The sequence below is a fragment of the Phoenix dactylifera genome, chromosome 6, assembly GCF_051530095.1.
Source record: "Phoenix dactylifera cultivar Ajwa chromosome 6, Ajwa_hap1_PhDact_Kaust_v1.1, whole genome shotgun sequence".
Classification (NCBI taxonomy): domain Eukaryota; kingdom Viridiplantae; phylum Streptophyta; class Magnoliopsida; order Arecales; family Arecaceae; genus Phoenix; species Phoenix dactylifera.
The window spans coordinates 22,513,671-22,578,658 of NC_143195.1; the positions used below are offsets into that span (position 1 = coordinate 22,513,671).

At 43.4% G+C, this 64,988-nt stretch overlaps 2 protein-coding genes across 6 annotated transcripts; one reads left to right on the forward strand and one right to left on the reverse strand.

Annotated features, from left to right (window-relative positions):
- Positions 1-33,691: 33,691 nt before the first annotated feature.
- Positions 33,692-37,515, forward strand: LOC103710296 (transcription factor MYB17-like). Of its 4 annotated transcripts, none has more exons than XR_016395731.1 (5): positions 33,692-34,012; positions 34,726-34,855; positions 35,148-35,882; positions 36,812-36,919; positions 37,026-37,515. XR_016395731.1 is itself a non-coding variant. In XM_089923893.1 (4 exons), the coding sequence occupies exons 1-4, from the start codon at positions 33,880-33,882 to the stop codon at positions 36,816-36,818; spliced, it is 1,005 nt and encodes a 334-aa protein (XP_089780019.1). In that variant the 5' UTR covers positions 33,692-33,879; the 3' UTR covers positions 36,819-37,515. The 4 variants fall into 4 exon arrangements, 2 of the variants coding, with proteins under 2 accessions (XP_089780019.1, XP_008794182.3); XR_016395732.1 differs by having other exon boundaries at positions 33,694-34,012; positions 34,707-34,855; XM_089923893.1 differs by having other exon boundaries at positions 36,812-37,515.
- Positions 37,516-51,359: 13,844 nt separating this feature from the next.
- Positions 51,360-57,845, reverse strand: LOC120103708 (remorin-like). 2 transcript variants are annotated; one of them, XM_039126792.3, is made up of 6 exons: positions 57,487-57,827; positions 56,255-56,299; positions 55,377-55,427; positions 55,194-55,281; positions 53,191-53,272; positions 51,360-51,845 (listed from the first exon to the last, which is right to left on the reverse strand). In XM_039126792.3, the coding sequence occupies exons 1-6, from the start codon at positions 57,644-57,646 to the stop codon at positions 51,645-51,647; spliced, it is 627 nt and encodes a 208-aa protein (XP_038982720.1). In that variant the 5' UTR covers positions 57,647-57,827; the 3' UTR covers positions 51,360-51,644. The 2 variants fall into 2 exon arrangements, with proteins under 2 accessions (XP_038982720.1, XP_038982721.1); XM_039126793.3 differs by lacking the exon at positions 56,255-56,299 and having other exon boundaries at positions 57,487-57,845.
- Between the last annotated feature and the right edge of the window lie 7,143 nt (positions 57,846-64,988).

Consider the following 64,988-nt stretch of genomic DNA (forward strand, 5'->3'; position numbering starts at 1 on the left):
TAGCCTCCAGGCCGGCGAACCATGCCCTTGCCGGGCCACGGAGGGTCGCCGGGAAGGCCTTGCAGAGGAGCGGATCCGATGCTCCATGGAGGAGCATAAGAGTCCTGAAACTCTCCACGTGGTCCCGCGGGTCCGCCGCCCCGTCGTAGGGTTCGATCGCCGGCATTTTGAACCCCGGCGGGTTCGGGGTCCGCAGGATCCTCGAGGCAAGCGCCGGCTGGGAGGAGATCTCCAAGTCAGCGAAGGGATCTTTGGAGTGGCCCTTCAGGACCTGGAGTTGTCTGTGGAGATCGTCCACCCGCCGGTCCAGGGAGCGCGACCGGTGGGTGGGGGACAAGGAGCGGCGCGAGGGGGACCGACTGGAGTGCGGGCCCCTCGAGGACTGGGGTGTCTGAGAACGCGCCCGGGTCCGCCTCTCGTACCCCGCACAGCTCCGATGAGAAGGTCCTGGCAGAATGGACCGCACTCGAGAATCCTCCTCGCGCCGGCGCTCCTCTCCATGGGAGAGGAAGGAGCGCGGGTTGTGAGGAAGAGGCGAGTGCTCGGGGGGCAGCGGCTCCTGAGCCCGTTGCGGCACCCGAGAGATCACGCCCTGCAGATTCTGCACTGCCTCCGCGAGGGTGCGAACCTGCTGGGCTAGCTGGTCGAACTGGGCAGCTTCGACCGTCTGAATGGGAGAAGGGGCGGTGGAGTGCTGCTGAGAGTGCGTTGGGGACGCAGCAGCCTCTCGGCCGGAGGCGCGAGAGGCTCCGCGACCGGAAGCATTGGAAGCTCCACGACCACCTCGCCGTGCCATTACGATCGTTCTAAGATTCGGTCCCTTCCTCTAGCGCCAACTGTTGCTGGTGGTCCAAACCGTGAACGATTGGCACTGCGGTGTGAACGGGGTTCCGTCTGAGTTGTCTTGGTTGGTGTTGGTTGCGCTCCACCTTCCGCCAAGAAACCTGCAAACAAGCCTTGCACCACCACCAGGGTGGTGATGGCCCTCCGACGGTCAAGTCAGAGGAGATTGGAGGAGGAGGAGAGGTGATAATCGCAAGTAAGAGAGTGCTCTGGGAGATATTGCTCACCTCTCCCCTTTCTCCCCCCAGCCGCATATATACCTGGCTGGGGGGTCTCTCAGGGGGGTTCGTTATCGTGGGGCACGATGGTGTGGCCACTGACATGGCCGTTACAGGGCGTCGTGGAGCAGCACCGGGTACGGCCACGTCAGGGCATAGTGGGGCTCCGCTTTGTACGGCTGATGCAGGAGATCGTGGAGCAGCATCGGGTACAGCCGTTGCAGGGAGTAGTGGAGCAGGAGGCCGCGGCGTGCCTCTGGGGAATAGCCTGTCGTTATCAAGAGATCTCCGACTCGGGGTCGGAGCGCTGGATCAAGGGGCAGCCGACTCGGGGTCGGGCTGCGGAGCCGAGGATCTCCGACTCGGGGTCGGAGCGCTGGATCAAGGGGCAGCCGACTCGGGGTCGGGCTGCGGAGCCGAGGATATCCGACTCGGGGTCGGATTGCTGGATCAAAGGGCAGCCGACTCGGGGTCGGGCTGCGGAGCCGAGGATGTCCGACTCGGGGTCGGATTGCTGGATCAAAGGGCAGCCGTAGTCTTCCTGGGCGCGCGTGCCGGTCACGTGGGGCATGGCGGCTTATTTCCCCCGTAACAGTAACCATAGTCCAAGGTTCCAGAATATTTGCTTCGCATATATTCGGCCTATCCGGACGTCGGATACCATTGCTAGATGGTCACATCGATTAGTGCAGAAAGTTATTTCTGTACTACCGGCCTAGGTTCGAACCTATGAGGTCATACGCATAGAAGTTTTCTGATTGATCAAGATAGCTGATGGATGGTTGAGAATCATTCAGGGATAATTTGGTCAATTCGATTGGCAAATTATCTTATAAAATAATTAAAGTAATTATTGGAGAATTAATTAGTAATTAGATTACTAATAAAATCAATTTGATTGAGTAAATGGACTGAGGATGAGCCAAATTGAATTGGATTCAACTCTGGGCTCAATCAGGGTTTTTGACCTGATTAGATTAGGTCTGAATCAAGAGGACTTAGGTTGACCAAATTAAATTAGATTAAATTTGTGCTTAATTAGGGATTGACCTAATTAGATTAGGTTCAACCTAAGGTAATTGGACAATCCTAATTGTTAGGATTTAATTTAATTAAATGGGTTTGATCTGAAACTGTTCGGATCTTGAAATCCACATGTCACATATCCATGCATGGCACCATAAATTGATTTTTAATATGATTAAAAATTAATTTAATTTATTTAATGGCGCCATGGGACATGTGGCACACATTAGGGACCTCCTTCATCATCAGATGGGATGAAATGGAGAGATAAATTCATGAAAAGAATTGGATAAGATCAAATTCTCTCTCTTCATGGCATATGTCATCCTTATCTTTATCTCACTTCTAATTAAGTTTGAATTTCGAATTTAAACACCACAAAATCACCTCATGACCCTCTAATCTGAATGTGGGCATGATTTCAAAATTGAAAGAAGAAAGTGGCAACATGATGAATGGTTTAGATTAGATCAAGCTTCATCATGTGTTGGCGCATGAAACAAGCATTTGAATTTTGAATTCGAAACCCCATAAAATCCTCCCAAAATATTGGAAGGTTGGTGTGTGAAGAGGAGTGGAGGGCAACATTAAAAGGACCTCCATCAGCTTGTGGCCGAAATTAAGAGAAAAAGAAAAAAAAAGGAAGAAAGGAAAAAGAAAAGAGAGCAACCCTAGTTCATGCATGGAAAAATTCTGCATTCAATTTAGTTGACTTCTTCCTCCTCTAAGTCCATCACGCCGTTAGTGTTAAGGGTCCCTGATAAGAGCCTTTAGATCAGATCTAAGTCTTCTTCAATCCCTATAAACCATTCCTCCAAATTCTTCCAATAAGGCAGATCAAAGGTTGATAGTGTCAGGAAGATCAAATTTCAGCCTTAAGAAATTCTGCACAAGCTAGCACTTCCGCAGGATTGGATCTCTCCAGAAACTTCGCGTGGATTACTCGTGGAGGCCAGACGATTGTGTGGCTGCGAAGCTCGAGCATTTGATCTATTATATTCTGATTTTGCAAAGGTATAAATCTGATACCAGTAATTTAGATTAGATCTAATCCCCGAGGGTTAAACCTCTTTAGGGGCTTTTCACAGAGTAATCTTCAGAACCCATTCAATGGGTATTCGAAGATTAGTTGGATTATAGATTAGTCAAGTTTAGAACTTAATAATCTCATTTCAGATCTGATATTAATCATGCAAATGATTTAGCATAATTGTTTAAACGATTCCGACATATCGATCATGTGTTTTGTAGTGATGTTTTGAAATCTGATTTCTTATGAATGCTAGAATTAAAATGTTTAATTTAATGTTTTTTCCTGTGATTTTAAATTAAAAAGAACTACGTGTGGCTTGATCCCCCTTGTGAAAGGGTACGTAGGCAACGCGAACAGGTATAGTCACAGAAAAAATTTAAAATTTCAGCATGCTATCACTGCTAGAACCGATCGATCTCTTTCATATGGGGCTTTGGTTTACTGTCCAGATGTGCGAGCAGTGCAAGCAATTAGTTTAAAGGGCTATCCATGCTCAAGTATATTGAAGGATAAAGGTGAGTATGGCTGCTAGTTCTTCCTCAATGGATAATGAGACGAAGGGACATCTCACACAACTAGAAGAGCAGATTACTCAACTCCGAGATCGTCTTCAAATTGACGATATCTTTAGTACAAGCACGAGCAACTCCTGTTGCTAATCTATCTTCTATTTCTGGAGATGAAGATCCACCATCCAGAAACTAGAGATGATCAATCATGTTTTACTAAGGATACTTCAATTTTCAAAAGGTAGTTTTTGTCTGTCTCAAGCTTTCTAGCCATATTTTTATATGGTGGAAATCATACATGAGGAACAATGATGTTTTTAATCTGATATGGAGCAAATAAGAGCCTAATCAAGATGCAGTTCTACCAATCGAGCATAATAAGGATCGATTAATCAAGTGGCTGTACCTAAGGCATTAATATGATCAGACTATTCAGGACTACTGATGAGAGCACAAAAGTGCAATCGTCATACCATCTTAATTAGTATTATAGCTAATCATTAATAATAAAATTAACTAATTAATATAGTATTTGTGCTTCAGTGCGAGTAATCCAAGAAACCAATTAACATTGGGTTTGAGCTTAATGGCCGGCAGCCCGAGCTCAAGTCAAGCTAGCATCTCCACGTGATGGAGCTCAGCCCCACGATGCAACTGGACCTCTTCCGTCACCAACGGTTTTCAGCCTTCAATCCCAATGTGCTCCCAGAATTTTCCAGCGTCCGAGCCGCATCAAAATCCTAGCTTCCTTCCCCATCGCGTGAGCCTAAGCATTCAAGTCCAGCCGGTCCATACGATCACGGGAGACCGCAGCCCATTCCAAGCTTCACGCGATGAATCCATCAATAGCGTGCCAGCAACGCCCACGTCCGCTAATCCCGGAATCCCTGCATCGCGTCCCCCTCTTGGCCCAAAGAAGGAAGTTCACAGCCTCCTCCAAGCGTCCGCACATCTACCTCCCGTCGATCCCGCTGCGGCCAGCCGTGAAGCATTCCATCCGCGACCCAGCCGCTCGTGAAGCCCGTGATCAGCGTCTCCTCCGTGATCCAAGCTCCCAGAAGCTTCACAGCATCCAGCGCCTCCTTCCTTCCGCCATCAGCCCGCCATCTTCGAGCATCCACCGGCTCCCTCTGTTGGCAAGCCATTGACCGGATCCGCCTCCCAAATCACCGGAAGAAGGAAATAGGAAGCAAATCCCATCGATCCCGCTTCCAATCAAAGAAGGGAAGATCAGCGACTCCCCTCACGCGTCCGTGATCTTCTCCTCCGCATCCAAGCATCCGTGCCAGCAGCACCCTCGGATCAGCCCCTCCTCCCAGCGCCCGGATCCATCTCCTTCCTCTACGCCATCAAAATCCCAGCATCACGCAGCCATCTCCCTCTTCTGCAATCACCGGCGATCCCGCATCCCCAGCCGATCCCACTGATCCCGCCTCTTCCACATCTCCAAGCCTATAAGAAGAGGGGAGAGGCCATCGGCTAGAGGGTGTGCTCAGTTGGGGGTGGAGGCTAAGAACCAGGGGGAGAGATCTCAGCTCGGTGCGGGCTGGTTCAAGAAGGAACAGGGGAGAGTTCGGTTTGGGGAAGAAGAAGAGAAATGCTCTGTTTTCTCTATTGAAAACAGAGCATGTTTTGTTTGTTTTTTTTTAGTTTTCTTTTTGTTTTATTAAGAGTTTTATTTTGAGAGCAAGTGTTTTGGGATTTTTAGTTTTATTCATGCTAAAGTTGTAATTTCTGTTGTTTTTAATCTACGTTCTTCAAATTATGCAATCTTTTAATTTTTCTTTGATGCAATATATTTAACTCTTTTTTTATATATAAAATTTATATTCTAAGCTTCAATCTCCCTAGTGTTGTCTATTTTAATTTATGCCAAAATTCTTCTTTGATTAATTAAATAAATACTTTTCGAATCTAAGCACCTGTCTTTTAGTTAGTTTCAACTAGAGAATTATTCAACATCCCCAAAATAATGTTTTTCTTCTATCATTCAAAAATCGATTTCAAATCTGAGTGAACGTTCTAATTTTTAAGCAACTTCAATCGCCTCCCTGTGGATCGACTTCTTACAACCACTATTCTTCGAGTAAACCAGGTAAGAGTAAATTTAAATTTAACTTCTGTTCGTCGGTTCTAACAACGATCTGTCTAGCGTATTTTTAGGTAGGCAGGAAAGGACAAACAGAATTTTGGCACCGTTGCCGGGGAGGCAAATCGAGAAGCAAGAACGATCACGAAGATCAAATCGGATTTTGGATACCAGGAGTGAACGCACTCCGGTAGTAAGTTTTTATTTTTATTAATTTTTCTTATTTTGATTATTTTTAGTTAGTAATTTCGTAGTTATTATTAGTTATTATAAGTTTTTTTATTAGTTATTCTGAAATTTGAAATTCAAAATTTAAAGTTTTCTAAAAAAGTAAAAAAAAATTGAAAAAATTCAAAAAATTCAAAAATTTAAATTCAAAATTTGAATTCTGTGATTCAAAATTTGAAATTTAAAAAAAAAAGTTAAAAAAAAAGTTAATTAAATTAAAAAAAAATTTCAAAAAAAAATATTATGTTTGCTAGTAATTGATAGGGTGCAATCCCCCGAGGTGATTATACCTCTATTGGGGCTCCTCACGGAGTAATCTCCAGAGCTTATTCAACGGACATTCGGAGATTGACTGACGCATAAGGATTAGTTTTAGTTTACATTCAAGTTATTCCTATATTTAAAAAAAAACATAAAATTAAAAAAAAAAATTTAAGAAAAATAAAAAAAAAATTGCTTGCTCATTTAATCAGTACAACCTAATGACATTGCATAAACTTTAAAAAAATATTGATTATTTGCTGCATTTAGTATTAAGCATTTGCATAAAGTAATTAAGGGCAAAACCCATTAAAAAGATAAGGTCGGGAAGTCATTACCTGTCCTTAGCCCAAAAATCACCACCTTGCATACTTATCCTAAGCCAAATTAAATTAAAATCAAATTAGACGTTGGCCTTAGGGTTTTCGAGCTCAATTAGGCTCTTGGAAAGAAGCGGCTGAAAGCCACTCCAGTGAGGATTTAGTAATTGGTGATGTCTAGAAAAGTTTTACAACAGTGAGAACTGTTACGGGTATTGTGGTATCGGTGTATCCCTTCTGGCACCACTGCACACCCCGGGACTTTTCTGGTCACTGGTTACTGGATCACTTAACTGGTAAGCTCAAGCTTAATCTGAAAGGGAGATTAGGAGCTGTCTAATCTAGAGAGAATTTTAGGAACTTTTTTAACCTGATAAGTCTCTATGCAACTAGATTTAAGAAGCTACTAAACCTCACTTAGCTCTAAAATTAATAGGGTCAAATTATTATGTGGTGTTGATTGTGGTCATCTTGGTCTAGCCCTTCTTCTTATCTTTTAGGATTTCGTTTAAAAAAAAAATTGAGTCTAATTAATTTGTGGAAAATGTATGCATGGTAGAAGGTCATTAAGGGATAAGTTAACCCCATTTGATCCTGAGATTGACAGAACTTTTCATCATAACCTGCGAACTGTAAACCAACCGTCGATCTCTACAATGGGTGAACATATTAGAACCCTGAATGAATTATTCGCTCCTGCATCCGCTAGTCCACCTACATGTATAGTATTGCCAATAAATAATGCAGCCCAATTTGAAATTCGGGCTGCAACAATAAACATGTTACCCAAGTTTCATGGGTTCGAGAGTGAACAACCCTATATTCATCTAAACAAGTTTTTGACAATCTGTCAAACATTTAGAAATCAAAACTTAGATGAAGAGGGTATTAAATTAAGATTGTTTCCCATGACTTTAGAAGATCATGCTGCTGCATGGCTGTATTCCCTTGCTTCAAATTCTATCACATCATGGGAACAGTTGTCTAGGAAGTTCATGGCTAAGTTCTATCCCATGGTAAAAACTGAAAAAATTAAGGATGCCATCAGAACTTTTAGAGAAAAATCTGAGGAGGAATTTTCCCAACTTTGGAAAAGATTCCATGATCTGTTAGTCAAGTGCCCGCACAATGGGCTTGACAAGGCTGATCTAGTATATTTCTTTTACAAAGGACTAACTCCGGCACATAGAAACATGATTGAGTCCATGCACAAGGGTAGGTTCATGAACCAAACCCCGGATCAAGCCTATGAATTTCTTGTTAACTTAGCCGAGAACGCCCAAAATTGGAGTAGCTATGGTGAGGAAGTAAATAGAGATGAGTTCGGGTCTAGAAAACCAGGTAATTATGAAATGAAAACAGACCCAGAACTCAAAAATGTTATGTCCAACCTAGTGAATGGGATGAACAATTTAAGTAAAAAGTTTGATGCTTTTACTGTTTCCACTAGTTCGAGTTCATACAAAGTGTCAAATCCCATCATGAAAGTGGAACACGAGTCATATAGTTTGTGTGTCTTGTGTAACAGTTCGGAGCATCTAGTGGAGTGCTGCCCTAATCTGCCCACCATAAAGGCCGAGCAAGCAAATGCTCTAAATTCATATAGTGCCTTTAAGAAGCCCACTCCCAACTCGTTTAGCCCAGTTTACCACCCTGATAATAGGTTCCACCCAAATTTCTCATACAAGCAGAATGAACCTATTCAGCATCAAGGTGGTCCACCAGGTTTTCAGAACAACTTCCCCAGGATAGGTCCATCACAAATGAACCAGCCATTGGTTCCATCTGTACCTCCTTATAATGCCCCTATCCCACAGCAACCTTCACAATTAGAAACCATGATGGCTAATATGATGAAACAACAACAGGATTTTATCAAGCAACAACAACAGACCAATACAGCCCAAGCCCAGACTAACCAATTCCATGCGCAAGCAATTGCAAAACTTGAGGTTAGTCTGAGCCAAATAGCTAACTCTCTAGGGGATAGGAAGAAAGGTGAACTACCTAGTCAACCAGTGCCTAACCCTAGTAGACAATAAATCAAGGTCAGATAGGTCAGTATCAAATCAATTCCAATGGAAATCCGACCTATGAAGTCCAGGCAATTACCACTTTAAGGTCTGGCAAGCAAGTGGACAATAAAGTCCAACTTTCTGAACATGAAAAAGAAAATAAAACTGAATCCGATAAAAACCCTATTCAGAAGAGGGGTCAAGAACAGGACAAACCGGAAAAAAGGGAAGAACCCATAGAAACATACAAACCCAAGGTTTCCTTTCCCAGTAGACTTCAGGACTCCAAGAAACAATCTAACTTTGATGAAATCATGGAAGTCTTTAAAACTGTTCAAATAAATATACCTTTTCTCGATGCCATAAGACAAATTCCCTCCTATACAAAATTCTTGAAAGACCTCACCACGGTCAAAAGAAAAACCAGTATTCCTAGGCAAGCTGTTATGGCTGCACAAGCCTCATCTCTCATTCAAATTGCCCCGAAATTCAAAGACCCTGGTTGCCCAACTATTGAAATAAAAATAGGAGAGACGATCATCCAGAGAGCTCTATTAGATTTAGGAGCCAGTGTAAACCTACTTCCCTACTATGTGTACCAAAAATTAGGTTTGGGAGAATTAAAGCCTACAAATATTACCCTTTCCTTAGCAGATAGGACAGTGAAGTACCCCAAGGAGATTGTAGAGGATGTAATAGTGAAAGTAAATGAGTTTTACTATCCTGTGGACTTCGTTATCCTTGAGACTGAACCTGCAATACATCCAGACAGTCACACACCTATAATTTTAGGTAGACCTTTCTTAGCCACAGCAAATGCTGTGATCAACTGTCGAAATGGGATGCTGAAGTTATCTTTTGGCAACATGAAAGTCGAGCTTAATGTCTTCAACATAAGTAAACAACCACCAGACGACAAAGAAATCAATGAAGTTGACATGATTGAAAGTCTGGTTCAGGAGACTTTCTTACAAACTTATAATAAGGACCCTTTAGAAGCTTACTTTGCCCATTCCGAGGAAGGGGTCAAGCATGCGCCTCTTAGTTCTGTTCCCCTTATGAGCATAGATCGTCATCAGCCGACTGTTCTTCATCGGACTCTTCCAAAACCATTCTTAGATAATGGTTGAAAAAAAGGAGATTTATATTTTGTCTGGCTGAAGACATAAAACTTAGCGCTCTTGGGAGGCAACCCAACATATAAATATCTTCTATAAAAATAAAAAGAAAAAATTACTAACATGCAGGTTTGGGAGATTTTGCCCCAATTTTCAATTTACCCACCCATATCAGGTAACTTCTCCGCTGTCCTCTTACTACTTTAAATTTTCTTTAACATTGAGGACAATGTTAGATTTAGGTTTGGGGGTATTTTTAAGCATTTGAAATTTTATAAAAATTAAAAAAAAAAATTAGGTAAAATTTTTATCAATAACACAAAAAAAATAAAAAAAATACAACACACAAGGTATATAAAATCTAAGAGCCCAATGACTAGTTGGAAGTAGTGCAAAGTGAGTTCTTTTTATTAAGTTCCTTTTAGTGAGTTGTAAGCTAATTAGTGCTTTGAATTTCACAACACATCTGGCCTGCATTTTCTAAGGTATAGGTTCGACATTGTGTTGAGAATATGGTAGCAACCTCGAATCCTGATGAATCATCTTTTTCTGATCCAAAAAAAAAATGGTGGATTTAGTCAGGTACATCGAAAAAGGCTACCTATTGTCAAAGGTCAGCGGGCTTGTGATGAGGGACCCGAGCATAGGTCCGTAGGGGAGTCTTGATGCCCGACACCGCATGCCAACTGGTGTGAGAATTGTCGACTAATTGCTCGCTACATGGAGGAATCATCACAGGAGTAAAAGTGCACAATATATACATTATCATTTCTCTTTCAAAAAAAAAAAAAAGAGAGAAGAAAAAAAAAAGAAAAATAAAAAAAAAAGTATATTGACCTTAAAAAAGACAATAGTGTAAAAGTCGTCGTTGTAAAAATTCGAGTAAGCTGGAATATTACAGATAAAGCCCATGAGGTATTAAAGTAAACATCCACAGCTCTCGAAATCCTGCAGAAAAGATGATTTTGAATCAGCAAATAGGTCTTGTCCGACCAATTCTTGAAAACTACTAATATTAGCGATATTTTGGAGATCCAAAATCTTAGCTTGTGCATGGTCCAAACTTCACTGAGCACTCAAGTATAAATAAGTCTTACAACTTTCTAACGGAAAACTTAATAACTTCAACTTAAAGTGCATACTAACCTAGAAATTGGGCTACTTAGTAATTAAAACCTTGTGTGCTTTTGAAATTCTTACAGTTATGTACTTGAAATAAGACTTTCATTTCACAAAACCAAATTTTATTTTGGGATTGAAGTTTGTGGGTAACTTCACTGCAAACCCTCACGAGACAACACTCGTCCACTAGGGTAACCTAGGGGTTTAACGGCTTGTTGCACATGCTAAGTGCAATCGTAATGCTCTACGAAAGTGAGTATTTATCTTAGGATATTTATATAATAAATAACACTTTTGCTCTCTCATTTTATCATTTTCGCACTGAACTGCTAGAGACTAGCAATAAGCTAGTTGGGGGGTGTGATGAGAGCACAAAAGTGCAATCGTCATACCATCTTAATTAGTATTATAGCTAATCATTAATAATAAAATTAACTAATTAATATAGTATTTGTGCTTCAGTGCGAGTAATCCAAGAAACCAATTAACATTGGGTTTGAGCCTAATGCCCGGCAGCCCAAGCTCAAGTCAAGCCAGCATCTCCACGTGATGGAGCTCAGCCCCACGATGCAACTGGACCTCTTCCGTCACCAACGGTTTTCAGCCTTCAATCCCAACGTGCTCCCAGAATTTTCCAGCGTCCGAGCCGCATCAAAATCCTAGCTTCCTTCCCCATCGCGTGAGCCTAAGCATTCAAGTCCAGCCAGTCCATACGATCATGGGAGACCGCAGCCCATTCCAAGCTTCACGCGATGAATCCATCAATAGCGTGCCAGCAACGCCCACGTCCGCTCATCCCGGAATCCCTGCATCGCGTCCCCCTCTTGGCCCAAAGAAGGAAGTTCACAGCCTCCTCCAAGCGTCCGCACATCTACCTCCCGTCGATCCCGCTGCGGCCAGCCGTGTAGCATTCCATCCACGACCCAGCCGCTCGTGAAGCCCGTGATCAGCGTCTCCTCCGTGATCCAAGCTCCCAGAAGCTTCACAGCATCCAGTGCCTCCTTCCTTCCGCATCAGCCCGCCATCTTCGAGCATCCACCGGCTCCCTCTGTTGGCAAGCCATTGACCGGATCCGCCTCCCAAATCACCGGAAGAAGGAAATAGGAAGCAAATCCCATCGATCCCGCTTCCAATCAAAGAAGGGAAGATCAGCAACTCCCCTCACGCGTCCGTGATCTTCTCCTCCGCATCCAAGCATCCGTGCCAGCAGCACCCTCGGATCAGCCCCTCCTCCCAGCGCCCGGATCCATCTCCTTCCTCTACGCCATCAAAATCCCAGCATCACGCAGCCATCTCCCTCTTCCGCAATCACCGGCGATCCCGCATCCCCAGCCGATCCCACTGATCCCGCCTCTTCCACATCTCCAAGCCTATAAGAAGAGGGGAGAGGCCATCGGCTAGAGGGTGTGCTCGGTTGGGGGTGGAGGCTAAGAACCAGGGGGGAGAGATCTCAGCTCGATGCGGGCTGGTTCAAGAAGGAACAGGGGAGAGTTCGGTTTGGGGAAGAAGAAGAGAAATGCTCTGTTTTCTCTATTGAAAACAGAGCATGTTCTGTTTGTTTTTTTTTAAGTTTTCTTTTTGTTTTATTAAGAGTTTTATTTTGAGAGCAAGTGTTTTGGGATTTTTAGTTTTATTCATGCTAAAGTTGTAATTTCTGTTGTTTTTAATCTATGTTCTTCAAATTATGCAATCTTTTAATTTTTCTTTGATGCAATATATTTAACTTTTTTTATATATATAAAATTTATATTCTAAGCTTCAATCTCCCTAGTGTTGTCTATTTTAATTTATGCCAAAATTCTTCTTTGATTAATTAAATAAATGCTTTTCGAATCTAAGCACCTGTCTTTTAGTTAGTTTCAACTAGAAAATTATTCAACATCCCCAAAATAATGTTTTTCTTCTATCATTCAAAAATCGATTTCAAATCCGAGTGAACGTTCTAATTTTTAAGCAACTCCAATCGCCTCCCTGTGGATCGACCTCTTACAACCACTATTTTTCGAGTAAACCAGGTAAGAGTAAATTTAAATTTAACTTCTGTTCGTCGGTTCTAACAACGATCTGTCTAGCGTATTTTTAGGTAGGCAGGAAAGGACGAACAACTACCCATTGAGTTGTCACAAGCAAGTAATCTCACTCAGAAACTCCATTGACAATCATACAATTTTTATGGAGTACATCAGAGATCTCCATGAGAGCATCTACAAGGAGTTAAAATTCTTTAAAGTTGAAGACATCAGCAAAGCCAACATGAAGACATGGGAATTGAGGAGAAAAATTGGCCTAGGAAAGGCAAGAAGGATGACAAGTTTAAGAGAGACAACGAAAAATCAAGCCAGAAGGGAAAGCAGGAGAGGTAGCAAGCCAGCACGACTTAGAAAAATTGTTATAATCACAAATACTGGCTCAATAGATAAGCAGACAATCATCTACAAAGAGCATATGGGAGAAAGGCGTATCCACCAGGACGAAATGCTTGTAAAACTTGATTACTAACTGCTAGCCTAAGTAAACTAGATAATATATCAGAGCACAGAATGAAGAAAAATGGAGATAATGGGCATCCTTGTGGTAAACTCACAGTAGATTGGAACCAGGAAGTTTGTGAACCAATGATTAGGAGAGCAAAACAGGGACTAGTGATGCATACCCTAATCCATTTTATAAACTGTGGATGAAAACCAAAGTGTTGAAGGACTAGGAGCGGAAAAGCCCAATTGACTTTGTCAAAAAGGCTTTTCCATGTCTATTTTAAGCACTATTAAGTTTTTTGATCTTGGGGCCTACTGTAATGAGTGCATTATTTCTCGGGAATGAGAATGGCTTCTGAAATTTTCCTGCCTGGCAGAAAGGCTCCTTGAGTAGGGTGAATTAAGGGCGATAGTATAGGTTTGAGTCAATTGGCGAGGATTTTGGCTACGATTTTATAGATAGTATCACATAAACTTAGTTGTCTGAAGTCTGTGACAAAAGAAGGGTTATGTTTTTCGGAGACTTAGGTAATATAAGTTTGTTGCCATGAACGAGGCATTGAAGAATATCTGAAAATATGTTTGGCAGCCTGAATAACATCAGATTGGATAAGTGGCCAAAACTCTTTGAAGAACAGGGGTGGAAACCGTCTGGGCCACGAGCTTTCTCCAAGCTCATATGCTGCACTACCTCCTCAATCTAATCCTTACAGCTTGGATAAGTTTTTCATTTTGGGTAGGAGAAACTGTGGACAAGACTGGAGACTGCCAATTGGAGTTTGGATCATCATGCTGAGTCCATCGGAGCTGAAAATGAGAAAGCAGCATTTCTCTGATAACTGCATCATCCTCTACCTTCTGGCCGTCAGGGTTTTGCAACATTTACGTTATGTCTCTGACATAGAATAGTGGATCGTCGAAAAAATTTGGAATTATCATTGCCTTCTTTGATCCACATAATTCTTGACTTCTACTGCCAATAAATTTCCTGCAGATGTAAATTATGATGGAACATCCGAAGGGTGTTTGCAATAGATCTCTATGTTCCGCATCCAATAGACCCCCATCCAATGCTTCCTTACTCTGGATGTGCTCTAATTTCTGATAGAGAGCTTCACTTGCTCGAAATATATTACTAATATGACGCTGATTCCACCTTTTAAGGGCTAACTTTGTTATATGTACAAGAAGAGAGGGGAGAATGTTGACCCTGGCAATGCCAAGCTTATTGAATAATTTCATGTACCTGACCATATGATAGCCAAAATTGCTCCAATCCGAAAGGTTTGGGACCAACGGTACATTTATCTGACACTGTAAGCAGTAAAGGATAGTGATCCGATGCAAATCTGGCAAGATGAAAAACTTTTGATTTAGGGAGGATATCAATTCATTGTTTATTAACTATTGCCATGCCAAACTCTCCCAAATTCGATTCTTACCAAGCTGATTGTTGTACCAAGTAAATATTGGACTCTGAAAACTCAAATCAATAAGAATTTCCTTATCAAGGAACGAATGAAATTTTCTAATTTCTCTCTTTGGATGAAAGGGATGATCTCCCTTCTTATCAAGAAGCATGAAGAATGCAGTTAAAATCACCAATCAATAAAGAAGGCAGACCAAGGGCCCACACTGATGAAGCAGAATTCCAGAGTGATCATCGATCAAGCCCATTAGTAGTGGCATATATAACACCCAATAACCAAGTAGGACTTGAAGTAGGAGAGATAATACGAAAGACAATGTTGCTGGAAATTGGACCCGGGGGCGGCCTCGGCTGAGAGGGTGGAGCTCCGGCGAGAACTGGCGGGCGGCGATCCGTCGGCGGGCGGCGTCCTCCGTAGGGCCTGCAAAAAAGCCGGTGGCCGGGGTTTCCGGCGCCGGCCCTCCGATGCCTAAGTCAGAGGGGGCAAAGATATATGGAGAAAAATATATCCAGAGTTTCAGTGTCCAGCCCCCTCTAAGGTGGGAGGGTTCTCCTTTTATATAGGGGCATTGGATTACCTGTGATATGATAGGGCGGAGTTTACCGTATGATTGAGCATGTCGGCTGAATCAATGCAGGATCGTATGCATTAATGTCTTGCCGTAGTAGGTTAGGCCAGGACCAAGGAGTGCGCACGGCTGATCAGAGGCAACCGAGCTAATTTGCCGTGGAGGGCTTGAGATCCGTAGACAGCAGGAGCCATGCACATTAATTGTTGAGTAAGCCGGAGGTCTGCAGAGACCATGCGCATTAATTGTTCAGTAAGCCGGAGGTTTGCAGAGACCATGCGCATTAATTGTTGACGGCAGTGGCAGGGGATGGTCTCTGGTCGAGCCGAGAAGGATGTGATCGCGGCGAGTGGATGGCGAGGTCAAGCTTCTGAGGTCGGGAGCTCCCAGGTCGGGCGTTTCGAGGTCGAGAGCTCCTAAGTCGGGCGCTTGGTCAGGCGTCAGGTCGGGTGCCATGTTGGTCATCCGAGGTCGGTCGCCAGGTCGGTCGTCCGAGGTCGGGCGCTTGGTCGGGCATCCGAGGTGGGGTGCTTCCGATCACGTGCTGGCGACGCGTTCACGTGCTTTGGGGGGACTCGTATTTTTCTTAACACTACCCCCCGACTTTCGAGTTCGAGCTGCTCGCGAGCTCGGACGTGGGAAGTAGTTGCTTTTATTGCAGTGGTGGGGGTCAGGGAGACTTAAATTATGCCGGTGCTCCGCGCGCTTCAGGGTGCTTTTAATGAGGGGAGAGGGGGCGACGCCCTTTCGTCCTTCGAGGCCGTTTCGTGTAGTGGGCTCATGATGGAGCTCCAAGATTCGACGGGACGGTGCCTCGATTCCGTATTCGAGGCACCCGTCCAGAATAAATGCGCTGCTTTGGCTTTCGGGGCCGACACGTGGCGCAATCCGGATGGAAGGCGGGTTCTAGCCCTGCTGATCTGGGCCGTCGGAAGGATCTATATAAACCCCTCAATCTGGCCCTAAAAAGGTCTCGCTTGGCTGCTTCTCTCTCTTCCGCCGTTTCTATTCTCCCGTTTTTCTTTCTCAGCAGTGTCAGAGCCTCCCCGGCGGTGCCCCAAAACGATTCCCGACGATCCCCCTCGTAGGTCACCTCCCCACATTGGTTAGGGGGTTCTCTTTCCTTTTCTTTGTTTCTTCTTCGTCTTTTTCTTCCCTTTTTCTCTTCTTTTTCTTCTTTCTAAAATGAGTTCTAGTCCGAACGGAGTTGGGTCCAACCTATCGGGAGAGGAACTGGAGCTGGTCCATACCCAATTTTTTTTTTTGGCCCGGGTTTCATCTCGAACCTGCGGGGCTGGAGGATAGGGTGACGTGACCACCTCTAGGTCGGATCGGAGTGCATGTTGAGACACTCTGGGCCGGCCTGCGGTTCCCCCTCCACGAGTTCGTGGACGACTTGCTAGTGGAGTACCAACTCATCCCAGCACAGCTCGCTCCGAACTCGTGGAGGACTATTATCGGATTTTTGTCCCTTTGCCTTGCACATGGGATCCCGATTTTGATGAGCGTCTTCCGCCGGTGTTTCTTGTTGAAGACAAACCCAACGGACGGAGAGTGGCTATACTTCACCTTTTGGGGAGGTATGTCACTCTTTTGAGGTGCCCCATCTTCGATCCACGAGTGGAAGGGGAAATTTTTCTTTCTTGCATCCGAGGCGTCGTGGGTATTTGACCCGAGGTGGGGGCGTCCTGGGCTGAAAGCCCTCAATAGGCTCTCCGAGCTCTCAGTGGACGAGCAGAGGGTCTTCAATGCTCTGCGCGGTCTCGGGAGGGGCATCAACCTGACTGACCTCATAAGCGTGGAGGCCTTGGTAAACGTCGGCTTGAGCTCGGCGCCTTCCGAGGGTAAGAGCAGTCACGTTGTCCTGTCTTTTGTCTTAATCGTTTCTTCCTCTTACTTAGAATTTTTCTTCATTTCTTGTTTCAGATATCCCCCACATGCCGACCAGCAATACATCTCTCTTCGCCCGACTGAAGAGGAGGGCGGCCGAGGCCGGCGGGGCTCTCCCCAAGCCCCGAAAGAAGGCTAAGTTGGCTGCTACTTCTGCCCCTGCCGAAGCGAGGGACTCGGAGGCCGGAGCTTCGGGGTCTTCTCGGGGGAGAGCTCCAGTTACCGAGTGCGCGAGCTCGGGTTCTGGGGGAGCATCGGGCTCGGCGTCTCCGACCTGCCCCGCTCCCATTCCTCAGCAGGCGGGTCAGCCAGTTATCCGCCTGCGGCACTCAGGGCCAGAGCTGAGCAGGGGCCCTGGGGTCCCGAGCGCATCCCGCCCTGTCGCCACGACCTCGGGGGGGCCAAGTTCTTCGGGGGCTGGAGAATGCTCCGGGAGGGAGTCGGCCGACCCAGAGTCTTCGATCCGTGAAGGCAGCTCGGCCTTCCGGGACGGCGACGTCGCATGCGCAGTATTCAGCCGTGCAATGCTCCCGGCAGACCGGGCCGAGTTCAGAGCCCTAACGCTCGAGGAGGTTGTCGGTCAGACATACTGCAATACTGTTCGGGTGAGCTGCCTTCTTATTTTGTCTTTGGTCATCGATATTTCTTCTATTTTTACTTATCGTCGTTTCTCCTGCAACATATTCATGAAATTGATACTCTAGTATTCATTGCCTCGGAATGCCAGAACGAGTCTCAGCGATTCCATAGACAACTGGAGTTGGCTGAGAAGAGGCTTGCCGAATCGGAGGCCGCGTTGGCGGAAGCCATCGCATGGAGGGAGGCCACCGAGGCCGGGCGGCAGGCGATTGTCAACGAGCTCGAAGAGGAGAGGGCCGCGCACACTTTGGCGAGATCAGAGCTGCGCGCCTCCGAGGCGCGTCTTGCTGAGGCCCGCTCTGAAGCCGCCGGCTATAAGTACGAGGGCAGAGTCCTTTGCCTGAAGGTCGAGCAGCTCGAGGCCCGAAGGAAGAGGGCACTCGAACGAGCTGAGAGTGTCGTGGAACTCTTCAAAGAGTCGGAAGAGTTCCGCGATATGCTCGAGGAGGAGACCGTGGACGGCTTCCTCCGTGGCTTCGAAAATTTTTGAAGGCAGATGGCGCGATACTGCCCCCAGCTCGACCTTTCGGGGATCTGCCCAAGGATGGGGATAGGCGTTGAGAGCGAGGCCGACGTCCCTGTAATTCTTGCGGCCGAGGAGGATCTAGCCGAGGCCGAAGCTGGTATGGCCGATCAGGCGACGTTGGAGGCTCCTCCCGGAGAGGTGGCCGAGGGCGCTTCCGAGGCCACTGGCGAGGCTCCGGCTGAGGCCGCCGCAGGAGGTTCCGAGCCAACGCCTGTCGAAGACCCTCAGGTTATTGCTATAGATGATCCTGAGGGTGACACTGGTGCAGCCGCCGCCCCCTAGGACTTAGCTTTTTCTTTCACTTTTTCTTTTGTAAGTGAGTTCGGCCTTTGAATACGGCCGAACCTTAATTTTGTACTTGGCCTTTAAGCCTCTATTAATGAAAAAGTTCTTTTCTACATTTATGCTTGTCTCTTTTTGCATAGTAGGTAAATTTTTACCTTGGCTGCTTAAATCAAATTTCTCTTTCGCAAATTTCTCTAAGTGTTCAATCTCGGCTAGGTCCGTAGACTTGGATTCTGGTGGCGTTTGCTAGATTGTCAGGCTTAGCTCTGATAGGGATCGCGCTAAGGCTCCGTGCTTAGATTTTAAGAAAATCCGCTAAGCCCTTGAGCTCGGGCTCCGAAGATGCCCCGCTAATTCTTTAGGCTCAGATTTCAGAAATTTAGCCAAGTCCTTGGGCTCGGTTTCTAGGATAAGCTTGTTAAAGCTTTAAGGTTGGATTCCGAAGAGATCCTGCCAGACCTTCAGATTTGTCTTCTGAAAATTTTTGCCAAGTCTATGGGCTCGGCTTCCAGAGTAGGCTTTAAGGTCGGACTCCGAAGAGGTCCTAGACCGAGGTCAAGCCATTGTCAGGGCCTTCGTGCCCATTAATCTCGAACTCGGTTGTATCAATAGGTAGAATCCAAACTTACGGTGAGTGTTTTGGCACCTCCGGGCTTAGCCATAGTATCATTGGGCGGAGCTTGAAGTTGTCGCCACAAGCCATCTCGGCTTGGATTAACGTTTGAAGTCGGCCGGGCCCTCGCTCGGAGGGGTCCGAAATAAACGAGGACCGAGCCGCAGATCGGTGCAAGGGATCGAGAAGACCTCGGCTCATAGTTGGCTCAGAAGAGCATCCCAACCTCGGTCGGGATTTTGTCGATCGTTATGGTATATAACAAGTAGATGCAATAATGCAGGTGCTAGGTAGAAAGTACCTTTCATCCCGTTAGAGCCGAGCACCTTATGTCGAGGTAGGCAGTTCCACTCTGCGGTCGGTTCTTTGAGGCGTTCTTTGGCCCGTAGTTCGCTTCCATAGGCGATGCCATCCGTTGTGGAATAAGATGGCGCTTTGATCGGGGCCTCGCGCAATAGAGTAGCTCGCACCGGCCGACCAAGGGGAATGCCGTGTATTTGGTGTCTGCTTTAGGCGCGCCTGCATGCTGGGGGGTCTGCGTAGGGGCCACCCCATCGTTGAAGGCCAAGGGGGTCCGCAAAGGTCCTACCCCGCTCTTGTCTTTCCGAGGTCGAGGGAGTTTGGGACTCTACGGTCGACACACGGGGTATCCCAACCTTGGTTAAGGTATCGAGCACGAGGTCGAGGGAGCTGGGGCTCGCTGTTGACCTGGTGATGTTTTCCGAGGTCGAGAGAGTTTGGGACTCTACGGTCGACATACGGGGCATCCCGACCTTGGTCGAGGTATCGAGCACTAGGTCGAGGGAGCTAGGGCTCGCTGTCGATCTGGTGACGCTTTCTGAGGTCGAGAAAGTTTGGGACTCTACGGTCGACACACGGGGTATCCCGACCTTGGTCGAGGAGGCGCTACGGGGGGGCATGAAGGTACTACCCCGTTGTCGATGTCGAGTACCACGGAGGGCCGCGAAGGTACTATCCTGTCTTTCCGAGGCTGAGGGAGCTTGGGCTCACTGTCGACTCAGCGGGGCATCCCGACCTTAGTCGAGGGATCGTGCGCAAGGTCGAGGGGTCTAGGAATGCACTGTCGATCTGCGACGCTTTTCGAGGTCGAGGGGCTTGGGAACGCATTGTCGGCACTCGAGGCATCCCGAACTTAGTCGGAATCTTTGAGGGAGATTGAGACCGAGCTCGATATCGACGCGGCGGGGCGTTCCAGGCTCAACTGGGGCATCCGAACTTGGTCGGGCATCCAAGCTGATTCGGGCATCCGAGCTGAGTCGGATAGTCTGAGGATCACAAATGTCCCAATATCAGGAGAAACATAACATGATTGAAGGAGAACTGTAGATGAATTATCGTAAGGAGAAGACGGGATTCATGTTCCCGATCACCAAGGACACCTTAGGGTTTTACTGGTAATACATCCTCAGATTCTCGAAATTCTAGCTTCGTGGGATGAGGGTTCCTTCGAGGGATTCCAGCTTGTATGCTCCGGGCCGCTGGACTCGTGCGATCCGGTAAGGTCCTTCCCAATTTAGGGCTAGCTTCCCTTGCTTGGTTGGCTGAGAGGCTTCAGCTCTTCTGAGGACGAGATCCCCCACTTTGAAAAGCTTGGGCTTGACTTTGGAGTTGTAGTACTGGGCCGTTTTCTGCTGGTATCTCGCCATGCGGACTCGGGCGACTTTTTTTGTCTCTTCAACGAGGTCCAAGTTGTTCCTGAGCTGAGAAGAATTGGAGTCGGCGTCATAATGCTGCACTCTCGGAGAGGGGAGACCAATTTCCAATGGGATGACAGCCTCCGTTCCGTATGCCAAGTTGAAGGGGGTTTCGCCAGTGGATAGTCGGAACGTAGTCCGGTAGGCCCAGAGAACGTTGTATAAGTCCTCGACCTACTGTCCCTTGGACCGATCGAGCCTGACCTTGAGCCCCTGCAAAATGGTGCGATTTGTTACCTCGATTTCTTCATTTATTTGGGGATGGGCGACCGAGGTGAAGCGGTGGTCGATGCCGAGTTCGGAGTAAAATTCTCTAAAACGAATGTTGTCGAACTGGCGGCCGTTGTCGGATATGAGGATGCGAGGAAGTCTAAATCTACAGATGATCGACTTCCACACAAAGTCCCGCATTTTCTGCTCGATGATCCGGGCCACTGGTTCAGCTTCGACCCACTTAGTGAAGTAGTCAATGGAGACAACTAGAAATTTCCTCTGCCCGGTTGCCAGGAAATATGGCCCCAGAATGTCGATTCCCCACTAGGCGAATGGCCAGGGAGCACTGATCGAGGTTAGCGGGGCCGAAGGTCGGCGCTGGATATTGGTGTTCCGCTGGCATCGGTCGCACCTTCAGACAAAGTCCGTTGCGTCTTTTTGGAGTGTGGGCCAAAAGTATCCTTGGTGCAAGATTTTATGAGCCAGTGCTCGGTCTCTCAGATGGTTCCCGCAGATCCCTTCAAGGACCTCTCGCATAGTATAATCTGCCTCTGAGGGGCGGAGACATCTAAGGAGAGGAGAGGTGAACGACCGGCGGTAGAGCTTGCCTTCATATAGTATGTACCGAGGAGCTTGATGCTTGATTCGGCGAACCTCGAGCTCATCGTCAGGTAGGGTTCCATCCTGCAGGTAGTTGACGAACCCGTCCATCCAACTCGGCTCGGTGTCGATGCACATGGTCGGCTCAGATTCTTCTGTGCTGGGTGTTTGGAGATATTCGAGCATCGTCACCTTGGGGAGCTCGCTCATGCGGGAGGTCTCCAACTTTGACAGTTGATCAGCCCTGATGTTCTCCGTTCTGGGGATATGGTGAATGTTGAAGGAGCCTAGGGCGGATGTGAGGTCTCGCACCTTTTGGAGATATTTCTGCATTGATGGTTCCTTTGCTTCAAAATCTTGCAGAACCTGGCTCACGACCAGTTGGGAGTCACTGAAGACCTTCAGGTCTTCTGCCTTCAGCTCCTTTGCCAACTTGAGCCCGACAATGAGCGCTTCGTACTCTGCCTCATTGTTCGAGGCTGGAAACTCGAGGCGTAGGGCCTGCTCAGCCACTACCCCGTCAGGGCTGGTGAGGATGAGGCCTACTCCGCTACCCCCCGAGTTTGAGGAGCCGTCCACATATAGGACCCATGGCGGCCTCGGGGTCTCCTCTATTGGCATGACCGGGAGCTCGGGGTCATCCGGCAAAGTGCACTCCACGATGAAATCGGCGAGCATTTGGACTTTGATAGCCGGCCTTGGTCGGTATGCGAGGTCAAACTCCCCGAGCTCAACTGCCCATTTGGCAATTCTCCCGGCACGGTCCGACCTCTACAAGACTTGCTTCATAGGCTGGTCAGTCAGTATGGCCACAGTGTGGGCCTGAAAGTAGGGCCGGAGTCTCCGAGCTGAGGTGATCAGGGCGAAAATTATTTTCTCCAGTTTAGAATATTGGATCTCAGCATCTCTAAGGACCCGGCTGGTATAGTAGACAGGCTTCTGAAGCTTGTCCTCTTCCCGAATCAGGACTGAGCTTACTACAACCGGGGAGACGGCCAGGTACAAATAAAGAACTTCGCCTTGCTGAGGCTTGGTGAGTAGCGGAGGGGAGGCGAGAAGGCACCTAAGCTCTTCAAAAGCTTGCTGGCATTCCTCCAACTATAGAAAGTTCTTTGGTCGTTTAAGGATCTTGAAGAATGGGAGGCAGCGCTCGGTCGACCTGGAGACAAACCTCCCCAAGGCCGTGACCCGTCCGATAAGCCTCTGCACCTCTTTGACCATCTTTGGAGGTACCATCTCTTGCAGCGCTCGGTTCTTCTCGGGATTAGCTTCGACTCCGCGCTGGGTTACTAAGAAGCCTAGAAATTTGTCCGAGGTGACTCCGAACGCGTACTTTACAGGATTGAGCTTTATTTGGTACTTCCTGAGCTTGGAGAATGTTTCATTGAGGTCAGCCACATGGTGTTCTGCTGTTCAGCTTTTCACTAGCATGTCATCCACGTAGACCTCCATGTTTCGGCCTATCTGATTTTTGATGATTTGGCTGACCAGCCTTTGGTATGTAGCCCCTGCATTCTTCAATCCGAACGGCATCACTTTGTAACAATAAGTGCCCTTGTCGGTGATGAAAGCTATCTTCTCCTCATTTTCAGGCGCCATTCAGATTTAATTGTATCCCAAGAAGGTGTCCATGAAGGTCAGCAGCTGATGTCCCGAGGTAATGTCGACGAGCTGGTCGATGTTGGGGAGGGGGAAACTATCCTTTGGGTATGCCTTGTTCAGGTCGGTGTAGTCCGCGCACATACGCCATTTTTTATTGGCTTTCTTCACGAGGATCACGTTGGCAAGCCAGTCTGGATAGGAGACCTCCCGGACGAAGCCAGCCTCGAGGAGTCTGTCTACTTCCTCGGCCGCCGCTCGCTGTCGTTCCGGGGCGGAGCCCCACTTCTTTTGCCTCATGGCTCTGCAGGTCGGTTTCACCTGGAGTCAGTGAACCATGACCTCGGGATCGATTTCCGGCATGTCGACGGGCGACCAGGCGAAGACATCCATGTTGGCCCGGAGGAATTCGATCAAGTGCTCGCTTTCGCAGGAGCTCAAGCCGGAGCCGATCTGCACTGTTAGCTCGGAGCAATTTTCCTGTAAAGGGATTTGGGTAAGAAGCTCACCAGGCTCTACCCACTTCTTCCAGAGGTCGTTCTGCACGTCTAAGGTTTCAATGGGCAGCATGCGATCCCTCGCTTGAGTTGGCGCCTCGGTCGGTAGCTCCTGTTGGCTTGACGCTTCAGCCAGTGGTTTTGCTTTGTAGGTCGCCATGTAGCACCGCTTGGCCACAATCTGGTCTTCACGAGCTTCGCCTATCCCATGATCGGTGGGGAGCCGCACGAGCAAGTGGTAGGTTGAGACCATAGCCCGGAGGGCATTAAGTCCCGGTCTTCCTAGAATGGCATTGTAGGCTGAAGGCAGGCGGACTACAAGGAAGTCCGTCCTCATGGTGCTTTCTTGAGGGGCAAGCCCAACTGTGACAAGAAAATTGATCTCGCCCTCAACCGGGACCGAGTCCTCGGTAAATCCAACCAGTGGAGAGTTCATTCTCCGAAGCTGGCTTTTTGTCAACCCCATTTTTTGGTAGGCATGGTAGTACAAATATTTACCGAGCTTCCATTATCAACCAAGATGCGCTTTACATCAAATTTATTTACAATCATAGAGATGACCACAGCGTCATCGTGAGGGATTTCAACCCCTTCCAAGTCCTCGTCCGAGAACGAGATGGCTTCAGAAGTGCGCGGGCACTTTGGGGGAACCCCTTCTTCGGCTGGCTCTTCAGCCGAGCTTCCTCCTCCAATGACATTGATGGTGCCGGCGATGGGCCCGTTGTCATTTGGATTTTCGGACGGCACGGTGTTTTCCACTGGCCTCCTTTCCTCGCGCCGGTTCTTCACGAACCGATTGAGTACTCCGCGGCGGATGAGCGCCTCGATCTCATCTCGGAGCTGGAAGCAATCCTCCGTGTCGTGGCCGTAGTCCTGGTGGAAACGGCAATACTTCCTAGGATTGCGCTAAGCTCCTGTGTCCCGTATTGGGGGTGGAGTTCAGAAGTAGTCCCGACCTTCGATCTCCATTAGGATCTCGGTCCGAGGTGCGTTGATGGGAGTGTAGTTCTCGTACCTCCCCGAGTGGATTCGAGGCCGCGGTGGAGATCTCGGTCGAGGCGGAGACCTTGGCCATAGCTGCCCCCGTTGTCGAGGTGGGCTCCTCATCCGAGGCTGGTTCTTATTTCGGCGGGGAGATCGGCTTCTTAGGCGGCCGCGCTCCTCACGGCGCTTCTTTTGCTTCTTTGAGGCCTGCTCGATCGCGCCCTTTTTGGAGGCGATAGCCTCCTCGCCTTCGCGTACTTCCGAGCTCGGGCCAGTATTTCTGTGAAGTCAGCAGGAAAGCTCTTCTCGATGGAGAAGAGGAATCTATAAGAGCGAGCCCCAGTCTTCCGTGCCGACATGGCTATCGACTGGTCAAGCTCGCGAACTTCCCAAGTTGCAGCGGTAAAGCGGTCGAGGTATTCTTTGAGGAATTCCCCTTCCCTCTGCTTGACATTCAGGAGGGAATCCGATGTTCGCCGCTGGCGCCGGCTGGCAGCGAAGTTGGTGGCGAACTGCCTGCCGAGCTGCTCGAAAGAAGATACCGAGCTCGGCTTCAATTTAGAGAACCAAAGCCGAGCGGTTCCCCGAAGGGTAGCTGAGAAGGCCTTGCAGAGCACGGCCTCTGAGGACCCTTGGAGTGCCATGAGGGCTCGGTAACTCTCCAAGTGGTCGAGGGGGGTCGGCAGTTCCATTGTAGGGCTCCACTTGGGGCATTTTGAACCTCGGTGGGACCGGCTCGCCCTCGATTTGGCAGGAAAAGGGGAACTTGGTGGTGAACTCAAAGTCGCCCTCGCGCCTCGCCTTCCTGCTATGAAGCACTTCAATCTGGCGCTCCAGGTTCTCGACCTTCTTGTCGAGCTCCCCATCCTAGGGGATTGTCGCAATAGTCTGCTCCGGCTCATGGCAGTCCGAAGCTGACTCAACCTTCGAAGGCTGCAGCCCTCTGTCCAGGCTTCTCCTCGGCAGTTCTCTTCGGGGGGACGCTCGTTCTTCATTATTAGCCCTGGAGGAGTCATGAAGATTTTGGCCCTAGGGGATCGGTCCATTTGGAGGAAGCACTGGTTGGACCTAGGCCTGTGGAGGTAGCATAGGTGAGGCTTCCTCACGCCGTAGGCCTTGGACAGCGGCGGCCAAAGCCTGGACCTGTTGCACCAGGATGTTGAACTGTTCCGGCTGGACTTGGGGAACCGGGTCGGCCGGAGGCGGCGAGTTCTGGACGGAGTGTCCAGAACTTGGTGGAAGACGCCGGAAAGTGATAGTCAACTTTAAAGACCATGCAATAGCACGTATCTAGTAGGATAGTGATTTCGGGTATCGATCCAAAGAAATTGAGGTACAATTATTTTTCTTCAAAAATATTTGAAAGGAAAAGTTTGTGAAGACTATTAAACTAAGTAATTTAATGAAAATGCAATTGAAGTGATATCAGTTTGAGGGAACCTAGGGCAAAAAATTCACCACTAATATCAGAACAAGGGTTAATTATATTTTAATTTATTCTTGGATTAACATGCAAATTGGCTACAAGCCTAATAAGCATTTAAATAAGAATTCACAAAAGCAATTTGGGAATAATCCATCTTCAGTTGGCATGCAATATCTACCCTAACTAATATGGTAGCACATCGCATCTTCCTTAAGTATGAACTATCTTATTTTTACTTCAATGATCATGAAGAACAGTTGCATAAACTTCATATTTAAAATCACAGAAATTAAACATGAAATAAAAGAAGATATTCATTAAAAACAATAAGTTCATACAACTCCAATAATATAAAATTAAAAATATAAAACCCTTGGTCCTTTGTTAGGGCTGCATCCAATCCTAGTGAAGAGATCAGCCTTCCATGGAGAATTGAACAGCCGCAGTAGTGGAGAAGGCTTCCATCGCGGCCCACTCTTCTTTCTTTCTTCCTCTGGCGACTTCCATCGAAAACTCCCTCTCAGCACTTCATTATTTTTTATATGAAAAGTTATTCCCGAAATGCCCCAAAGTCTTCTCTCTCTCCTTTTATTCTTGTGGGAACTCCCTGAGAAGAGCCAAGCTTCTTCTCCTCCCGGTGGGAACTTGGCGTGTGAGTCGATGGAATCAGCTCCCAATGGGGAAGAAGGAATGCCCCTGGAAGAGAAGAACTCCCTTCTTTTATAGGCTGAATCTCCCTCTATTTCTTCCTATGGATATGGTCTTCCGAATGGGAAGATAAGGATGGCTGAAGATGCGGATTCGCGAGAGGTCGATCCACGGTTGCTGTGGGTTGTGATTCACGTGAAGCTCGGAACGGTTGAAGAGAGCTGGGAAGAACACGTGGAAGAATGGAATGTGTGCACGGGATGCTGCGTAGGACGTGGATGACACGGGATGGCTGGATCGATGAAGACTTGGGCTCTGTTCCGAAACAGAGCTCTGTTTGTTGGACGCGGAAGATAGATGGAGTTCATTCGGAATGACGTGGGTGGGGAGATTCCATCGCGGCGGCAACCGATTACAAACAGAAGGGAGATTAACTTGATTCGGAAGAAAAAATCTGGGAAGATGTTGGAAAGAAGTGATGAACCACGAGCTGGGATGCAGGGGATTCGGTTTGTGGACGTGATCCGGAGAAGAGGATAAGCTAGCGAAAGAAGATGAGGATGCTGGGAAGTTTGAACTCTATTCCGTGAATAAAAATGGGGAGGCTAGGACATGGAACGAAGTGAATCGCGTGCGGGCTGTTGGATGAAGAGCTGGATTCGCGTGGAAGGAATTCGTCCGTGAAATTTGGGAAGATGAAGCGGAAGCCATGATACGGGAGATCGGCTCTGGATGAGTAGGAAGAGAAGCTTAAGATGCTTGATTTCCGGAGAGGATAAGCTCTGTTCTGGGACACAGGGGATTTGAGCTTATCCGGGCTAGCGGAAGGAATCGGCGGACGATGGAGGTTGGCTTGATTCGGAAGAGGATAAGGATGATACTCTGTTCCGAATCAAGGGAGGATGCGTTTGGAAGTCGTGTTTGCTGGTCCATGAGGCACGGGAGGAATCGCAGAGAAAGATGGGGAGCTGATCCGGAAGATGCTGGGTGGTTGTTCGGATGGGATGATGGCTCTATTCCTTGGGAGGATGAGCTCGGGAAGGACGTGGAACAGGGGCTGAGCTTGCCCGTGGATGATGAACGGGAACGCTGGGATCAAACGCGAATGCTGGGATTTGAGTTTATCCCACGGGCGAAGAGGAGGGGAGATGAGCTGGGGTTCTCTACCAAAATGCCAGGAGGGTGGAGGCGGTTTTGTTTGACGTGGAGGAAGATGGAAATGGGCGTGAGGGGAAATCTGGAGGTTGGGATGGAGGCTGATCTACTGATGTGATAAGGAATTCGGGAGGATGAAGCAGCTGGGATCAAGGGATTTTGTTTGGATACGGGATGAAGAATGCCTGGTGAGGTGAAGGAAGATTTGATGGCTTGGAGTGGTTTTTGGGATGCGATGTTCACGGAGGAGAATATCATGGGAGAGACGTTGGGAGGATCAACGTGGAGGAGATGATGGAGAACAGGGGATGTTTCGGTTCTGGATGAATGTCGTTGAACAAGGGAATTTGCTCGGATGAGCTCAACGACCGAATCAGAATTTGAGAGGATTTAATTTGTGGGGTGCATACGATTTGGGTTCAGGGATCATCCCAAATAAATTTGACTTGACCTGTATTCATTAGGCTTAATCATTAAATAATTAAATCAACCCGAATTACCTCTTATAATTATTAAAATACAATGATGATGGTAATACATATTTTATGGTTAAATTTACGAAATATGTGTATTAAAATAATGATAAGTGCTAGGAGAAGGAGGTTAATTTATGTATTATTTAGCACTTATCAGGAAGCATTGGAGGTTCCTTTACTTCTCAACTTCATGGCCACGACTCGGGCCCTTCCTCTAGCGCTAACTGTTGCTGAAAATTGGATCTGGGGGCGGTCGTCGGCTGAGAGGGTGGAGCTCCGGCGAGAACTGGCGGGCGGCGATTCGTCGGTGGGCGGCGTCCTCCGTAGGGCCTGCAAAAAAGCCGGTGGCCGGAATTTCCGGCGCCAGCCCTCCAATGCCTAAGTCAGGGGGGCAAAGATATATGGAGGAAAATATGTCCAGAGTTTCAGTGTCCAGCCCCCTTTAAGGTGGGAGGGTTCTCCTTTTATAGAGGGGCATTAGATTACCTGTGATGTGATGGGGCGGAGTTTACCGTATGATTGAGTATGTCGGCTGAATCAATGCAGGATCGTGTGCATTAATGTCTTGCCGTAGGAGGTTAGGCCGGGACCAAGGAGTTGTCACGGCTGATCAGAGGCAGCCGAGCTAATTTGCCGTGGAGGGCTTGAGATCCGTAGGCAGCAGGAGCCATGCGCATTAATTGTTGAGTAAGTCGGAGGTCTATAGAGACCATGCGCATTAATTGTTGAGTAAGCCAGAGGTCTGCAGAGACCATGCGTATTAATTGTTGACGGCAGTGGCAGGGGATGGTCTCTCGTCGAGCCGCAGAAGGATGTGATCGCGGCGAGTGGATGGCGAGGTCAAGCTTCTGAGGTCGGGAGCTCCCAGGTCGGGTGTTTCCAGGTCGAGAGCTCCTAAGTCGGGCGCCTGGTCGGGCGTCAGGTCGGGTGCCATGTTGGTCGTCCGAGGTCGGTCGCCAGGTTGGTCGTTCGAGGTCGGGCGTCTGAGGTGGGGTGCTTCCGATCACGTGCTGGCGATGCGTTCACGTGCTTTGGGGGGACTCGTATTTCCCTCAACAGGCAGCTTGCCAATCAGAGTGTGTTAAGCTAAATAAGTATACCTCCTGACAGTACTATTGCTAGGACCATATACATCTGCCATACCGGACCCATCATCTTCTGAATTTTGATCTTATATGAGTCTAGTCTCAAAGTATACAACATACATCAGGACTACGCAAAAGAATTATATTTGTAAGATAGTTCACAAACGGGACGCTCACCCCAGCAGTTCCATGATAAGACTTTCATATTAATCCAAGTGTTTTTTTTTTTTTGTACAACGGCGGCTCACACATAACGGGTGTTGGTGCAACCAATAAATTAGAAAAAAAAGGAGATGACACAAAGGATGAGGCACATACACGTCGTTCTTCCATATAAAATTTTCGAAGTGGTGAGATGAGAAGGAGGCAATCCAGTCAGCAGCACCGTTCGCCTTCTTGTAGATATGTGTGGTGTGATAGAAGCCACACTCACCCAAGAGTGTTTGACGAGAATTTCTAAGGGATCTATGTGAGTGTCATCCCCGAGCATCCAGACCATCACACCCTGCTATAGCAGCATCTCAACCTTGACCATGATCATCTTGGTGAGGCATTGTGGTAACAAGGCCTAACACAAATTGCAGCTGACCAAAATAAACAATGTTAGAGTCAGTTGAGCTACCCGCAATAGGAGGGGTCTGTGATGAGCTGGTCAAGGAAGTGGCCCCCATTGATGCTTCTTGACATTCAGGAAGCTTCACCCGAAACGGGTGAACCAACTTCAAAGTCCTTTACGCACGGAACTTCTTTCCCCTTGTCCTGCAAGCCTCTCATGGCCAAGGACTGAAACATATCCTCTTTGCGAGCACAACCTTCTGAAAGCTTAGCTTTAGCTTGAGTAGGGGAATCAGATTGCTTAATCCATTCTGTTGTCTAAATTAACAGCAAGGTTTTGCTGTCTAAATTGTTCTAAATTGTTCCAATGGGGGGTTTACTACCATGTATGCATTTTGATTGTAGGGTTTTGCTAGCGATTCACAATATCAGACTGCATTGGCATTGCTTTCGTAATTTGCCAAGAACTTCCTCATCCAATCTTCGATGCATGCTATTAAAAATGCACTAGAAAGCTATCTTGATGGTGAATATGATGAACGTGGTTATAATCCTGTTGAAGTCATCTTTCGAATGGCCTTGTGCATTAGACTAGTACTACTGTTGTAACTTGACTTGCTAATGGCCTTAGAATTAAGTGTCACATGATGTCCTTCCTTCAGTTGGTCTTGAATGAGTTGGGGGTCTTTTCAAGACGTTGCGGGTTAAATGGATCAGATCGGATTATCCGTTTAATAAATAGATCGGATTCAGATTGTAATTTTCTGACCTGGTTAATAAACAGGTCGGGTTCAGATTTACAATTTTCTGATCCGACCTGCATCTGATCCGATCCGTTTATGTCTGACCCGATGATTGCTATCCTTAGATAATATAAATTAAAATAAAATTATCTGATATCATTATCAAAATTACTACAATCCTATTGATGTAGTATTATAATAATATTATAGTGGTACCATTTTTTATAATATAAGAATTAACATATTATGTTAGAAAATGCATAATAATTTATTAACATATTAAATTATACTATTATTTTAGTAACATTATCACAACTACTAGTATTATAAAAGAAATAATTTTCTAGAAAAGTAAAATATTCATTATTACTTTATACACAAATTGGGAAAGATTTTAATAGGATCAAAAATTGCAGCCCGCATATAATATAGTCTGCACGAACATCATGCATCTGACTCGCCAGGGTTCCGCAGATGACATTTTTTTCCTTTTTTTTTTTTACGGGGCTTTACTTCTGTTTTTCATAATCGCGTCTGACCCCGGAGCAGCGATGCCTGCTCGACACATGTGCTCGACGCCTTAATTTCCGCCTATGAATGGTCAAACCGTAGGAGCCCTCCCCAGAGAGATCGAACCCCATCCTCCTCGAAGAACCCCCAATAGTTAAAACCCCGCGAGAAAAGCCCTGAACCCGCAGCCAAAAATATCTCGAAACCAGAAGAGCAGCTGAGCTGAAGAAAATCCGAGCAATTTCTCATCAGCTGCGGGTGGCACGGGAGGATATCCTCCATGCGAGATAGCGTTCTGATCGTAGAGTGAGGATGATTTGGCCTCTATGATCGAGGAGGCTCGCGCACGACATTTCAAGTCAAATGGGCAATTTTTGCTCTTTGGTAAGGACGGATAGCAAAGGAGTAGCTTCTTGGTGACTGAGTGGCTTATGCCGATTATAGTGGACTCGGCGAGACTGACAGTTTACAGAATTAACAATTTACTAGATTCAAAGAGGGATCGATAGAGGAAGAAGGTGATTCGGAAGGTTTTTGAAGAGCAGTTGGGAGAGATGATTTTGGCTCTATCAGTCCCTACCGAGGGGTGTCTAACAATCTAGTTTGGATGCCGACGGAACGGTCGTGGGTGCGAGCTAGAGATCTTCACGCACTGATCAGCAGGGAGTCGGCGTGTCAGACTGCGGGTGGTTGGATATGGAGGCTGCGGATTCATTCCCGTGTAGCACTCTTCATCTGGAAGGTAGCTTGGGGCTGCCTTCCGACTAGGAGGTTGTTAGTTCGGTGCGACATGCGGGTCTCTCAGTATTGTGAGGCGTGTACAGATATCGAGGAGACTACCGAACATGTTCTTCTGCAGTGCTCTAGGGCTTGAAAGATATGGTGGTGGTCACCGGTCCCACTACCCAACTCGGTGGGCTCGGCACAGGACCTGATTCATGTGCTGTGAGATTCTATGCGGGGCCCCAGATCTGCTGAGGCGAGGATTCTTATGGCATACATATTCTACCACATTTGGCAGGACATGAATGCTGGTCTATTTGAGGGGAGGCGGTCGCCTCCAAGGATGGTGATGGATAAAGCGTCACTGCAGGTGAGGGAGGTCATTGCGGCTGCCTCTATATTTTCTTCTAGGATGGCTAGGGATATCTGGGGTGTTCCTCATGCTGGTTCAACGCCACGATTTGCCCTTATTTCTTGGGTACCTCCATCCCTTGGCTATCTCAAAGTAAACTTCGACGACGGAATGTTAGTGGATGGTGTGACTGGCGGAGTTGGATTTGTGATTAGAGATCACCATGGTAGGATGCTTGCTACAGAAGGGCGGCGCACGCCAGAGCTTACAGTAGTCGGGGTAGAGCTGCGGGCGACCTGGAAGGATATATTCTATGCTAGGTAGATACTTGGTACCGAGCGGGTATACCTCGAGGGGGATTCATCTATGGTGATCGACTAGATCCAGGGGGCAAACAGGTATGGTGATGGTCATCCCTTTATTCGGGAGACGCGCAGGATGGCTCAGATGATGGACGAGTTTCAAGTAGCACACGTATTTAGGAAGGCGAACAGGGCAACAGACTGGGTCGCCTTCTTTGTAACCCTGCATTTCGAGGATTTTTTTTGTGGACGTCTGTATTAGGCGCTTCCCCTCCTTTATCTTTGTTACTTTCCATGATCTGGCAGATTGTAGTTATGTTAGAACTATATGAAATAAGTAACTGTTTTTATAAAAAAAAAGAGTAGTTTTTTTTAAGGGTTACTCATGTCTACTAAAAAGGCTAATATGTGACTGGCTGGCCCTTACGCGGCGTATTACTCGAAAAAAAAAAAAAAAAAAGGATGAACTAAGCCAATGATTCCTACTCGTTTAGTCAGTTTTTTTTTAATTTGATTGGTTATAGTTAATATGTACGATGTGGTGAGATGGTGTTAAAAAAAAAAAAAAATCAGCTAAAATCTCTAATCCTAGTGTACGTACACTTATCTCTTCCCTTCTCTGAACTACCTTAAAAGCCAAGCAGGTCCCAAATGCTAGCCCTAACCCAAGCAGCGGGCTACGAGACCTACACCTTAGCCATGACCAACTTCTATCTGATCTCTGTACGTAAGCCCCGTCGCATTTACTTCTCTCTGCCGTTTCTTTTACGTGAGAATCTCTAAAATCTTCTGTTGCTGGTGGTTTTAAATTTGAGTTTGCTCTCCTTTTAGGAGGGCTTCTACGTACTTGTCTGTCTTATTGAATACGATCTGAGAGAAGCCTGATTTCAAGTTCTCTGGCTTGTCGCATTTCAGGCCCCCAGCATTTATAGCTCCCGGGCAGGCTAGAAGCATCCACAGCCTTGCAACTTCTAATCCCTTTCTTTCTTCTCTTCTCTATCTCTTATCTCTTTATCCTTTTGTGGTCTTTTGGGTGCGTGCGAATATTTTTATATAAGAGAGACGGCGCGTGCGGGCGCTAAAGTCGGAATGGGAAGGGCTCGCTGCTGTGACAAGCAAGGGCTGAAGAAAGGGCCCTGGACGCCGGAGGAGGACAAGATCCTCGTCGACTACATCCAATCAAACGGCCATGGTAGCTGGCGTTCCCTTCCACAACTTGCAGGTAGGTTGTCTTCTTTTCAATCTTTCAAATATTTTTCTTTCTCCTCTCCATGTTTTAAAAACTTTCCTCTTTGCTTCAAGAGTCGAGCTATGCTCTTGGACGAAACGTCCGCATAGTATTTTATGGGGGCTATCAATCTGCCGGTCGAATTTTCTTGTGCGATCTCGTGGACGGCGGATTGGGAGACCGTATAGGAATTTCTAGGCGGAAGACTGCAATTGCTGCTGCTGCCCAAATAATTTGAAAGACGAATTACAGTTTGGTGCCACAGCGAGTTTAGCGTTTTAGCCGTGCAGTTGTCTCGAGCTTTCCCTTTTAATTTCAGCGGGTTCTCTCGGGAGAAACTGGCGTTTCTATCAGTCTTATTTACTTGCACACTTCAAAACAAAAGGCTTCCTTTAAAATATTCCCTCCTTCTCATCCACACGTATTATCTCTCTTAATGTCAAAACTGTATCATTAAACAGAACAGAAAAGCCGTGAGAGCCCAGTTGTGTCATTATCTCGTCCTAATCCAGCACTGTCCAAATCTTTGTCCTCTGCAATGTATGATGCCATGTTTACGTTGGGTTATCTTTATCATGCAACATGATGTCTATTGTCCATTTGTTTTCTGCTGGCATGCAAGTAAGGTAACGTAAGGTAATGCAATGTAATTGAGTGTGGGGCTAAACTAAATTAAGCTTAGGCGTAGGTGGTGGTAATAAATGCAGGTCTTCTTCGGTGCGGAAAGAGCTGTCGGCTCCGGTGGACCAACTATCTGAGGCCAGACATCAAGCGTGGTCCCTTCACCCTTGAGGAGCAGAAGTCCATCATCCAGCTCCACGGGATCGTCGGTAACAAGTATGCGTCAAAGAAACTTCATCATAATAATATGCAATAATATCATCCACTTATATTATATATGGAGCACTCCTTCTGTTTCAAATACAATGGGGCCCACTGCCATAAATATTTTGATACTCCATCATGACGGGGACTACTATACTTTTTCTCTTTTTTGTTGGCCATTCTTGCCGGATCATGTCGATGTCGTGATTCCCAGACTCAATTTATTGCACTGATCTCACGCCGTCCCATCCCATTGGCCTTTGTTTTTTTTGTCTTTGCCTCTCATCTAAACTCTTCATCGCAGGTGGTCCACCATAGCTGCCCATTTGCCCGGACGGACTGACAACGAGATCAAGAACTACTGGAACACCCACCTCAAGAGGCGCCTCCTCCGCATGGGCATCAACCCCGACACCTACGCCCCCGCCACCTTCACCTCCTCCCCCGGAACCACCGGCGGCGGCGCTTCTTCCTCCTCCTCTTTCCCCGCCACCCGCCACATGGCCCAGTGGGAGAGCGCCCGTCTGGAGGCCGAGGCCCGGCTGTCCAGAGAGTCCCTCCTCTTCTCCTCCGCCGCCTCCGCCTCTGTCTCCACCTCCCATCATTCCGAGAGCACCCATCCCAAGCCGGGGCCCGACTTCTTCCTCCGCATCTGGAACTCCGAGGTCGGCGACGCCTTCCGGAAGCCAGTTTCTGCACCCCAGGAGAGCGCCCCCTGGGCCGGGTCCTCGCCGGAGTCGTCGTCGTCCACGAAGCAGAGAACAGCTGTGACCGTCTCGGCGATGGCGGCGGTGAAGGGGGAGCCGTCGACGGAGAACAAGAGCTGCGTGTCGGGCGGCGGCGTTGAAGGTGGTGGTGGGGATCAGGTGGCCGGGGTGGACTCGTCGGGGTCGAACGCGGTGGAGGGCACGTCGGAGGAGTCGTACGAGCTGTACCTGGACTTCGGTGGCGACGAGCTGGGACTGTTCTCCAGCCATCTCGGGAGCTTTTCCCTCTTCTCTGGCGACCTCCACGACGCGTCGCTGGACACGGCATTCAAGTGACCGAATTTAATTGCCCCTCGTTTTCTTTTATGTTATCGCTAATGGAGCAGTACGAGGAGTAGGGATTTAGTTACTGCCATGATTTTTGCTAATGAAATATGGTGTTATGGGATTTCTCTTCGACCTTGTTAGCCTAGCTTGGAGGGGTGTCACACTGTCACGTTTTGGCCGGGATATTTGGTTTCCAGCTTCTGTTTAAAACGTGAAAGTAGGGGATCTAGGGTAGAATCCGATGGATGTTGTTGCTAAGGAGTTTTGGAACGGGTGATGATCCTGCTGTAACTATTGAGCTATTTATACCTACAAGACCATATTATCTAACATAAATTTTTAGTTTGTCTTCAGAATATATATGAACTGTTTTCTGTTGGAATAGATCGAAGAGAATCGGTCTCATTACACTAAATTCAGCGTAAAAGACACGATGTATCTATGTCTCCACTCTTGCATTAACCTGCATTTCGTTGTTTTTAGCTTTGGTCATTTTATCCAGCCGCTTTGTAATTCGATATATGGATTTAACACTAATTCAGGATACTTCTAAGTCTAAGGCCATGCTTGGATGCTCCGGTTGATAATCTGATTAGGGAGGGTCAGAAGTCAGAAGCTCTTGTGGAATCAAAAGGAGATTTAAATAGAGCCCGTGATAAATTTTCTAATTGGATCTCTAGAGAAAATTGGAATAAACTAATTGACATTTGGATTTTTCCAGAATGGAAGAAGAAATCAGTAGCCAACAAAAAAAATAGAAACACCATGAAGAATGGTAGCATCTCCCGTGGAGGATCAATCATATTTGTCAATTATGACGAACGACTCGTATACATCTTTATTCAATTGAATTTATATAATAATTTTTATATTATTTTTCAATCATTTCAAATCAGCCCATTATATATTAATAAATTTTTTTTCTTTTTTGTAGAAAATAAAGTTCGGTAGGAAGCCAACAATAGTTGAATCTTTTAATCGGATGCATAAGACAAAGCAAGGCATGGAAGGATATGTGGATAAGAGAAGTGAAGCTATCATGGTATGTATAATTTCTTTATGATTCATAAATATTATTGAGTTTGCTCATGTTTATCTCTTGGTTGATTTACCATAATGTTTTTCTTTGCTTTCAAATCAACTGGTAGACAAAGTATTCAGCTGAATACTCCAAAAAATATGGTGATGCCTCTACCTTAGATGCTTCACCACGTGATTATAACTTGTGGTTTGAGGCAACTGATGTCCCAACTCATGGCCGTGTCTATGGCTTTAGTCCTTTAGAGGATCTCACTGGAATTATTGGGCAATCATCATCCTCTTCCACCTCTATAAGTCAAGCTCCAGAGTTGTACACGCGTGAAGACTTTCTAGGTATTCTTGAGCACAAAAAGAAACCGTGGCAAGAGGAGGTTCTTCAAAAGATAAGAGAAGAGATTGGCTTTGGACCAAGGCATGCAAATCAGAAGAGTAATGGTGATTCTGGTTTTGCTGTTCATGCTTCATTATGATTGCTTTTGCCTTAGATGATAGGTCTTTGCATTCTTATAAGGAATGAAATCATTGTTGATTTCTATGACATACTTTTGGACTTTGACTTTGATGGATTTATGACATATTGATGCCTATTTTGAATGACATGTTAAATGACTTTTGCATAATGTTGAATGCCTTCGCTATTAATTATTATTATTATTATTATTATTATTATGAGCCAATCAATGTACCAAATGTACCAGATTATTGAAATGTGATCAGTGACCAAATTTGGTTACTGAATTATTTACCAAGTATTGTGACGAGCAACCATAAACTTAGTGACAAGCTTTTGGTTACTAAAAATTGATTTTGCTCAGTAAGTTATGACAAATTAGTGATGGTAACCTTGTCACTAAGTCAGTGACAGGATTAATGACAAATTTAGTAATAAAATTTGTGACCATGTCTGTGACGACTAAATCTGTCACTGAAGATGACAGATTAGTGACCAAACTAGTGACCGAATTCTGTGACAAAATCAGTGACCAAGTTACCTTCGTCACTACTCAGTGAGTGATTAGTGACGGAAAATACATAATTTCTTAAATATTTAACTCTTGGATTTGTAATGGTTTCGTGACGGTGGTTCAGTCACGGAGTTTAGTGACGGAAATCGCCGTCGTCACTGAAAATTTTATGACGCGTGTTTTTGTAACCAATTCAGTGACGGAAGCTCCAATCAGAAATTTTGTATTAGTAACCGGAAACACGGTATAGTGATGGAAATTCCCGTCACTATACTTGTGTTTTCTGGTAGTGGTTTTTGTGAAGATGGTGACCACAAGATGAGCTTTATTAGTGCTAGAAATGTTAAGAACATGCAAGTCCTGCAAGAGCCGGGGACAGCAAGTCACCCTTATTGTATGGCATTCTAGTAAGCATAGGTTGATTAGGCATCCAACCAACCACTCTACAAATAGTATATTAAGATTTTGATATATATGCTTGTTGGAAGATGCAGCATTGAGCATGTCAAGTATCGTGTAAAGTATGGGATACGATGCTATGGTTCAAGATTTTTTGTAAAAAAAAATTATGATGTAAATGATAAATATACTTGCACTTTAATTTAGTCAAGAGAAGGATGAGTTTTCTTAACTTATTGAACTCGAATTCTCAAAAAATTTATAAAAAAATTGAAAATTTGGTGAAAGTATGATTAAGGTTTTTGGTTTTTTCATTGATGATTCGTAAATTGAGATACATTGTCTCTATGTATGCTAGTGAGGTTCGTTTTTTATAATTTAGGTCGATTTTTTTTTTCTAGTTTAAAAAGGACTAACTTTTTAAAAAAAGATATGACTAATGAAAATAAACATAAAAAACTTAAAAATCTGCTACAAGAAATTAATGAGGAAATTTAGAGTTTTTTCATTTGGTTTTCATTAGCTATGATAACGGTTTTATATACACTTCATACGGGATCAACATCCCAACGTCAAAAAGATTGTACAAGATTTGGTCCATGAAGCATGTGAAGAAAGTCCACATAAATATAGACAATCTTAGGCTAGAAACATGTGATGAAATTTGATTAAGAAATGGAATGCATTTGAATTGCATAGCTAGCCATATCAAGAAATGATTTACATCACATGGAATTGCATAACTTTGTCATATTTTCCCATACAGTGAAAGATTCCTTTAAATAGCTCATCACGAGAAGTAGTCCTTTGGTTCTAGATTTGTTGGTCAGAAACTCGGAGAGACAGACAGAGAGAGGACTCTCTCATACTTGCAAACTCCTAGGATGAGAAGCCTTGTTTTTGGCAGGAACCAGCCTGGAATCGACGAAGAATCTAGGAAAGAGCAGCGAAGGAACATGGTCTCCGGCAATAGAGAGTAGGTTCTTAACCGGTGTGATTATATGAGATTACATAGCTAGCCATCTATAGCGAATTTGGTTGCATGATTTTCATCACTCCCCCTCAAGTTGGGCATGGAAGTTCATAATGCCTAACTTATAAATAATGAAACGAAATGTATCTTTGCCCAAGGCTTTGGTGAAAACATCAGCTAACTAATCAATAGAAGAAATAAACTTGGTATGGAGTCGGCTGGACTGGATTTTCTCATGAATGAAATAGATATCTAATTTGCTATGCTTAGTGTGTTCATAGAATGCAGGATTGATGAAGATATGAAAAGTAGCTTTATTGTCACAATACAATATCATAGATATAAAATGAGTGATACCTATATCATGGAGCAAGTATTTTATTCATTGCTTCTCAAAGGCTATTGTAACTATGGCATGATACTTGGCTTCGATGGAGGAGCACGAGATAGTGACTTGTTTCTTTGTCTTCTAAGAAATAGAAGAACTAATGAAAATGCAAGAACTAGTAGAAGAGTGCCAAGTCTTGAGACGACTGCTCTAATTTGAGTGACAACAAGTCGTACGATGAAGAAAACTAGAAGAATAAAGAAGAATGCCTTAGCTAGGGGTGCCTTTAAGATAGCAAACAAGTGGAGGGTGGCATTAAGGTCAAACTTATGTGGTGGATGAATAACTTAACTACGAATATGGGTTGGGTAGATAATGTCAAGTTGAATGACTGTGGGGTAGATGAGTCAGCCAATGAGACGATGGTAGGAAGAAGGATCATTAAGCAATGACCCATCAAACACTGTGAGCTTCAAGTGTTGCTCCATAGGGGTCTCCGCAGTTTTGGCTCCCAAGAGACCCATATCTTCTAAAATTTTTGAAGTATATTTTCATTGTGAAAGATTGATGCCTTTGTTAGATTAAGCAACCTCAATGCCAAAAAAGTATTTCAACAATCCCAAATCTTTAATATAAAATTTGACGTGGGGATAGGACTTAGATATATCAATAGCCACAATATCATTACCTCTAAGGATGATATTGTCAACATAACACATGATGAAGAGTTGGGATGTACCTTGAATACAAAAGAAAAATAGAATAATCGGCATGGGACTGAGAGAAGCCAACTTCAAGTAAGGCTTGAGAGAACTTTTGACCTTGATTCTGTCCTTGGCGAGAGTAACATGGGAGAATTTTCATATAGACTTATTCATAGAGTTCTCCATATAAATACATTATTAATGTCAAATTGATGAAGATCTCAACTATGAACGACAACAATGTTGCGTAAGCAACGAATTGCAAGAAGTTTGGCGACTGGAGCAAAAGTCTCATAGTAGTCAATGCCTTCCAGCTGTGTAAATCCCTTAGCCCCAAGCCTGACCTTATATCACTCTATAGTACTATCAGATTTGTATTTGATTTTATATACCCATTTGCAACCAACAGATTGTTTCCATGAAGGTACAGTGGTAACGGTCCAAGTATTATTTGCTTCAAGGGCTTGAATTTTTTTCTTCATTACCTCTCACCACTAAGGGGATTTGATAGCCTATGAAAAAGTTTTAGGTTTCATAATACAAGTGAGGACAGAGAGAAAAGCACAATGAAAGGTGGAAAATTTGTCATATGTCAAATAGTTAGAGAGTGCAAAAGATATACTTGGGCATAAAATCACCAAGGATGAGGATTTTTGGTGTGAGGCTCTTGAGGTAGTGATAGTGGAGCAATAACAATCCTTTAGATAGGTAGGTCACTTAGTAAGCTGATAGAGTGATGCAAGGGGTTTGATTTAATGTCACAAGATGATGTAGGAAAGTGACTAGGAGAAGATGATGCGTCTGAGGTTGACGAGGATATGGATGGGGATATAGACCTGGTGGAGGAAAACTCATGGTTAAGGGATGATGTGGTGATGTTATATGGAATAGTGGGCTGGTATTCACACTATATCTCAATAGTCTTGCTAGCAACCAAGAGCAATCATCACATGGCTTAAGCTTGATAAAATTGGAGTAGGTGAGAAACATGTGACTCTTGCAAAGATCGAATAGGTTTGGCTATAAAATCATACTAAAGGTGGAAACCTAGGCCAAATAGTTAAAATTTAGCCATGATGTGGATAAACTGGCTAAAACATCAAGTTTTAGCTATTAGTTGGTAGAAGACCAAGAATAGAAGACTATGTTGTAGGCCGAACAAGAATGGCCAACACAAACTACGTTAGAATAAATTGAAGGCTGATTAGACATGACTATCGTTCTAGTCTTATGTACATGTGGAGTGGAAGGACAATTGGTAGTAGTTATCAAAATCATCAGGAGTAGAGATTAGATGTCAGAAGCAACCATCAAAACGGATGGTTATTGTGTTTGAGAGTAGTTATTATATATTAGTATAAATAACTAAAAGTGTGTTATAGATGGAGTCTTTGACAATCAATCCAATCAATTTATCTCAGTTGTTTATCCTATGACTAGGTATAACTTACATTATCTATCATAGCCCCATGCTTCTTGACCTTTACCATAGCCTAATGCTATACAACTATCGTAGCTCAACGCTACAACCTTCTACTGTAGCCTAGCTTTACACCCCTATCCTACTCCATCTTCTTCGATCAGTAGTACAATAGTGGTAAAAGTCCTTAAATGTCAAGAAACCTCAACCCACACTACTCTTTATCCTCCCTTTGTGCCACATCTTTTCGACTAGCCCAAAGCCGGTGGCAAGTCTCGCCTAGGTAAGTTTGGTGGCATGCTCTCTACCTCAACATATGGAGTTCTTCGGAGTTCTCAAGTTCCCTGGCTCTCTCTGAATGTGATGGAAAGGGTAGTAACAAGTGATTTAGCATGTCCGGTGGGACACTGTGTAGTCATCATCATGCTATGTTTGGTGTAATAGTTGCATAGACACAATCATGCCACTAAAGGAAATAAAGGAAGTAGCTGTAGAGAAAGCAACTGCAATATTAAGACCATGTTTGGAGCAATAAGCAACATCTTCGACTCTAATAGCAGGATGGCTTGAAAGACTTGTGTCCATAATTGAAAGCCAATATGCAAGACCATAGTATAACCAACGAGTCCTATGGTGAAGATAGTCAGTCCCATCCTTGTGATGGATGAATTGGTTTATTAGCTAGTGTGGGAACGTATTGCGGACTATGAAGCATCAAAATAGGGAGTTCGGCCGATCATGATATAACAACCGAGGATGATACCATGGAGATCTTGAAATTTGCTTACTGATATACCATAGAAGTTAAGCAAGCTAAGTTGTAGAAAATTGAACCATTAATGTAAAGGCTGATTCAGCCTACGACCTAGCATTATGTATGATCGAAGACCCTCTTATGAATTATGGATAGTATGTGTCTTGATACTATGCAATATAATTACTCAACAATTAGAGAAGTGCTGAATTTAGTTACTAAGAAGCGCATGGAGGAGCTATTTCTTAGAATAGAGAAAGATGGGGCCTGAATACATCCCAAGATCCATCTAATCCACAATGGATGAAATTTGAAGCTCTCTAAAAAGTTACTGATCACAAAGCTCTATCTCATCCTATCAAAAGCTCTCTTCATATCCAGTTTGATATCCTTCAGGCTCCTCCATCCTGGGGCATGCTGGAGGTCAAACATGAACTCGTGGGCAATGAGCATGTTGTCGAAGATGCACCGCCCCCCAACAAAAGCCTCCTGCTCAGGGCTAATTAGTCTGGGAAGGAGGCCCCTTACTGTGCACTAGAATCTTCCCAATGGCTTTATACTAAATAGTACAGAGGCTGATTGGACGAAAGTAGCTCGGTTCCGTAGGACCCTGTCCCCTTCGAAATTAGAGTGATGAAGGTCCGTTTCCAGTCCCGTGGCATTGTAGCTATAATAAAGAACTGTTAAACCGCCGCTGTCACATTATGCCTAATTATATGCCAATACCTTTGGAGAAAAACCATCTGGCCTCGGGGCCTGTGAAAGTGAATCCTAGGTTCTTCGGTGTTAAGCATGCTGAATTTTTTTTTAAAAAACCATGGCTGAACTTGATCGGGTTGCCTACGTACCCCTTCATAAGGGGGATCAAGCCATACGTAATTCTTTTTAAGTTTCAAAAAATGCAGCGAAAAAATCGAATCAAATAATTTAATTCATGCATGCTTACAAGATCAAGATATGAAAAACTAAGCCAAATTATTAAGTCTTAAATCAGTCAAATAGAAGACTAAGGCAAATATACTGGTCTCAGATTTTCAAGAATTGAAAACTATTTTATAGGTTAAATAAAGGAAGACGACCAAAAACAAGCTATGTCAGGATAAGTTAAAGACTAATAAGGCATGATTATCAGCCTGATAGTCATAGAATGATTATACTTGTGCAATGTGGAAGATGATTGGCAGGAACCGATAGGGGCAAGGATCAAACGTGAGAAACGACTATTGAAGTGGACTGTTGTAATATTTGCTGATAGTTATTATATATTTGTATAAATAAGTAAAATTGTATTCTATAAAAAATCTTTTGACAATCAAGTAATCCAATTCATTTATCTTATCTTTAACTTATCTCTATTCATAGGAGTAAGGATAACTTAGTTTTTGTACCATAGCTCAATGCTACATCTCTTATTATAGCTCCACGCTATAACCTTACCATAATCCCGTGCTAAAATCTTTCCACTATAGCCCCATGCTAAGTTTCTTTTTAGATAAATCTCCTTCGAAAGGTGGTGTGATAGTGGCAAAAATTCTTGATAGTCAAGATACCTAGATCTATGTTTTTTCTTCATATCAACATCCTTCCAGTTGATCCAACACCAATGGTGCACCCAGCATTACTAAAATTTGTCATCACCTACCAACTAGCCGAGTTTTCTAAAACTTTATAACATATTTAACCCATCAAAAAAATTTCAAGTAAATCCATATTAAAAAAAATCAATTTCATTAAATTTATTTCCCCTCTAATTATTATTATTTTTTCATGAGAGTATGTAAAAGATATTATGCACCATCCGATATTAATAAAGTATATGTAAGATAGCTTTAATTAATCAATGATCACTAATATATATATAAAACTATTTTCAAATAGATTGTAGTTGAATGAAGTTGTAAATGGCATATTTAAATTATTAAAATATTTTAAATACATCAAAAGCATATAATATCAATGTATAACTGTTACATCTAAAAGATATTGGATATATGTAATATTAACTAGTAAAAAAATATCTTGAAGTACATATATTTGAAAAAGAATCAATCACATATTTAGCAATGAAATATTATTGTTGTAGAAAATCAAAATTATTTTGCATAATTTATGACAAAGTTAAACCATAAAAAATTGACATAAAAAATTATTAGGTATAAAACATGTATATGTGACAAGATCCATTACATCATTAAAAAGTTAATATTTTGCAACAAAACTATATATGTTTCTAATAAATATATATTTAATGAGGAAACACTATCATTGCTAAATCATATAATTAATTTGCAACCAAAACTATTCTCTCGTGGGAGTTATACAATGATGTATAAATGACAAATTCCAAATAATTAGTATTATGCAACAAAATTATATATTGCCAATAAAGATATATTTAACTATGAAATATTATCTTTGCTAAAAGTTAATAGATAATTTTTTTTTGCTAAAACGGATGTATCACACATAGCGGGTATGAATACATCCAAAAAAGTCAAAAGATAACAAATCCCGAAATGCACCGGGTAGTTCCCTTTCCCCCAGCCATGGGATCTCCCCAAAGTGGTTAGCCACATAGAAAGCTATCCAATCTGCTGCCCCGTTGGCCTCTCGATATACATGTTTGGCCTACAGGGCCATCCCACCCCTCACCATCCCCCGAATATCCCTAAGGAGAGGATTGTAATCACCCACTCCTCCCACACTTTGCTAGATCCATCCAATGACAGTAGCCGAGTCACCCTCCAATACTAAGGTATTGGTCTACAACATGCACTAGGCATACCTTAAGTCGGTCCAAGCAACCCTCAACTCCGCCTCTGGGATAGAGGTATCGAAAATCTGACAACCACCAGCCGCAACCACCCTGAAGTCTTTACCCCTAATGACGACGCCCGCTCCTCCCCTACTATCGCCATCTAGTACACATCTGTCAAAATTAATCTTGAGAAAGCTTGGGGGTGGGGGCTCCCAGGTAAAGAATACCAGGCGAGACGCTCTAGGAGCAAGATAGGAGCCCCAGATGTCCTGAGTTATCAAGGTACCATTCAACAGATGTGATTGAGTCATCTCAGCTGCCTGGCTCTGGGCCCTCTCAGCAACGAACCTTGGTGGGGGCAACTCTCACCAAACGTCCATGCATTCCTGGATAGCCATATATGGTATGCTATACAAGTAACCATAGTAGCCACCTGCAAAAATAATTACCAACAAAAATAATTTTTATCATAAATTTTGTTAACCCAAAATGTTTGATTTTGATGATACAAAATAATTGAGTAGAAAGTTTACTAATCAGTTGTTTAGAGAGTACTAAAATGCTTGTAGGAAGTCAAGAAAAAAATCTTTCTATAACTCTCAATATGGAGAAATGAAACTTAACTATCTAAAGCTCTATACAAAAAGAATCGACTCCAAGAACACCTTGAAACGACCCTTGGATGTTCACATGCAATTACAACAAATTTCAACTTAGGCTATCTCAAGAGTTGACCCTAGAATATAACAAGTCGACCCTGGCACACTGATATAGACTAATACGCCTTTACGAGTTGACATCTATCAAATAAGTTGACCCCAAAATAGACTCAGAAGAAAGACAAAGAGCAATAAAATTCAGCTTTGTTGTGGTTCAAATTTGGCCCGAGGGTGACCACGTCGGTGGAGCCGAGGGAGTCACCGATGGTTGAAAGGGGAAGATGGAATCCAACTCCTGCGCGACGGCCGCAGTCCTGCACAAAGCCTCAACGGTGTTTTCCGGTAAGGGCCCTCCGACGATCAAGTTAGAGTGGATAAATTTGGTCTAGCCAAAAAGGTCCCCTAGAAATTACCTGACCGAGCTATTTATAGCCTCGGTGGAGTGGCCTAGGTGGCGGAGGTACTGTCAGTCCTCATCATGAGGGGCCGTGGCTCTGAGCCGGATGGTGCACAGCTCAGGTTGGCTGGTGACGTGCAGTACAACCCGTTCTTGAGAATGGTAGGATGTTGACAGTCACGACAGGGTATGGCCGGAGTAGTCAAGGTGCCGTCTGACTGCTGTTGGCCGGTTATGGAGACATGAGACGATAGTGTGGTCAAGTACGGCCACGTAGGTGGGCATAGGCCCGTACATGGGTATGGTCATTGGCAAGGCCGAGCTCGTTAAGTAGTCGCATCATGCATTTGATGAAGTCGGCTCGGCGGGTGCTAGGAGTAGCTCGGGTTCCCGGATTCCGAAATATGCTCGATGGAGTGCCCCGAGCACGAGAGTCGGAGCGTATTGCTAGGGTCAGCGCCCCGAGCTTGGTCGGAACGGGCCGACGATTGTCTGGAGGTATCCCGTGCTTGGTCGGGGGAGTCGGCAAATGTCTGGAGTTGGTAGAGCTTTCGACGGAGTTCCAAGAACGAGCTGGCCCTGGGCCGAAGTGAAGATTCAATCGTCTGTCATTGGTGTTTACTGGGCCGAAACTAGGCGGCCTTTTAGTTGTGGGCTGGACGATCCATTTTTCCCTCTATCAAGCTTATTGACAAGTCAACCCATGAAGTTCACGATTCGACTCTAGTTGAACAAGAGTCGACTTCAAAAGCAAACGAATCAACCCCGAATGGTCACAAACACAAGATAGAAATCAGTAAAAAATGACATGTTAATGAGTCGACCCATGATGATCACGAGCTGATTCCAGCTGAATAAGAGTCAACCCAGAAGCAAACGAGTTGGCCCCTAAATGGCCATACACAAAAAACAAAAAGTAGTAAAAAATAGCTTATTGACGAGTTGATCCTTAAAGATAATGAGTCAACTGCTATTAAAGGACGAGTCAACCCCTAAACCAAAAGAGTCGATCGTACAATGACCACAGGTAAAAGAGCATAGTAAAAACAACAATTATTTCGAGTCGTTCTTCGAAGATCGCGAGTCGACCCCTAAAGATCAATAGTCGACTCTTAAAGAAATCGAGTCGACCCGTTTGCGCTTGACAATAGTAATGACTAATTTTCTGTAAATTAGAAAGACCATTGTTGTTTCACAATGGCTCTTTCAGCCTCTCTAATGACTGGAATATCTTCCAACCACTCTACGGTTGTATAAATGCATAGAAACACCAAAAGGAAGATAAGAGAAGTGATTGAGGATCAAAACAAAAAAAAAAAAAAAGTCTTTTGAAAAGAAAGAAAATGAGTTCACAAAAAAAAAATAATATTCAAGTGCATTCAATAAGAACTAAAAGATCACATCCTCCATTATTGAGAAAGTTGGTGAAGAGCATTCAAGTTCATTCAGGGCCAACCTAATGCTATCTAAGTATCATATATCATATTTATCATAAATATACAAATAATAGAAATCTAAATATAAATTTATGTAAAACAGTGAGAGAAATTATTTTCACCAGTTCCTTGAGAGTATAACTTGATTCCGTGTACATTCCTTAATGCCAATACCATGTATTATGTAAGATTGTCTTACTCTACTTACACCCAAAATGATGTTGGCCCTAAGAAAACCATTCTTGAGGCTTATTAAATTGCGTCACCAACAAAGAGCCTACCCTGGATAAGTGCCTTTCGTCTAAGAGGCCCACTCAAGGTACCGTAAGAGGCCTATCAGGGAAGTCCAGCCCAATCAATGACCACTTCTACCGTAAGATTTAACCCATGATAGTTTTCCGTTGCCCTTTCTCCCAACGTCTCCTCCCATTTCCTTCATATCACAGAAAAATACTCCATTAATATATATATATATATATATATATATATATATATATATATATATATATATATATATATATATATATATATATATATATATATATATATATATATTGTCACGCCCCCGCCTCTGCGAGGCACGTGAGGCACCTAGTGCCCACGTGGGGGCCATATGAGGGGAGAACATGGGGCTCCCCTGCCAGATATTGTCCGGTTCTGGGGCTTCACGCAAACGTCCTTCACTCCTCCCCGGTTTTGTTTTCCACCCAAAACGCGTCCGCAGGATTTGGAGACACCCGCCTCATATGCCCACACTCTGGAACGAATCTTTCCGATGTGAGACTATTGGGCCTCACACCCTTCCCACCATCGGACAAGAGCCATCCTCGGCTCTAATACCAAAATGTCACGCCCCCGCCTCTGCGAGGCACGTGAGGCACCTAGTGCCCACGTGGGGGCCATATGAGGGGAGAACATGGGGCTTCACGCCAACGTCCTTCACCCCTCTCCGGTTTTGTTTTTCACCCAAAACGCGTCTGCAGGATTTGGAGACACCCGCCTCATATGCCCAGGCTCTGGAACGAGTCTTTCCGATGTGGGACTATTGGGCCTCACACCAAATGTCACGCCCCCGCCTCTGCGAGGCACGTGAGGCACCTAGTGCCCACGTGGGGGCCACATGAGGGGGGAACACGAGGCTCCCCTGCCAGATATTGTCCGGTTCTGGGGCTTCACGCAAGCGTCCTTCACCCCTCCCCGGTTTTGTTTTCCTTCCAAAACGCGTCTGCAGGATTTGGAGTCACCCGCCTTATATGCCCAGGCTCTGGAACGAGTCTTTCCGATGTGGGACTATTGGGCCTCACACCCTTCCCACTATCGGACAAGAGTCGTCCTCGGCTCTGATACCAAATGTCACGCCCCCACCTCTGCGAGGCACGTGAGGCACCTAGTGCCCACGTGGGGGCCACATGAGGGGGGAACACGGGGCTCCCCTGCCAGATATTGTCCGGTTCTGGGGCTTCACGCAAGCGTCCTTCACCCCTCCCCGGTTTTGTTTTCCTCCCAAAACGCGTCTGCAAGATTTGGAGTCACCCGCCTTATATGCCCAAGCTCTGGAACGAGTCTTTCTGATGTGGAACTATTGGGCCTCACATATATATATATATATATATATATATATATATATATATATATATATATATATATATATATATATATATATATATATATATATATATATATATATATATTTCAACTAGCCAGATTATTTTCTAAGTACTCTCAAGCAATCAACTTATCAAGAGTCAATTTATGATTCATGATTTTTTTTTTATCAATTATTCACGACGTACCAAAGAACAGTCGAGGCTTAGAAACTAATAATGCTATCTGTTGGTGGACGTAATAATATATTTTGATATTATCTAGTTTTGTTGCTTCCTTCGTGCTTTTACATGAATAAACAGTCAATATTTTTGAACTGTATAAAATATTTCAAAACTTACGGCAACTTTTCACCATTTTCACTTTTCAAATTAATTGTATATGTTTCTCCGTGGCCAATTGCATGTGAATGTGCACTTTGTGAATACGTATCATCACAAGTTTCATTACTTTTAAATATCCAATAACTCATCACAACATTTTATAAGTTTTGCTTTCTAAAATAAAACAAGTCTCTGAATTTTAAAACAAATGATATATGAGGAAGAAGCTGTTGAAGGAAAACTAGCTTGAGGATGAGGTATGCTTATATTTCACCTGCTGTCATTAAATTTAGCCACCAAAGAATGGTTTTATACATGTATACTTATGCATCCAAAAACCATGTATGGGCCTCATTGAGGTAACAACAATGGAAGCCTCACTTAACATATGTCAAATTCTTCATCGTTCATGCCTAAACAAGAGCTTTGCTGCAACAACATGAAGCTCCAAATGGATTGCTGGAAACCGGGGGAAAAGAAACCTACCATTAATTCAAATTTAAGTTTAATTTTGTTGGGGAGATTAGGGTGAGACCCTCCATGCCTGTTAGTATTATCATTAAGTTCTATTTAACATCATCTTTTGGACAACTTCAGTTTCAACAGCCTCATATTCTACATGCCTTAAGTGTATATGTCTGTTAGTATTGCCATCATTTTTGTTGTTTTATGTAAGCAGGTAGACGAACCACCACCACGAGTTTTTGACCCCCAATTTCCGACTTAAAACTGGTACCTAAGCAGCGAGCTGTTTCTGAAAGGGAGTGGATAAGAAAAACACTGATAAAATGAGATCGTAATTTGCAAGCCTTGCGGATCCTTACCAAGGGTCGAGATTTGACATAGCCTTTCCAAATGTGTTGTCAAAATTACTTTTAAAAAGAAAAACTAAAATATACTTAATTTGAAGCTAAAGTGCAATTTTCTCCACGGGTCTTCTTCCTGCGGTGCAGGATGGAGTCAGATTTATGACACTATCGCTCCTAGAGCCGAGTTGAGAGTTGCATGGGCAGGCATTAGTTATGCAATACTCTATTTACGGGCTGATTTCATCCATCTGAAGGGTGACTCAGCTACCGTGATTGGTTAGATTCGGAGGCAAACCGGGGTTGCGGACAAACTCCCCTTGCTTTAAGATATTTAGCGGTTTGTAATTGATTACATAGTGAGGCCAACAGAGCTCCGGATTGAGTTGCATCTTTTGTGGCAAATGAACCTGGCGATGTGTTGTGGGCTGATTGCGCAACCATACCATCCTCCTTTCGAGATATTTTATTTTCCGAGTTTGTTGGATATATTTATACAAAATTTGTATAATTCATCCTATCTATTAAAAAAAAAAAAGTTAATTCTTATTAAATTGTCTAATCAAATGTTCTACTAAAGATGTATAGTGCGCAATAAATTGATGTTCTCCAACTAATTGTAACGATAGCAACTCAACAACTCTCCGATGTTTGATGCGCATTGATGCTGAATACTGCAGATGATATCATTGTAACAACTGCATGACCTCACACACATCCATCCGTTTACGGTAGTGAAATCCCAGTTTATTGGTTGGTAGCCTGTCAAGAATCCACCAGAAGCTACCTAACTACCGGAGTCTTACTTCCATTGCTGCTTCTTAGCACCATTCTTCTGTAAACTAACAAGTTTTACTTCATCAGTCCTTCGTACATCTCAATATCTTTTGTATAAATATATGCATATCAACATATAAGGATTTCAACACTAGCAAATAATTTAATGTGGTGTTAAATGCACACATGAATGTATTTTTTCACTTTTTCCACAAACTAAAAAGAATACTAATGTACAGAACCAAATTTTCGTTCTTGTAGATTAGAACTATATACAAGAACATGACCCTTCACACACCAGACGCTGGAATTTCCCATCAAAGTTTTAGCTAAATCAACACAACCCACAGACAAAAACATAGAAAGAAACAAACAGATCAGAGCTGGATTGTACCATCAAATCCCCTCTTTCTAGCCGGATCCTAGGCCCCAAAGCACCCAAAAATCTTCTTTGGAGCAAGCCCTTTGGACCGGTATTTCGCAGCCGTTTCCTCTGCCTTCAGGATGTCTTCGCCACGCTTAGCCTCAACATATGCTCTCTTCTCTTCTGCTGCCTTGTGAATCATGGCCACCTTGTTTTTCATTTTTTCTGCATATTCCGCCTTCATTTTTTCTAATTCTTCCTGCTCACATTAGAAAAGCATCGGTTGCGGGCTCTCTAAAACAGTAGGCAAAAGAAGTTATCCAAGTTACATTACCATGCAGATGCTGGAGACCTATTTAAGTTCTTAGGTCAATTATGCTTTCCTACCATGGGAAAGAAACACACTATATACTACAACGGGGAGCAAGTTCATTTTCATTTTGCTTCTTCATCAGATGCTATTTTTTGATGAGAATACCATTTATACCGTTAGTAATCAAGCATCTAGATCCAAAGGCATCACATTCATGTTTAGGAGCACAAACAAGAATAAGTCTTATGGATAATGGACGAGCTATAATATGAATCAAAGGACAGATGGATATGAGGTACAATTATAACTCAGTCATAGTTCGAATTTGAGGACATAGCGAGCCATTTCACTCCAACATAATATAAGACACCCTTAAAATGTGAGCCCATTGATGGGATCTCAAGAACCAGAACAACCCAAGAGAAATCCAGTCCTGTGTTCAGCTTGGCTCATGCTTCTTGAAATTTAGAAATGACTTAAAAACTGAATGATAAAGATTTCTACTTTTGTTTCTAAGAAAAATGATTCCTACTATTAAGTATGATAAAATTAGTAGTTCTTTATATTTCATGCAGAGATTCAAGTTTGTTCCTCTGGAATATTTGATGCATAAAATTCATAATGTTTGAATGCATATAATAGACTTTTCAACTAAAAACGATGTAACATTTATTTGAGGATGATCTAGCAAACTGTTGAATTATTTTTGACTACACTGACTGTCAATTTGTTTTGGCAGAGTTGCAATCTCGACATTACTCTATTTCTTATTTTGTCTAAAAACATGTTAGGAGTGAGGTTTGCAATCTTGGTACCAAACTCTATACTGTTACCATTCTTGGTATAATGTTAAACCAGCCGGTACAAAAGTTGGTTCAGCATACCGATTTAGTACTGATACAATATCGTATACTCAATATGCACCGGTATAGCATAAGGACACCTGATATTCTTAAATTTTTTCCCAATTCTTCAGGTTCCTGGTTTCTCATTATTCCATCTTCAAAATGGAGTTTTAGTCTTAAGAGATGATTTGTTCCAGCTAATGCCTTCCTTTAACAAGAATAAGAAACAAATATCGATTCAACTACTTGGCATCACTTCTAAAATTAATGCCTTATTGAGGTCTATTTATTTGGCTGACTTTAAATTAATAACAGCCTGTTTTTTGCTCTTGTTGTGGCCACTGTGTTAATCTCAGATGACTACGAGTATTTAAGGAGTTGGGTAGACTGGAACTACAAGGCTCAAAACTTTTCTTGTAGAATAAACAGAACAAGAAATTGATTACCTCTTTCGCTTTCAGCTCAGCTTCCATAGCTGCCATCTTTGAGTTCTCCCATGCAGTAATAGATGACATCTGCTTCACAGCCCTGTTTGACATTGTCGGAACCTAATTTTAACTTGAAAACTGATATATATATATATATATATATATAGATAGATAGATAGATACGAATGGTAAAGGAAACAATATATGTTCCACAATCATTCACTAAGATGAAAAGAGATAATGCACTACTCTAAGAAAAACCCTACAGTGCTATTACACAAAGTTGATAAAATTTTCATCAACCTAGAGCATCTTACGACAGATATTTAAACTTGAAAAAACCTAAGTGTCGGACAATCAGCAGAACAAAGAACTAATAGTGGTGACTGGTGAGTCAACTTATGTTTATCTCATTTTCAGGGCACATGGATTGCTAATTAAAAAAAATGCAGTTCTGCAAATATCAGCTTAAAAGCATCTGTCACTTTAGATAAGGATAGCTGATAGAAGAGACACTATTTAATGTGCTTTGTGAATTTTAACCAAAATCTGAAGAAATGTCTTAAGATGATTCTACATGTAAAGGCTCTAAGCATGGTTCTCAATCATTTCTTGACATGTCTAACCTATTGTATGATACTTATAAACCCCTGTGCTTGGAGCCATTTTAAACACCACTATGCAACTCTTTTACTATTTTTTGAGAAAAAAATCTTTAGCATAACTAACTAGAGAAGTTCCCAATAAGTGGCTTATAATGTATGATACTTATTAATTTCTATGCTTGGAGACATGTTAAATGCCACAAGGTAACTTTTTCTATCACAATTTTTTGAGAAAAAAATTCTTTAGCACAATTAACTAGACAAGTTCCCATAACTGGCTTGGCTTTAAAAAATCCTTCTTCACCAATTTATAAGGACCTCCTCCACCTAGCACAAACTTTTTCACATCCCTACTCATCTAGGTGGCATTAGGTTGTCCCTCCTCTTTAGGTATTTCAAGATTGATCCAAGTCCCTCTCCTAGTGAGAAATCCATATTTCTTGCAGAAGGCTGTACCATTTTAATAAGTTTTCCATCTCGGTTTACATTTTCCTGAACATTGCTCATATAAACTTGATTTCTAGTTTCAACATATTCAACTTAGCAAGATATTTTTTGTGATACTCACCTCAAATACTAGAACCCTCTATATTGCTGAACTATCTGATCCATTTAAATTTGTAGGGCTTTACAATTTTTATTTTCATTAGTTGCAAGGCATGCCAGAAGCATGGAACACCCTTAAGACACACTTCAGTATCGACCAACAAAATAAAACCTGCACTATACCACCTTTTTTGCCTGAAAAGAACCTGCAGTATATCATTTTCAATGATCATTGACCACACATCCTTGATGCCAGCGAAGATGATGTCCCTGACAAAACAAAGATGGCTAGCTTACAGGAAAGGTAGGCATAGCAAGAAATGGGATGGGTTGGTGGGGAGAGACAGGGTTTTCACAAGCATTTAGAGAGGGAGACAAAAAGGTACCAGGGCAATTTTTTGAAATTGGATGAATGTATTCCAGTTCATCTCAAGGATTATCCCCAAACCTGCTAGCCTTTTGGGAGGGGATTCTTACTCTCAAGTTCATCCAAACCGGCATGGCGCAGTTCCGAACCTAATATGACCAATTGGTCTATATCAAGACCCAGCCAATTTGACATAGTAACTTCCCAATATTTCATAATGCTATTTGAAAAAGCATTCAAGAGCCATTCATCTATTGGTTTAATAGGTAAGAAGTTAATGGAGCTACGCTGTAGCGATTATATAAAGCCTTAAAAGAAGAACCCATATATGTTATAGCTTTTCAGTTATCTGGATTTCCACTGCAAGATGCATCTTTTCTTTTCTTTTTTTTGGAAAAAGGGGGAGGGGGGCGGCGGTGAATGCAAGATGTATCTTTTTGATGCTGAATAAGTAAATGGAGAATAATTTATAACCACTTGAATGATAAGATATAGTAACTTACTTATTTTCAACTTTAACCTTTTCATTTTCCTCCCATGCCTTTATTAAAGATATTCTCTTCTCCGTTTCAAGCCTTGCAAGTATAGCAACTGGAAGTGCCAGAATCAGAAATCCTTTCATTTTTCAGGTAGACAATACAGAACAGTAAACTACCAATTCAATTTATCATTTTCCAAACAGTTACCTCTCTCTGTCGAACCCCCTGTGCTTTTCTCTGTTGGAGTATCCGCAACCACTGCAAAACGAAAAATCCATGAAAGGTTATATAGAAATGATCCTCACAACTTGATGCGAGTTATGAGTAGAGGGAACACTGGCATATTAGGTGATACTATTCAGGAGACTTGTATAGGTATGTTAGAGGCATCTTGAGGGAAATTAACCATTGGGATATAGGTAATCCAACACCTTCCAAGTATATCAAGAAAGATCATATGTGCAAAGAATGAGAGCACATAGAGACATGCATGGACAATGAATGTAAAAGTGTAGACCTAAACCATGTAAATTAAATGCATAAATCTAATGATTTGCACTATTCAATAGAGAAAACCCATACCTCTCTCTCTCTCTCTCTCAATATGGTGGAAAGCCCAACTTCTGGATTTGAAGTTTGAACCTAGGACCTCCCCAGATGTTATATGGGAAGGGATGCCAACTATTGAACCCAAGTCCCAAGACAGCTTGCCTTTCTTTCAGATTCTCAAAACATAGTGGTCATTTCCTCAATCACCGAAAGCCAATGCCTTCCAACATTTTTATATCAAAAAAATATAAAGTACAGGTAGTAATAAAAGTGACCCATTGTATTAACGTAGTGAGTAGACACTTTGTCATTTTACTGACCTTTCATCCTTTAACATTGTAGTCTCCTAACACTCTTTCTTGAATGAATGGTTCAAAGAAGAAAAGAGGGGAAAAAAAACATAATAGGCCTCAAAATCTAGACTGCAACTTTAAACCTGGACTCTTAATCACTTTTCATGATATTCCACTCTACTAAACACAGAGAATTCAGTTGTACTGCACTGTATATAACAAGCACAAGAAATTTTTTCCCACCTTCCAGTAATAAGATGCTACGTAGACTCCTGCGCAAAGAATTCTCTGCAGATGCCCATGGAAATGACTAAGAAAGAAGATCAACTAAAAATCTAGTTCAAAGATTCATTTAATCAGACAAATCTTAGAGGTGAATGACTTAGCATCTTCCAACTTAATGATTGACGACGGTATCACATTCTTTAGGTTGGGGAAAAGGTGAACCAGGAAACAAACTAAAATATTCTTATAGACCATGCACACGGTTTGGTAGGTGCGGTTCACGCCAAAACAGAAGGCTCTGAAGAAACTACAAAGCTATAAAGCAAACATAATCATAATAATTTGCACTACCCCTCAAAATATCCCATTTATAATCATAAAAAAGGAAAAGGTACGGACCATATGATTGTTTTATTCCATGTAAAGGTAGTGCAATCCGTGAAAGCCGCAGGAGAGAACTTCCCTTTGACTATGATAGAAATTATCAGAAAAAAAACTTCTTTTTTATTAAATTAAAAGGTGAAGTTTGCATCAAATTAAACAGACTCTATAAATTTACACATATAAAGTAGTGAATTCCCAAACAAGCTTTGCAGGAGGAATCCAGCTCCAAATCTCAACAAAAAATATCATCAAGAATGAATAACAGTAGTAGTAGTAATAATAATACGAGATACTCGAGTCAGGCATGAAAGTGCACCAGAAACTACCAGTTGTCGGCAAGAAGGGGATAAGATAAGTCTGAATTAAAAATCAATATTTTATGATTCTATTGCAGATCTAAACGGTTAGATTAAGAGATAAAAATGCCAAAATTATCCTCTGGATGAAATGGAAACTTATGTTTAAATTTTATTCCAAAAGGAAAAGGAAAAGTGATTCAATTCGTACGTTTGTAAATAAGAAGTTTTTATCCAATATATAGAAGAACACCTTTTGAAGAAAAAGAAAGCAATTTTTTTTGGCAAAGTTACAGAAAAAGAAAAAGCAAATTATTCCAGGAAAAAGTAATTCCGTAAACTACATCATCTCCATGAGAAAAGAAAAGACAGATTAATAAACATCTTCTTCAAATTGTTACCAGAAACTAGACAAATAATTAAACAACGTTTACTTAAACCGCAGAAAAAGACTCTTTAAATCCTAAAATTTCACCCAAATTCACATAATCTTTCCAACTCTTCATCCAAAGCTAAAATTTAACTCGCGAAAACACAAGCAAACAGACAGACAGAGAGCAGAGGTCGTACTCTCGACGACAGCCAGAGCTTTGGAATCGTCGGCCTTCTCCTCTGAAGGCGGCGGGATCACCGCCTTCTCCTCAGAAACGTCCTTCGTGGGCTCCGTCGGAGGCGGTGCGGTCTCCGACGAGCCCTGCACCTCCACCTTCTTCGACTCCTCTTCCGCCATCCTCTCTTCTTCCTCCTCTAATTCCACCAACTAAAACGAGAGCTCGCTCCGACTCCACCAAACCAAGCAAGCACGCGAGCAGAATCACCGAGGCAGCTCCAACTCCCGCTAATTAGAGAGAGAAGGGGGCGTTGGCTCTCCTGTCCAAAGATTTACCAGATTCTGACGCTTTCTATAAATTAATTATTATCATAATTATATATTAGACCGGGAGGGAGGGTGGGAGAATTTTTAAAAAAGTGAAAAGAAATAGATTGTAGAATAAAATTATGCGGCCGTCTGCATGGGGCCATGAGGACCACATTGGAGCTTGCTGTTTGTGGCATCACATGCGGGCGCCACCAAATGTTCATCTGGACCACTCAATCGACAGACCGTTGGAGCGGTGATATTTTGAACGTTTTTTTTTTTTTTTTTGAATCTGGTGGCGTTCCCGGTGAGCCAAACTGTACCGATGGATGGACCTGATGTTCCATCGAGATGGTGGAGTTTTCGAGCCGTCTGATGTTGATCAGAAGGTGGTATTAGATTGATGACGCACCTGGAAGCTGTCCCTTTATCCGAATTATCGCTGATATTTGAACGTCACCATCAGCGCTGAAATTGTTGAGGCAAAACTCTCCTTATTCTACCACGAGGCGGGAGGCAACGTACCAAGAAAGCCACTCAAGGGCATTTTGGTAACAAACTCGAAAGACGGAGAATGATGTTGATGAAGGAGATGATTGTGCCAGGGTGATTTTATGTGATAGTGATTCCAAGTCACTTCCATATTTTAAATTACAGTCCAACCCAGTGATAGAACATCTGTCTTTAAGATCCAGAATTCAAAATCATCCTAAAACATTGATCTTAAGTTAAAAATTGAAAACAAAAATACATCTCAACCTTATAGAGAAATTAGTATATCAATATACTATTAATATATTATAATAATATTATGTATAATTATATTTATGATATAATATATTATTAATGATATTACTATCATATTATCATTCAATGATAATTATAGTAGACATATATTATTGTACTTTATATTTATATAATAAAAGTATTTAATATCTTACTTTAATTTGCCTTAATTTTTTAATCAAAATAATTATTGGTATTAAAATAAATATTATAAGTATAAATAAAAATATTATTTCTATAATAATAATTAATATATTGTGTAGGATTAATAATTTATAGGACTAATAAATATATTTTTATAGAATATATTAATAATTAGTATATAAATAAATATATTAATATTTTATTATAATATATTTTATATGATTAATAGATATATTTTTTAGAGAATATATTGAGGGTAATTTTGGTATTATATCATGAATGATCTTGAATCTCTATAAAATACCAAATAGGTTACTTGTAGATATTTAAGAAAATTTAATTATTAAAAATTAAATTATTTTGAAATAAAAATTAGTGACAATTTAAGATCACCGCGATGGTCCTATTTAAGCCATCAAATGCTACCTAAACGTTGTGGTGGTTCAGTTTGGAGTTGAACCAAGGTGCGAAGAGAGAAAGTAAGTGCGGGGGCGGTGAGTTAGACGTAGGTCGACCGGCGGTGAGCGTTAAAGAGGCAACTACCTATGGGAGTGGGACCTCCTCCGACCAACGGGGGTGGTGGGACCGTTTGCATGCCATGCGATGGGTTGACGGCTCACCTTTCCGTGAGGCTGGAGATAACTGACGGATCCGTTGGCGCTGGTGGTTTTGGGATCCGGACAGCTTGTAAGGAGTTTACTTACAGGCAATCCGCTTTGATGGACGTGGGAGCCAGGGTCTGTCACCCACGTCAGCCGGAGAAAAGTAAAAGAAAAGGAAGGGTCAGCTGTCCTGTCGAATGCTCAGCTTCCGTGGTGAAATTGTTTTTTGCGGGCAATGTATTAACATCAAAGGTAGCACCTGTGCTCTTTCACTGATTTAAAAATTTAATGTATTATTATAATTTTATTTTTTTCTAAAAATAATTTTAGAATAGATAGAATACATATAATTATCAGGCACGCAAGTAGAAGTAGCTACCTTAGAATTTTGGAAAAATTGCTTAACCGCTCCCACCTCATTCTAATATCAGTTTCGCTGGGTGTCCTTTAAGTTTAAAAATATTTCAAACTAGTTCTTAAATTTAGTTAATTAGTTGAATATGATCCTGTTGTCATGTTCGTTTATTTAGACTCACGAGATTTCATCATATAATGATTTCCTAAGATTTAAAACTGAAATAGCTTTGTAAAAATTAGTTTATATGAAGAGGACGGGGTGCTGGAAGAGGAGGAGATAGTAAGAGTGTGTGGGGCCCGAGTAGATTAGATAGAGAGAAGCGATAGGGACGAAAGCGATGTTTAGAGAGAAGAAGAAGGAGATATACGAAAAGAAGGAGATGGTAAAAGTGCATGAGGCTTAGAACCAGATTAGATGGATAAGAGGGATAGGATCGACGGTAGGGTTTAGAAAAAAGAAGGACGTGGCGGAAGTGGGTGGAACTCATGCGAGGCTCAAGACTAGGTTAAAAAGGAGGAGGACGTGTTGGAAGAATAGATGGGTTCAAGTTAAGTGACCGTAAATCGAGGAGACAAGAGTTATTAGTCCAGGACAAGATCTTAGAGGACTAGAATTCAAGGATGGTGGTTGACCAGTAATTACCACTATCTATGGATAGGAGAGATGGTCGAACTACCTACAATACATGACAATAGCAGCCTATATGTCACACATTAGCAAGGACAAATGACAAAACTAATTAATAGCACCCATCTTACAAGTACTTAAGATGTGAGTGGAGGGGTAGCATGTTGTCGCACTTTCCGTCCTGATCTAGATGATTTAGAGAACAAGAGATTTCAAGAAACTCGGTTCATTATCAAAAAGCATATCACCAAGCTTGTTTGGGCAAGAGATAGATACACACATGGGTGCGTCATCGCATAGGACTAGGCAAAAAGATTTTAATTGAAGGAACGTTAGAGAATAGTGTGGATCTAGATACCTTGATCTTCATGGACTTTCGCCACCGTCATACTATCATTTGAAGAAGATGGACTTAAATAAGGGTATAGTTTTAGTCTATGGTAGAGATGTACGGCCGGGCTACATTAAGGGTGTAGCACTGTGCTACAGAAATGGTGTAGCGTTGGGCTATAGTAAAGTTGTAGCACTGGGCTATAGTAGAAAATTTAAGTTACACCTACTCCTAGGGTACAAAAATAGGATAAAGTAATGTGATTGAATTGATTATCAAAGGAGAATCTTTTACAGAGTACAATTCCACTATTTTTACTAATGCATAATAACTACTCTCAAATACAATAATTGTCCACTCCGACAATTGCTTCACCCATCTAGCCTCCACTCCTTGTGGTTCTAGTAATCGATGCCAATTACCTTCTAACCAGTAAATGATCATCAAGATCTATCAACTACTAAAGTGATACTCATATTTATTAACCTTGGTTTATCCTTCACTATCTTTAGTCAATTTTTGCATAGCTTGTGTTGACCATTTCCTTGATCACCCTAAGCAAAGTCTTTAGTGTCTTGGAACTAGAGGTGGGCATTGGGCCGAGCCGCCCATGGCCCGGCACGGCCCGGCACGAAGCAGGTGCTACAGTAACGGGCCGTGCTAGGCACGACTCATAAAAGGGGGCCAGGCTGGGTTAAGAATTTCTGGCCCGCGGACCGAGCCCGGCACGACCCATAAGGGCCTAGGCTGGCACGATTCGTGGGCCAAGCACGGCACGGCCCACGACGAGCGCGGTTCCGTCCGGAGGACCAAAAAGGAGGAGGAAAGCCGAGACTTCTCCTCCGGTTATCCTTGCCTTCCGTTTCTCCAATCCCCAGAGAGAAGCAAGTAGAAGGAGACCGAGTTAAAGAAGACCCCACCAAATGAACCCTGCTTTCTCCTTCCTCCTCCTCCTTTGCAACACCCATCGATAGCCAAACCCTAACCCTCACCCTAAACCTAATCCCCAAACAAAAGGAAAAGGAATAGAAGAAGGAGAAGAAGAAGAAAAGGACGATGTTTAGGAGACGAGGAGATGCCTTCTAGGTCCTCAGCGAACCTTCTGAACTTGGTCGCCGCCGACTCGGACTTCCTGTCATTGCCCCGCCACCCGTCCCGCCTCCCTCGTGTCATGGCGGATCCGTGCATACTCTCCACCATCGGCGCCGCCGACTCCCCGCCGGCCTCGCCGTCGCTGCGGCCGCCGCAGCGCCGGATCATTGTTTCGCACCACCTCCCCATCTGCGCGACCCTCGACTCTGCCGCTCCCTCCGACTGGTCCTTTTCCTACGATCCCGACGCCCTCGTCCTCCAGTTCCACTTCGGCCTCCCCGCCGGCGTCGAGGTCCTCCACGTCGGCACCCTCTGCGGCCTCCCCGATGGCCTCGACCCCGCCCACCATGACGCCGTCGCCGCCCGCCTCCGCCGCGACTTCCGCTGCGTCCCCGTCCTCCTCCCCCTCGACCTCCACGACCGCTTCTACCACGGCACGGCATGGCCCGTCTCGTGCCGGGCACGGCCCGTGCTGGGCCCGGCATGGCCCGCCACCCCACGGGCCTAGGGCCGTGCCAGGCATGGCCCATTTAGTAACAGACCAGGCCAAGCATGGCCCGTTTGGTCTGTGGCCTAGTGGGCCTGATCCATCCTCCCTTATGTTATGGCTCCTCACGATTGTCTTGATCATTTGGCCTACGCATCCATATTATAGGCAAATTTTTCTCCTTTAGCCCATCTCATTATACTTGGTAGAATTTATCGTAGTTGAATCCAATCAACTACAGCAAGGATCTTGCAACTCTTACCCATGTAGCGCTTGCTTATTTGCTACTTTCTAGATTGTTGAGACGTGGTATAAATATAATACTACCTATTTGTACCCTATTTGAACAATCTAATTAGTGGCCATGAGCGAGCATCACATGGAGTCCTGCTAGACTAAATAGGGTATAGCTGTAATAAATCACACTAAGTATAGAGGCATAGGCTGAATAGTTAGAATTTGGCCATGACATGAATAGGAATGCCAAAAGATTAGGACCTACTTGTGATCAACTATGATGCACTAGTATAAGTCACTAGTCAAACAATATTGGATAGTGATCTATTTCGTGGTTATGCTACATGTGGGATCATAGGAGTGAACCTTCGAAACCGCTAAGGATAGTGGCAATGTGGGCAGTTACAGGGACCATCAGTTAAGTTATAGTTATTTGGTTTCTTAGTATAAATAAGTGTACTTGTCCTATGTGATAGACCTTTCAACATCCAACTCATCAATATATTCAATTTTATCTTATATTACATTCCTAGTATATTTTTACCTTAGGAGTAGCTACGCTAAATCCATCTTCCCTGAATAGTGCTATAATGGTGGTGAAAGTCCATTAAGATCAAGACACATGGACCAACTTTACTCTTGCATCCTCCTTTTAATCACCATTTTTCTGACTATTTTAACACCGATAGCATGCCTGCCCACCTATCTATCTATCTTGGCATTGACTTGTCAAACAAGCTTTCTAGCACACCTATCCATAGGCAGCGAGAAAATCCTTGGTGTACAAAAAAGTTCTTTAGCATGCCCTATGGGATGACTAAATATCTCTCGTTATGTTACAATAGAAAGAGATCAACGAAGCAACTGCAGTAAAAGTGGCTATTGTGCTAAGGCCACTACTGAAACAATACACAACATTTTCAATTGTAGTGCTAGAATGGATAGAAAGAGTTGTTTTAATTATGGAGAGCTGGTATTACAAGCCACAGTGCATTTTGAGATATACTGTGGTGAAATTAGCCGTTCCTATTTTCGTAGCTGATGAATTGATCTCATCGGTTATTACATCTTGGAAATGTCAGAATTTGCAAGAAGCCTGACTATCAAGTTTTGGCCTATCAAAATGAAAAGGCCAAACCTTATCTTGTGAAGCTCCTAGAATCTACAAACTAAGGTGTTGGCCCAGAGTGGAAAACTCAAGAGGAGGGGTAAATTGGGTTTTATGAAATTTTGCAAAAATAAAATCAAATCTTCTCAAGTTTTTAAATCTACTGAAATAAACTAGATGCAACAAGTATAGCAAGTAATAATCACAAATACACAACTAAGTATAGAAAAGTAAAGAGTGAAAGGAAGAAAAGTGTTACACGACGATTTATAGTGGTTCGGTCTCCTGGTGAGCCTACATCCACTCTCCGGGACTCATTTACTAGATTTAATCTACTATGTTTATCCAAAATTTTATAAAATGCTTGTCTTTCGGGTACAAGTAATCTTTACACTTAGTGATATCTGAGCTAATCCTTAGTTAATCTACTCTCTCAAACACTTTCTTGTTTATCTAAAGTATGATCATTCCAAGCAATCGTCTCTATCACTCAAGCTAACAAGAGCTCAACAACTTTCTTACAATACTTAATCAAAATAGCAAGAATGAAAGCACTACACTCAACTTCTCAACAAGAAAGGCTTTTTACTTGTAAGCATAATATTCTCTTGATTTCTCTTCAATTCTCCTTGTGAATGTTGATAAAGATACTCCTATTTATAGGCTTCAAGAGTTCATAGCCATTGGTGTTGATAAAATACCAAAATATCCTTGAACTGGGCTTCAAAATTTGAATTTCAAATTTGAAAATTCTGAGTTTTAACTTTCTAATTTGATATGACAGATTGGAGCCTCTATTTCTCCCTTCAAATGATTTTTTCTGCATAGTCCACAGAAGGATGAAAAGTAGATCTATGAGTTTTCTACTTGCTATATTTGTTTCAAATTTTTTCTCCATGTGGTTTGAGAGATGTAGTCCAAATACCAAAGCTAGTTCTAAAAAGCTGTCTGCTGAAATTACTCCATTTCTAGCCTCTATTTACTCCTTCAAATAATTTTTTTTGCACAGGCCATAGTAGGATGAAAAGTAGATCTATGAGTTGTCTACTTTTTATATTTGTTTCAAATTTTTCCTCCATGTGGTTTGGGAGATGTAGTCTAGATACTAAAGCTGGTTTTGAAAAGCTATCTGGTGCAATTACTCCATTTGCAGCCTCTGTTTACCCATTCAAACGATTTTTTCTGCATAGGCCATAGCAAGATAAAAAGTAGATCTTTGAGTTGTCTACTTGCTGTATTTATTTCAAAGGGCGTTTGGTAACACCAACAGGATCACCATGGTGATCTAAGATCCTCGGTGATCCGAATGCTAGGATGATTTGATCTTCAATAATTTAAGATCAATATGTTTGGTAGGCCATGGTCTAGTAATTAAATATTTTCGGGTATCCATAAGTAACTTGTTTGGTATGGTATGGAGATCCAAGATTACCAACCACAT

Coding starts and splice junctions, on each gene's coding strand:
- LOC120103708 (XM_039126792.3), bottom strand. CDS start 57,646: ATGGCGGAAGAGGAGTCGAAGAAGGTGGAGGTGCAGGGCTCGTCGGAG. Junction 55,282..55,376: donor AGGGGGTTCGACAGAGAGAG/GTAACTGTTTGG, acceptor TGGCACTTCCAG/TTGCTATACTTGCAAGGCTT. Junction 53,273..55,193: donor AAGGTTAAAGTTGAAAATAA/GTAAGTTACTAT, acceptor AATGTCAAACAG/GGCTGTGAAGCAGATGTCAT.
- LOC103710296 (XM_089923893.1), top strand. CDS start 33,880: ATGGGAAGGGCTCGCTGCTGTGACAAGCAAGGGCTGAAGAAAGGGCCC. Junction 34,013..34,725: donor TTCCCTTCCACAACTTGCAG/GTAGGTTGTCTT, acceptor TAATAAATGCAG/GTCTTCTTCGGTGCGGAAAG. Junction 34,856..35,147: donor CACGGGATCGTCGGTAACAA/GTATGCGTCAAA, acceptor TCTTCATCGCAG/GTGGTCCACCATAGCTGCCC.